This window comes from Blennius ocellaris, assembly GCF_963422515.1.
Source record: "Blennius ocellaris genome assembly, contig: SCAFFOLD_69, whole genome shotgun sequence".
Taxonomy (NCBI): domain Eukaryota; kingdom Metazoa; phylum Chordata; class Actinopteri; order Blenniiformes; family Blenniidae; genus Blennius; species Blennius ocellaris.
The window spans coordinates 173076-241958 of NW_027662084.1; the positions used below are offsets into that span (position 1 = coordinate 173076).

General features: G+C 51.0%; 6 protein-coding genes across 19 annotated transcripts in view; 4 read left to right on the top strand and 2 right to left on the bottom strand.

Moving 5' to 3' along the window:
* Nucleotides 1–9549: 9549 nt before the first annotated feature.
* LOC308148319 (protein FAM107B-like) lies at nucleotides 9550–19681 on the bottom strand (the record flags this gene model as incomplete). Its single annotated transcript, XM_080521775.1, is given in 5 exon segments — nucleotides 9550–9876; nucleotides 14215–14328; nucleotides 14331–14370; nucleotides 17483–17604; nucleotides 19589–19681. Coding segments are annotated over 5 exon segments (468 nt in total). The 3' UTR covers nucleotides 9550–9777.
* A 5536-nt stretch (nucleotides 19682–25217) lies between these two features.
* mkrn2 (makorin, ring finger protein, 2) lies at nucleotides 25218–35681 on the bottom strand. The gene is given in 12 exon segments (XM_080521776.1): nucleotides 25218–25510; nucleotides 26407–26531; nucleotides 26534–26556; nucleotides 27108–27288; nucleotides 27407–27420; nucleotides 30160–30308; nucleotides 30586–30651; nucleotides 32025–32197; nucleotides 32265–32393; nucleotides 33203–33351; nucleotides 33455–33583; nucleotides 35590–35681. Coding segments are annotated over 12 exon segments (1317 nt in total). The 5' UTR covers nucleotides 35616–35681; the 3' UTR covers nucleotides 25218–25357.
* A 3426-nt stretch (nucleotides 35682–39107) lies between these two features.
* LOC308148321 (MKRN2 opposite strand protein-like) lies at nucleotides 39108–42251 on the top strand (the record flags this gene model as incomplete). The annotated part of the gene is made up of 4 exons (XM_080521777.1): nucleotides 39108–39364; nucleotides 39539–39588; nucleotides 39703–39871; nucleotides 42038–42251. The coding sequence occupies 4 exons, from the start codon at nucleotides 39108–39110 to the stop codon at nucleotides 42249–42251; spliced, it is 690 nt and encodes a 229-aa protein (XP_080377903.1).
* A 2353-nt stretch (nucleotides 42252–44604) lies between these two features.
* tsen2 (TSEN2 tRNA splicing endonuclease subunit) lies at nucleotides 44605–50174 on the top strand. 8 transcript variants are annotated; one of them, XM_080521766.1, is made up of 11 exons: nucleotides 44605–44954; nucleotides 45026–45104; nucleotides 45167–45206; nucleotides 45880–46010; nucleotides 46214–46261; nucleotides 46640–46690; nucleotides 47319–47463; nucleotides 47584–47620; nucleotides 47719–47830; nucleotides 49578–49667; nucleotides 49994–50174. In XM_080521766.1, exons 1-11 carry the CDS (start codon nucleotides 44772–44774, stop codon nucleotides 50104–50106), a joined length of 1029 nt encoding a protein of 342 aa, XP_080377892.1. In that variant the 5' UTR covers nucleotides 44605–44771; the 3' UTR covers nucleotides 50107–50174. The 8 variants fall into 8 exon arrangements, with proteins under 8 accessions (XP_080377892.1, XP_080377896.1, XP_080377894.1 ...); XM_080521770.1 differs by having other exon boundaries at nucleotides 49609–49667; XM_080521768.1 differs by having other exon boundaries at nucleotides 45880–46006.
* Nucleotides 50175–50976: 802 nt separating this feature from the next.
* Nucleotides 50977–59546, top strand: LOC308148325 (RNA-binding protein 39-like). Of its 4 annotated transcripts, none has more exons than XM_080521784.1 (15): nucleotides 50977–51116; nucleotides 51399–51453; nucleotides 53283–53332; nucleotides 53548–53706; nucleotides 53786–53860; nucleotides 54541–54658; nucleotides 54737–54889; nucleotides 55024–55161; nucleotides 55274–55339; nucleotides 55486–55690; nucleotides 56721–56831; nucleotides 57388–57493; nucleotides 58717–58822; nucleotides 58920–58998; nucleotides 59238–59546. In XM_080521784.1, the coding sequence occupies exons 2-15, from the start codon at nucleotides 51403–51405 to the stop codon at nucleotides 59339–59341; spliced, it is 1521 nt and encodes a 506-aa protein (XP_080377910.1). In that variant the 5' UTR covers nucleotides 50977–51116; nucleotides 51399–51402; the 3' UTR covers nucleotides 59342–59546. The 4 variants fall into 4 exon arrangements, with proteins under 4 accessions (XP_080377910.1, XP_080377912.1, XP_080377911.1 ...); XM_080521786.1 differs by having other exon boundaries at nucleotides 56721–56807; XM_080521785.1 differs by having other exon boundaries at nucleotides 50983–51116; nucleotides 51402–51453.
* A 3723-nt stretch (nucleotides 59547–63269) lies between these two features.
* ddx27 (DEAD (Asp-Glu-Ala-Asp) box polypeptide 27) overlaps nucleotides 63270–68883 on the top strand; it is an 18572-nt gene continuing 12958 nt past the window's right edge. For 3 of the 4 annotated variants that reach the window (XM_080521783.1, XM_080521780.1, XM_080521782.1), the window contains exons 1-7: nucleotides 63270–63443; nucleotides 63626–63769; nucleotides 63874–63933; nucleotides 64337–64493; nucleotides 64558–64610; nucleotides 66775–66861; nucleotides 67322–67427. In XM_080521783.1, the coding sequence (XP_080377909.1) occupies nucleotides 63360–63443; nucleotides 63626–63769; nucleotides 63874–63933; nucleotides 64337–64493; nucleotides 64558–64610; nucleotides 66775–66861; nucleotides 67322–67427 (691 nt within the window). In that variant the 5' untranslated portion in view covers nucleotides 63270–63359. The remainder of the gene's footprint in view (nucleotides 63444–63625; nucleotides 63770–63873; nucleotides 63934–64336; nucleotides 64494–64557; nucleotides 64611–66774; nucleotides 66862–67321; nucleotides 67428–68883) is intronic. The other variant, XM_080521781.1, reaches the window with a different exon arrangement.

Here is a 68883-nt window from a genome sequence, read left to right on the forward strand (position 1 = left end):
ACCTCCTCAACCCCCTGGGTCTGCTGGACCTCCTGAACCCCCTGGATCGCCTGGACCTCCCTGGACCTCCTGGACCCCCTGGACGTCCTGGACCTCCTGGACCCCTTCCTCCTGAGGTTCCAACATGGCGTCTCCTCAGAGGAGTCGCTGCTGCGAGGAGAAACGACGATTCATGGAGCTGAAGATTAACTGAGGAGAGAGGAGAGGAGAGGAAGAGGAGGTGAAGAGGAGGTGAAGACTGGTGAAGAGGCGAGAAAGAGGAGGTGAAGAGGAGGTGAAGAGGAGGTGAATACTGGTGAAGAGGAGGTGAAGAGGAGGTGAAGAGGAGGGGGAGAGGAGGTGAAGAGGAGGGGAAGAGGAGGGGGAAGACGAGAGGAAGAAGAGCTGAAGAGGAGGTGAAGAGGAGGTGAAGAGGAGAGGAAGAGGAGGTGAAGAGGAGGTGAAGAGGAGAGGAAGAGGAGGTGAAGACTGTTGAAAAGGAGAGGAAGAGGAGGTGAAGAGGAGGTGAAAAGGAGGTGAAGAGGAGAGGAAGAGAGGTGAAGAGGAGGTGAAGAGGAGGTGAAGAGGAGAGGAAGAGGAGGTGAAGAGGAGAGGAAGAGGAGGTGAAGAGGAGGTGAAGAGGAGAGGAAGAGGAGAGGAAGAGGAGGTGTAATGCTGGACTAATGCTGGAGTAGCACTGGGGTAACGCTGGAGTAGCACTGGAGTAGCACTGGGGTAACGCTGGAGTAGCACTGGAGTAGCACTGGAGTAGCACTGGGGTAACGCTGGAGTAGCACTGGACTAACGCTGGAGTAGTGCTGGAGTAGCACTGGACTAACGCTGGAGGTGCACTGGGGTAACGCTGGAGTAGCACTGGACTAACGCTGGAGTAGCACTGGACTAACGCTGGAGTAGCACTGGACTAACGCTGGAGTAGCACTGGACTAACGCTGGAGTAGCACTGGGGTAACGCTGGAGTAGTGCTGGAGTAGCACTGGGGTAACACTGGAGGTGCACTGGGGTAACGCTGGAGTAGCACTGGGGTAACGCTGGAGTAGTGCTGGAGTAGCACTGGACTAACGCTGGAGTAGCACTGGGGTAACGCTGGAGTAGTGGTGGAGTAGCACTGGGGTAACGCTGGAGTAGCACTGGGGTAACGCTGGAGTAGCACTGGACTAATGCTGGAGTAGCACTGGGGTAACGCTGGAGTAGCACTGGACTAATGCTGGAGTAGCACTGGAGTAACGCTGGAGTAGTGCTGGAGTAGCACTGGAGTAACGCTGGAGTAGCACTGGACTAATGCTGGAGTAGCACTGGGGTAACGCTGGAGTAGCACTGGACTAATGCTGGAGTAGCACTGGGGTAACGCTGGAGTAGCACTGGACTAATGCTGGAGTAGCACTGGGGTAACGCTGGAGTAGTGCTGGAGTAGCACTGGAGGAACGCTGGAGTAGCACTGGAGTAACGCTGGAGTAGCGCTGGACTAATGCTGGAGTAGCACTGGAGTAACGCTGGAGTAGTGCTGGAGTAGCACTGGAGTAACGCTGGAGTAGCACTGGACTAATGCTGGAGTAGCACTGGGGTAACGCTGGAGTAGCACTGGACTAATGCTGGAGTAGCACTGGGGTAACGCTGGAGTAGCACTGGACTAATGCTGGAGTAGCACTGGGGTAACGCTGGAGTAGTGCTGGAGTAGCACTGGAGGAACGCTGGAGTAGCACTGGAGTAACGCTGGAGTAGCGCTGGGGTAACGCTGGAGTAGTGCTGGAGTAGCACTGGAGTAATGCTGGAGTAGCACTGGGGTAACGCTGGAGTAGTGCTGGAGTAGCACTGGAGTAACGCTGGAGTAGCACTGGAGTAACGCTGGAGTAGCGCTGGGGTAGCGCTGGAGTAGTGCTGGAGTAGCACTGGAGTAATGCTGGAGTAGCACTGGAGTAACGCTGGAGTAGCGCTGGGGTAACGCTGGAGTAGCACTGGTGTAACGCTGGAGTAGTGCTGGAGTAGCACTGGAGCAATGCTGGAGTAGCACTGGAGTAACGCTGGAGTAGCGCTGGGGTAACGCTGGAGTAGCACTGGAGTAATGCTGGAGTAGCACTGGAGTAACGCTGGAGTAGCGCTGGGGTAACGCTGGAGTAGCACTGGAGTAACGCTGGAGTAGCGCTGGGGTAACGCTGGAGTAGCGCTGGGGTAACGCTGGAGTAGCACTGGAGTAATGCTGGAGTAACACCGGAGTAATGCCGGAGTAATGCTGGAGTAACGCTCGAGTAGTACTTGAGTAACGCCAGAGTAGTGCTTGAGTAATGCTGGAGTACTGCTGGAGTAACGCCAGAGTAGTGCTGGAGCAACGCTAGAGTAATGCTGGAGTAACGCCGGAGTAGTGCTGGAGCAACGCTGGAGTAATGCTGGAGCAACGCTGGAGTAGCGCTGGAGTAGCACTGCCTACCCTGGTAGGCATCTAGGGTTATAAATCTATGGTGGGGAATGCCAGCTAGCCATCTAGGGTTATATATCTATGGTGGAGAATGCCAGCGAGCCATCTAGGGTTATATATCTATGGTGGGGAATGCCAGCGAGCCATCTAGGGTTATATATCTATGGTGGGGAATGCCAGCGAGCCATCTAGGGTTATATATCTATGGTGGGGAATGCCAGAGCCATCTAGGGTTATATATCTATGGTGGGGAATGCCAGCGAGCTATCTCGGGTTATAAATCTTTGGTGGGGAATGCCAGCTAGCCATCTAGGGTTATATATCTATGGTGGGGAATGCCAGAGCCATCTAGGGTTATATATCTATGGTGGAGAATGCCAGCGAGCCATCTAGGGTTATATATCTATGGTGGAGAATGCCAGCGAGCCATCTAGGGTTATATATCTATGGTGGGGAATGCCAGCGAGCCATCTAGGGTTATATATCTATGGTGGGGAATGCCAGAGCCATCTAGGGTTATATATCTATGGTGGGGAATGCCAGAGCCATCTAGGGTTATATATCTATGGTAGATAATGCCAGCGAGCCATCTAGGGTTATATATCTATGGTGGAGAATGCCAGCGAGCCATCTAGGGTTATATATCTATGGTGGGGAATGCCAGCGAGCCATCTAGGGTTATATATCTATGGTGGTGAATGCCAGCGAGCTATCTAGGGTTATATATCTATGGTGGGGAATGCCAGCGAGCCATCTAGGGTTATATATCTATGGTGGTGAATGCCAGCGAGCTATCTAGGGTTATATATCTATGGTGGGGAATGCCAGCGAGCTATCTAGGGTCATATATCTATGGTGGGGAATGCCAGAGCCATCTAGGGTTATATATCTATGGTGGGGAATGCCAGCTAGCCATCTAGGGTTATATATCTATGGTGTGGAATGCCAGCGAGCTATCTAGGGTCATATATCTATGGTGGGGAATGCCAGCGAGCCATGTAGGGTTATATATCTATGGTGGGGAATGCCAGCGAGCCATGTAGGGTTATATATCTATGGTGGGGAATGCCAGGAGCCATCTAGGGTTATATATCTATGGTGGGGAATGCCAGCGAGCTATCTAGGGTCATATATCTATGGTGGGGAATGCCAGCGAGCCATGTAGGGTTATATATCTATGGTGGGGAATGCCAGCGAGCTATCTAGGGTCATATATCTATGGTGGGGAATGCCAGGAGCCATCTAGGGTTATATATCTATGGTGGGGAATGCCAGCGAGCTATCTAGGGTCATATATCTATGGTGGGGAATGCCAGCGAGCTATCTAGGGTCATATATCTATGGTGGGGAATGCCAGCGAGCTATCTAGGGTCATATATCTATGGTGGGGAATGCCAGTGAGCTATCTAGGGTCATATATCTATGGTTGGAACCAAGCTGAAGGCCCTAAGATTGAAACATTAACAAAAGATTATTATATAACCTGCACCTGTGTCCACTGAGATTCTGATACGCAGGAAGCTCCTTTATTCACCAAAACAAAACAACTATTGGCAGGAACTGGAAGCAGTTGAAGCTCCATTATTTAGTAAAATAAAAGAACATCTAGTGGAGACACGAGTCACATCACTGAAGGAACCAGAGAGGAAGAAGAACTTCTTGGAACCGAATATTGACGTTATGGAACCTGGAGCTCTGCTGTGTGTGTGAATTAATACCGGTTGTTTTGTTCCTTTTTCAGAATAAAAGTTCAACCAATGAAAACGATGGAAGCAGCAGGTGCAGCAGAACCGTCCGAACCAGAACCCGGTGGTACCGGAATCCTTCAGACCAGATGTGCCGGTCCAGTTGTAGTTGTATCTGGCGGGTGGTCCCGCCAGATCCCGGTGCCAGGTCGGCGTCCGGCCCACTGCGGTCCCTCTTACCTGAGGGTCCGCCGGAAGCAGCGTCACGTGGCTCCGCTGGCAGCTCGGTCCGGTCCGGCACGGCTCGGCCCGGCTCGCTGGGCCCGCGGTGCAGTTCTCTGGACCGGGTCTGTAACGGGCTGCTCCGGTCTGCAGCGAGCTGCTCGGGTCAGCGTCTGCACATGCGCAGTCGGAGCTCCGTGGAAACATGCAGTACTTCCGCCAGGATTTTCAAAAGAAAAGCCATTTTCAAAAAAATTGTGAACCATGAGACTGATGAACTGGTGAACCTTGAGACTGATGAACTGGTGAACCATGAGACTGATTAACCATGAGACTGGTGAACTGGTGAACCTTGAGACTGATGAACTGGTGAACCTTGAGACTGATTAACCATGAGACTGGTGAACTGGTGAACCATGAGACTGATGAACTGATGAACCATGAGACTGGTGAACTGGTGAACCTTGAGACTGATTAACCATGAGACTGGTGAACTGGTGAACCATGAGACTGATGAACTGATGAACCATGAGACTGATTAACCATGAGACTGGTGAACTGATGAACCATGAGACTGATGAACTGATGAACCATGAGACTGATTAACCATGAGACTGGTGAACTGATGAACCATGAGACTGATTAACCATGAGACTGGTGAACTGGTGAACCATGAGACTGATGAACTGATGAACCATGAGACTGGTGAACTGGTGAACCATGAGACTGATTAACCATGAGACTGGTGAACTGGTGAACCATGAGACTGATGAACTGATGAACCATGAGACTGATTAACCATGAGACTGGTGAACTGGTGAACCATGAGACTGATGAACTGATGAACCATGAGACTGATTAACCATGAGACTGGTGAACTGGTGAACCATGAGACTGATTAACCATGAGACTGGTGAACCATGAGACTGATGAACTGATGAACCATGAGACTGGTGAACTGGTGAACCATGAGACTGATGAACTGATGAACCATGAGACTGGTGAACTGGTGAACCATGAGACTGGTGAACTGGTGAACCATGAGACTGATTAACCATGAGACTGATGAACTGATGAACCATGAGACTGATGAACTGGTGAACCATGAGACTGATTAACCATGAGACTGATGAACTGGTGAACCATGAGACTGATGAACTGATGAACCATGAGACTGATTAACCATGAGACTGGTGAACTGGTGAACCATGAGACTGATTAACCATGAGACTGGTGAACTGGTGAACCATGAGACTGATGAACTGATGAACCATGAGACTGATGAACTGGTGAACCATGAGACTGATTAACCATGAGACTGATGAACTGGTCAACCATGAGACTGATGAACTGGTGAACATGAGACTGATGAACTGGTGAACCATGAGACTGGTGAACTGGTGAACATGAGACTGATGAACTGATGAACTATGAGACTGATGAACTGGTGAACCATGACACTGGTGAACTGATGAACCATGAGACTGATGAACTGGTGAAACATGAGACTGGTGAACTGGTGAACCATGAGACTGGTGAACTGGTGAACTGGTGAACATGAGACTGATGAACTATGAGACTGATGAACTGGTGAACCATGACACTGGTGAACTGGTGAACCATGAGACTGATGAACTGATGAACCATGAGACTGATGAACTGGTGAACATGAGACTGATGAACTGATGAACTATGAGACTGATGAACTGGTGAACCATGACACTGGTGAACTGGTGAACCATGAGACCGGTGAACTGGTGAACATGAGAATGATGAACTGGTGAAACATGAGACTGATGAACTGGTGAACCATGAGACCGGTGAACTGGTGAACATGAGAATGATGAACTGGTGAAACATGAGACTGGTGAACTGGTGAACCATGAGACCGGTGAACTGGTGAACATGAGAATGATGAACTGGTGAAACATGAGACTGATGAACTGGTGAACCATGAGACCGGTGAACTGGTGAACATGAGAATGATGAACTGGTGAAACATGAGACTGATGAACATGAGCAAAGCTTTATGCAAAGTTCATGTCGATACCATGAAGATCTTAACCTGCAGAACTGAGACGATCTTCATCACTTTTATGTTCTTTATGACGAGGTTGGTCTCATCGCCCCCTGGAGGATGAGACGTCATGACAGTTTTTCCCCGTGTGGACGAGGTTGGTCTCATCGCCCCCTGGAGGATGAGACGTCATGACGGTTTTTCCCCGTGTGGACGAGGTTGGTCTCATCGCCCCCTGGAGGATGAGACGTTATGAAGACGCAGTAAAAACTGTCGAGATCTCAGATACACGATCAATAAAATACTTCCATCAGTCATTAGTTTGATGATTGTTTACAGTTTGCTTGATGTTTGTTGACATGACCGGGTATTGATCCACGGTATGGATCAATACCCTGCAGGCGATCAGTCATCGTCACAACATCAACTTCACGGTTTTCTTCCATTTCAACTTGAAACGTTTCTGTTGATCCAGAAGTTTTTTATTTAATTAAGTGATTATTGAAAAGGTAATGAATTAATCCTCAATTGTCAATTAGTAACAGTTATTAGTTATCAATCAATCATCAATCATTCAGTTAACAATCAATCAATTATTTCATTTGATTTATTTTGAACAAAGGAACTATTAAAATTGGATGAAATAATGGAAAGAAAAAAAATAAATAAAAAAGCCTAGGTCCCATTCTCCTCCATTGACAAATGAAAAATCCAATAAAAATAACTAAACAGACAATAAAAAAAACTGCAATTACTCCAATTGAGGTATTAGTGAAAACAGAATAAATCAAAAACACACAAAAAAGAACAAAATGACAAATGCCATTAAGATCAGCAAGATTTACATTCTTCTTCATTTCTACATTTTTCAAAGCTATATCTTTTGTACATTATTTAAAATTGCATTATATTCATAGTTTGTTTAATCTTGTCATGGAGAAGTTCCACTAAACCAGCCCACAAACTTAAATACATACTTTTTAAATTGGTCCAACAATAATTCTGTTTCAAGTTTAGTTTCCCTTTGAAGTTACAAGCCCCCACTTTGTGTTTGTATGTTTACAGGTAGTAGTTTATCAATCATCATCGTCAATCAATCAATCAATCATCATCAATTAATCATCATCATCAATCAATCATCAATAAATCATCATCATCAATCAATCATCATCAATCATCATCATCAATCAATCATCAATAAATCATCATCATCAATCAATTGTCATCAATTATCAATCAATCATCAATCATCATTATCATTAATCATCATCAATCATCAATCAATCATTATCAAGCAATCCTCATCAATCCTCAATCAATCATTATCAATCATCAAGCAATCCTCATCAATCAATCATCAAGCAATCCTCATCATCAATCCTCATTATCCTTATCAATCATCATCATCAATCAATCATCAATCCTCATCAATCATCAATCCTCAATCAATCAGTTAATCATCCATTAAACATTTGTTAGCGCTCGCTGCTTCTTTCATTTTAATTTAAATCACAACCTGCTGAGACATGGTGTCAATCCATAGTGTCTATAATGTCCATTGTCCATAGTGTCTATAATGTCCATTGTCCATACTGTCTACAGCGTCCATAGTGTCTATAATGTCCATTGTCCATAGTGTCTACAGCGTCCATAGTGTCTATAATGTCCATTGTCCATAGTGTCTATAATGTCCATTGTCCATACTGTCTACAGCGTCCATAGTGTCTATAATGTCCATTGTCCATACTGTCTACAGCGTCCATAGTGTCTATAATGTCCATTGTCCATACTGTCTACAGTGTCCATAGTGTCTATAATGTCCATTGTCCATACTGTCTACAGTGTCCATAGTGTCTATAATGTCCATTGTCCATAGTGTCTATAATGTCCATTGTCCATACTGTCTACAGCATCCATAGTGTCTATAATGTCCATTGTCCATACTGTCTACAGCGTCCATAGTGTCTATAATGTCCATTGTCCATAGTGTCTACAGTGTCCATAGTGTCTATAATGCCCATTGTCCATACTGTCTACAGTGTCCATAGTGTCTATAATGTCCATTGTCCATAGTGTCTATAATGTCCATTGTCCATACTGTCTACAGTGTCCATAGTGTCTATAATGTCCATTGTCCATAGTGTCTACAGTGTCCATAGTGTCTATAATGCCCATTGTCCATACTGTCTACAGTGTCCATAGTGTCTATAATGTCCATTGTCCATAGTGTCTATAATGTCCATTGTCCATACTGTCTACAGCGTCCATAATGTCTATAATGTCCATTGTCCATACTGTCTACAGTGTCCATAGTGTCTATAATGTCCATTGTCCATAGTGTGTACAGTGTCCATAGTGTCTATAATGCCCATTGTCCATACTGTCTACAGTGTCCATTGTGTCTATAATGTCCATTGTCCATAATGTCTATAATGTCCATTGTCCATACTGTCTACAGCGTCCATAGTGTCTATAATGTCCATTGTCCATAGTGTTTATAATGTCCATTGTCCATACTGTCTACAGCGTCCATAGTGTCTATAATGTCCATTGTCCATACTGTCTACAGTGTCCATAGTGTCTATAATGTCCATTGTCCATAGTGTCTACAGTGTCCATAGTGTGTATAATGTCCATTGTCCATACTGTGTACAGCGTCCATAGTGTCTATAATGTCCACTGTCCATAGTGTCTACAGTGTCCATAGTGTCTATAATGTCCATTGTCCATACTGTCTACAGTGTCCATTGTGTCTATAATGTCCATTGCCCATAGTGTCTACAGTGTCCATAGTGTTTATAATGTACATAGTGTCTATAATGTCCATTGTCCATAGTGTCTACAGTGTCCATAGTGTCTATAATGTCCATTGTCCATAGTGTCTACAGTGTCCATAGTGTCTATAATGTCCATTGTCCATACTGTCTACAGTCCATTGTGTCTATAATGTCCATTGTCCATACTGTCTACAGTGTCCATTGTGTCTACAATATCCATGCTGTCCCTGCCCACAGTGTCCATAGTGTCAATTGTCTCTAGAGTGTCCATAGTGTCCAGTGTATACAGTGGCTACAGTGTCTATAAGATCTTGTTCATAGTGTGTCCATAGTGTCCATAGTGTCCAGTGTATACAGTGCCTATAGGATCTTGTCCATAGTGTGTCCACAGTGTCCATAGTGTCCACAGTTTCCATAGCGTATCCACAGTGTCCATAGTTTCCAGTGTATACAATGTCTATAGTGTCCACAGTTCCATATTGTGTCCACAGTGTCCATATTGTCCACAGTGTCCACAGTTTACATACAGTGTCCACAGTGTGTCCACAGTGACCAGTGTCCACAGTTCCATAGTGTGTCCACAGTATGTCGCCAGTGCCCATAGTGCCCAATGTCCACAGTTTCCATAGTGTGTCCACAGTTTGTCCCCTGGAGGACGAGGAGTCTTCACAGCATCTCGTCTTTACAAGTGGACGTCCGCCGCAGGTTGTCCTTCACCTTGATGAACTCTGGAGCTCTGACGTCCTGCTGCTGCTGCTGCTCCAGCTGAGGACAGACACAGGGACACAGGGACAGAGACAGACACAGGGACCGGCACAGGGACAGACACAAAGACAGAGACAGACACACATACAGGGACAGGGACAGACACAGGGGCAGACACAAAGACAGAGACATACACACATACAGGGACAGGGACAGACACAGGGACATACACAAAGACAGAGATAGACACACATACAGGGACAGACACAGGGACAGACACAAAGACAGAGATAGACACACATACAGGGACAGGGACAGACACGGGGACAGACACAAAGACAGAGACAGACACACATACAGGGACAGACACAAAGACAGAGATAGACACACATACAGGGACAGGGACAGACACAGGGACACAGGAACAGAGACAAAGACAGAGACAGACACACATACAGGGACAGACACAAAGACAGAGATAGACACACATACAGGGACAGACACAGGGACACAGGAACAGAGACAAAGACAGAGACAGACACACATACAGGGACAGGCACAGGGACACATGGATGCAGAGACAGACACAGGGACATACAAAGGGACATAGAGACAGATAAACAGTCCATTAATAATTATTATCTAGTATAAGGGTATTTGTGTAGTTGCGTAGTAGTTGTTAAGTAGTCGTGTAGTAGTTGTGTGGTTCTGTAGTAGTTGTGTAGTAGTTGTGTGGTTCTGTAGTAGTTGTGTAGTAGTTGTGTGGTTGTGTAGTAGTTGTGTGGTTCTGTAGTAGTTGTGTAGTAGTTGTGTGGTTGTGTAGTAGTTGTGTGGTTCTGTAGTAGTTGTGTAGTAGTTGTGTGGTTCTGTAGTAGTTGTGTGGTTCTGTAGTAGTTGTGTAGTAGTTGTGTGGTCGTGTAGTAGTTGTGTAGTCGTTGTGTAATAGTGTAGTAGTTGTGTGGTCGTGTAGTAGTTGTGTAGTCGTTGTGTAATAGTGTAGTAGTTGTGTAGTAGTCGTGTAGGAGTTGTGTGGTTGTGTAGTAATTGTGTAGTCGTTGTGTAATAGTGTAGCAGTTGTGTAGTAGTCGTGTAGGAGTTGTGTGGTTGTGTAGTAGTTGTGTAGTTGTTGTGTAATAGTGTAGTAGTTGTGTAGTAGTCGTGTAGGAGTTGTGTGGTTGTGTAGTAATTGTGTAGTCGTTGTGTAATAGTGTAGTAGTTGTGTAGTAGTCGTGTAGGAGTTGTGTGGTCGTGTAGTAATTGTGTAGTTGTTGTGTAATAGTGTAGTAGTTGTGTAGTAGTCGTGTAGGAGTTGTGTGGTTGTGTAGCAGTTGTGTAGTCGTTGTGTAATAGTGTAGTAGTTGTGTAGTAGTCGTGTAGGAGCTGTGTGGTCGTGCAGCAGTTGTGTAGTCGTTGTGTAATAGTGTAGTAGTTGTGTAGTAGTCGTGTAGGAGTTGTGTGGTTGTGTAGTAATTGTGTAGTCGTTGTGTAATAGTGTAGTAGTTGTGTAGTAGTCGTGTAGGAGTTGTGTGGTCGTGTAGTAATTGTGTAGTTGTTGTGTAATAGTGTAGTAGTTGTGTAGTAGTCGTGTAGGAGTTGTGTGGTTGTGTAGTAGTTGTGTAGTTGTTGTGTAATAGTGTAGTAGTTGTGTAGTAGTCGTGTAGGAGTTGTGTGGTTGTGTAGTAGTTGTGTAGTTGTTGTGTAATAGTGTAGTAGTTGTGTAGTAGTCGTGTAGGAGTTGTGTGGTTGTGTAGCAGTTGTGTAGTCATTGTGTAATAGTGTAGTAGTTGTGTAGTAGTCGTGTAGGAGTTGTGTGGTTGTGTAGTAGTTGTGTAGTTGTTGTGTAATGGTGTAGTAGTTGTGTAGTAGTCGTGTAGGAGTTGTGTGGTTGTGTAGTAGTTGTGTAGTTGTTGTGTAATAGTGTAGTAGTTGTGTAGTAGTCGTGTAGGAGTTGTGTGGTTGTGTAGCAGTTGTGTAGTCATTGTGTAATAGTGTAGTAGTTGTGTAGTAGTCGTGTAGGAGTTGTGTGGTTGTGTAGTAGTTGTGTAGTTGTTGTGTAATAGTGTAGTAGTTGTGTAGTAGTCGTGTAGGAGTTGTGTGGTCGTGTAGCAGTTGTGTAGTCATTGTGTAATAGTGTAGTAGTTGTGTAGTAGTCGTGTAGGAGTTGTGTGGTCGTGCAGCAGTTGTGTAGTCGTTGTGTAATAGTGTAGTAGTTGTGTAGTAGTCGTGTAGGAGTTGTGTGGTTGTGTAGTAATTGTGTAGTCGTTGTGTAATAGTGTAGTAGTTGTGTAGTAGTCGTGTAGGAGTTGTGTGGTCGTGTAGTAATTGTGTAGTTGTTGTGTAATAGTGTAGTAGTTGTGTAGTAGTCGTGTAGGAGTTGTGTGGTTGTGTAGCAGTTGTGTAGTCGTTGTGTAATAGTGTAGTAGTTGTGTAGTAGTCGTGTGGTCGTGCAGCAGTTGTGTAGTCGTTGTGTAATAGTGTAGTAGTTGTGTAGTAGTCGTGTAGGAGTTGTGTGGTTGTGTAGTAATTGTGTAGTCGTTGTGTAATAGTGTAGTAGTTGTGTGGTCGTGTAGTAGTTGTGTAGTCGTTGTGTAATAGTGTAGTAGTTGTGTAGTAGTCGTGTAGGAGTTGTGTGGTTGTGTAGTAATTGTGTAGTCGTTGTGTAATAGTGTAGTAGTTGTGTAGTAGTCGTGTAGGAGTTGTGTGGTTGTGTAGTAATTGTGTAGTCATTGTGTAATAGTGTAGTAGTTGTGTAGTAGTCGTGTAGGAGTTGTGTGGTTGTGTAGTAGTTGTGTAGTCATTGTGTAATAGTGTAGTAGTTGTGTAGTAGTCGTGTAGGAGTTGTGTGGTTGTGTAGTAATTGTGTAGTCGTTGTGTAATAGTGTAGTAGTTGTGTGGTCGTGTAGTAATTGTGTAGTCGTTGTGTAATAGTGTAGTAGTTGTGTAGTAGTCGTGTAGGAGTTGTGTGGTCGTGTAGCAATTGTGTAGTTGTTGTGTAATAGTGTAGTAGTTGTGTAGTAGTCGTGTAGGAGTTGTGTGGTTGTGCAGCAGTTGTGTAGTCGTTGTGTAATAGTGTAGTAGTTGTGTAGTAGTCGTGTAGGAGTTGTGTGGTCGTGCAGCAGTTGTGTAGTCGCTGTGTAATAGTGTAGTAGTTGTGTAGTAGTCGTGTAGGAGTTGTGTGGTCGTGTAGTAGTTGTGTAGTCGCTGTGTAATAGTGTAGTAGTTGTGTAGTAGTCGTGTAGGAGTTGTGTGGTCGTGTAGTAGTTGTGTAGTCGTTGTGTAATAGTGTAGTAGTTGTGTAGTAGTCGTGTAGGAGTTGTGTGGTTGTGTAGTAATTGTGTAGTCGTTGTGTAATAGTGTAGTAGTTGTGTAGTAGTCGTGTAGGAGTTGTGTGGTTGTGTAGTAGTTGTGTAGTCGTTGTGTAATAGTGTAGTAGTTGTGTAGTAGTCGTGTAGGAGTTGTGTGGTTGTGTAGTAATTGTGTAGTCGTTGTGTAATAGTGTAGTAGTTGTGTAGTAGTCGTGTAGGAGTTGTGTGGTTGTGTAGTAGTTGTGTAGTTGTTGTGTAATAGTGTAGTAGTTGTGTAGTAGTCGTGTAGGAGTTGTGTGGTTGTGTAGCAGTTGTGTAGTCATTGTGTAATAGTGTAGTAGTTGTGTAGTAGTCCGTGTAGGAGTTGTGTGGTTGTGTAGTAGTTGTGTAGTTGTTGTGTAATAGTGTAGTAGTTGTGTAGTAGTCGTGTAGGAGTTGTGTGGTTGTGTAGTAGTTGTGTAGTTGTTGTGTAATAGTGTAGTAGTTGTGTAGTAGTCGTGTAGGAGTTGTGTGGTTGTGTAGCAGTTGTGTAGTCATTGTGTAATAGTGTAGTAGTTGTGTAGTAGTCGTGTAGGAGTTGTGTGGTTGTGTAGCAATTGTGTAGTCATTGTGTAATAGTGTAGTAGTTGTGTAGTAGTCGTGTAGGAGTTGTGTGGTTGTGTAGCAGTTGTGTAGTCATTGTGTAATAGTGTAGTAGTTGTGTAGTAGTCGTGTAGGAGTTGTGTGGTTGTGTAGTAGTTGTGTAGTTGTTGTGTAATAGTGTAGTAGTTGTGTAGTAGTCGTGTAGGAGTTGTGTGGTTGTGTAGTAGTTGTGTAGTTGTTGTGTAATAGTGTAGTAGTTGTGTAGTAGTCGTGTAGGAGTTGTGTGGTTGTGTAGCAGTTGTGTAGTCATTGTGTAATAGTGTAGTAGTTGTGTAGTAGTCGTGTAGGAGTTGTGTGGTTGTGTAGCAGTTGTGTTTAGTCATTGTGTAATAGTGTAGTAGTTGTGTAGTAGTCGTGTAGGAGTTGTGTGGTTGTGTAGCAGTTGTGTAGTCATTGTGTAATAGTGTAGTAGTTGTGTAGTTGTTGTGTAATAGTGTAGTAGTTGTGTTACCTCCTCCAGCTTATCATGTCTTTTCTGTAGCTCCGCCTCCAGAGGAGACAACTTCCTGTGGGCGGCGGCTTCCTGTTTTCTCTGACGAATCAGCTGCTCTCGTTTCCTCGACTTCTAAAACTCCTCTGGAGCTCCGGCTTCGTCTCCACACAGTCCCTACACACACACACACACACACACACACACACACACACACACACACACACACACACACACACACACACACACAACACACACACACACACACACACACACACACACACACAACACACACACACACACACACACAACACACACACACACACACACACACAACACACACAACACACACACACACACACACACACACACAACACACACACACACACACACACACACACACACACACACACACACAACACACACACACACACACACACACACACACACGCCATCTCCATTTAGATGAGGTTTGTTGACGTATGAGATGATTTATGAATTAATACATTTTAGTTAATAAACGCCTTTTAGCTGAATTGATGGATTCCTGGTAATTATTGTTTATTTATTGTTGACAGTTACTGGTTGTAACAGAATCTCACACCTTCTCTTTTATTGAAGATTGTTATATTTACACAGAAATATTAACTAACTTAAATAACCCTTTTTACAAATGACACTGATTTCTGGTATTAGGTTATTTCCAGTGTATCTGGTGGTGCCCCTTTTTATTATTTCATGAATAGCAATTGATTCAATTTAATTTTTCATTAATAAATTATTTTCGCTAATTTATTCATTATTATTAATGTATTCTTATTCTTATTATTAGTTTTTAAGTAATTAGTCAATGACTTTAGAAGTTGTTAAGGAGTAAATGACAGTTTACTTCCATCAATCATTTCAATTTTCCATAAATTACTTCCAAGGATTTATTACATTCAAAAATCTATTACTTCCAGTAACTTAACACTAATAACCAACCATAAATCCCAACAGTGTATAGTTGTAGTTGTGTAGTTTTAGTTGTGTTGTGTAGTTGTAGGTGTGTAGTTGTAATGGTGTAGTTGTGTAGTGTAGTTGTCATAGTGTTGTTGTGTTGTGTAGTTGTAGTTGTGTAGCGTAGCTGTAGGTGTGTAGTGTAGTTGTAGGCATGTAGTTGTGTAGTGTAGTTGGTTAGTTGTATTTGTCTAGTTGTAGTAGTGTAGTTGGTTAGTTGTATTTGTCTTGTTGTAGGCCTGTAGTGTAGTTGGTTAGTTGCATTTGTCTAGTTGTAGGCCTGTAGTGTGGTTGGTTAGTTGTATTTGTCTAGTTGTAGGCCTGTAGTGTAGTTGGTTAGTTGCATTTGTCTAGTTGTAGGCCTGTAGTGTAGTTGGTTAGTTGTATTTGTCTAGTTGTAGGCCTGTAGTGTAGTTGGTTAGTTGCTATTTGTCTAGTTGTAGGTCTGTAGTGTGGTTGGTTAGTTGTATTTGTCTAGTTGTAGGCCTGTAGTGTGGTTGGTTAGTTGCATTTGTCTAGTTGTAGGCCTGTAGTGTGGTTGGTTAGTTGTATTTGTCTAGTTGTAGGCCTGTAGTGTGGTTGGTTAGTTGCATTTGTCTAGTTGTAGGCCTGTAGTGTGGTTGGTTAGTTGCATTTGTCTAGTTGTAGGCCTGTAGTGTGGTTGGTTAGTTGTATTTGTCTAGTTGTAGGCCTGTAGTGTAGTTGGTTAGTTGCATTTGTCTAGTTGTAGGCCTGTAGTGTAGTTGGTTAGTTGTATTTGTCTAGTTGTAGGCCTGTAGTGTAGTTGGTTAGTTGTATTTGTCTAGTTGTAGGTCTGTAGTGTGGTTGGTTAGTTGTATTTGTCTAGTTGTAGGCCTGTAGTGTGGTTGGTTAGTTGCATTTGTCTAGTTGTAGGCCTGTAGTGTGGTTGGTTAGTTGTATTTGTCTAGTTGTAGGCCTGTAGTGTGGTTGGTTAGTTGCATTTGGTCTAGTTGTAGGCCTGTAGTGTAGTTGGTTAGTTGCATTTGTCTAGTTGTAGGCCTGTAGTGTGGTTGGTTAGTTGTATTTGTCTAGTTGTAGGCCTGTAGTGTAGTTGGTTAGTTGTATTTGTCTAGTTGTAGGCCTGTAGTGTAGTTGGTTAGTTTGTATTTGTCTAGTTGTAGGCCTGTAGTGTGGTTGGTTAGTTGTATTTGTCTAGTTGTAGGCCTGTAGTGTAGTTGGTTAGTTGTATTTGTCTAGTTGTAGGCCTGTAGTGTAGTTGGTTAGTTGTATTTGTCTAGTTGTAGGCCTGTAGTGTAGTTGGTTAGTTGTATTTGTCTAGTTGTAGGCTGTAGTGTAGTTATAAGTGTGCAGTTGAGTAGTTGCATAGTGAAGTTGCATGTAGTTGTATTTGTATAGTTTTAGGTGTATAGTTATAGGCCAGTAGTGTAGTTGTATATTGTAGTTGCATAGTGTAGTTGAGTTGTATAGTTGTAGGTGTGTAGTTGTATTGTGTAGTTGAAGGTGTGTAGTTGTGTTGTGTAGTTCTAGTTCTGTAGTTGTAGGTGTGTAGTGTAGTTGTATATTGTAGTTGCATAGTGTAGTTGTGTTGTGTAGTTGTAGGTGTGTGCTTGTGCAGTTGTAGGTGTGTAGTTGTAGGTTTGTTGTTGTTGCTGTGTCGTTGTTGGTGTGTAGTGTAGTTTTGTAGTGTAGTTGTAGGCGTGTAGTTGTATGTTGTAGTTATCTGTGTTTCAGTGTTAGATGTGTAATGTAGTGGTAGGTCTGTAGTTGTAGATGTGTAGTTGTAGGTTTGTAGTTGTTGCTGTGTCATTGTTGGTGTGTAGTGTAGTTTTGTAGTGTAGTTGTAAGTCTGTAGTTGTAGATGTGTAGTTGTGTCGTGCAGGTGTGTGGTTGTGTAATGTAGTGATAAGTGTGTACTTGTAGCTGTGTAGTTGTGTAGTGTAGTAATATAGATGTATAGTGGTAGGGTGTTACTGGCGGGAGTGTAGATGTATAGAGGACGGAGCCTAGCCGGCGGTTCTATAGTGTAGGAGTGTAGATGTATAGTGTTTAGTAATATAGATGTATAGCGGTAGGGTGTTACTGGCGGTTCGGGAGTGTAGATGTATAGAGGTAGGAGCCTATCCGGCGGTTCTATAGTGTAGGAGTGTAGATGTATAGTGTGTATTAATATAGATGTATAGCGGTAGGGTGTTACCGTCGGTTCGGGAGTGTAGATGTATAGAGGTAGGATCGTTTCCGGCGGTTCTATGGTGTAGGAGTGTAGATGTATAGTGTGTATTAATATAGATGTATAGCGGTAGGAACGTACCGGCGGGTCAGCAGCTCGCGGTGCAGCTCCTGGTGGCTCCGGGATGACGTCACTGGGTTCACCAACTTCCGGGGTTTGATGAGGTCCCCCTCTTCTGATTGGTTGTCGGGTGAAGGGCGGAGCTACAGGCAGTGTGGGGGCGGAGCTTCTGGACGTCTGCTGGACACACAGAGGACAGACGGAGGTCTAGAAGTAGAACCAGAACTAGAACTAGAACCAGAACAACAATTAGAACCAGACCAGAACCAAAACTCAGATACTAGAACCAGAACGAGAACCAGACCAGAACCAGACAAGACCAGAACCAGACCAGGTACCAGGAGGAAACCTTCAGTCAGGTAAAAATTGGGGGAGGAGCCACGAGCTCACCTGCTCCTCCTGTAGGAGTCACACTGGAGGTCCAGGAGGAGGAGCTGCTCCTCTTCCAATCCATCTCTCTGCTCCTCTTAGCTGCTCCTCCTCTCTGCTCCTCTCAGCTCCTCTCTGCTCCTTTCTGCTCCTCCTCTCTGCTCCTCCTCTCTGCTCCTCTCAGCTCCTCTCTGCTCCTCTCAGCTCCTCTCTGCTCCTTTCTGCTCCTCCTCTCTGCTCCTCTTAGCTGCTCCTCCTCTCTGCTCCTTTCTGCTCCTCCTCTCTGCTCCTCCTCTCTGCTCCTCTCAGCTCCTCTCTGCTCCTCCTCTCTGCTCCTCCTCTCTGCTCCTCTCAGCTCCTCTCTGCTCCTTTCTGCTCCTCCTCTCTGCTCCTCCTCTCTGCTCCTCTCTGCTCCTCTCAGCTCCTCTCTGCTCCTTTCTGCTCCTCCTCTCTGCTCCTCTCAGCTCCTCTCTGCTCCTTTCTGCTCCTCCTCTCTGCTCCTCTTAGCTGCTCCTCCTCTCTGCTCCTCTCAGCTCCTCTCTGCTCCTTTCTGCTCCTCCTCTCTGCTCCTCTTAGCTGCTCCTCCTCTCTGCTCCTCTCAGCTCCTCTCTGCTCCTCTCAGCTCCTCTCTGCTCCTTTCTGCTCCTCCTCTCTGCTCCTCTTAGCTGCTCCTCCTCTCTGCTCCTCTCAGCTCCTCTCTGCTCCTTTCTGCTCCTCCTCTCTGCTCCTCTTAGCTGCTCCTCCTCTCTGCTCCTCTCAGCTCCTCTCTGCTCCTCTTAGCTGCTCCTCCTCTCTGCTCCTCTCAGCTCCTCTCTGCTCCTCTCAGCTCCTCTCTGCTCCTCTTAGCTGCTCCTCCTCTCTGCTCCTCTCAGCTCCTCTCTGCTCCTCCTCTCTGCTCCTCTTAGCTGCTCCTCCTCTCTGCTCCTCCTCTCTGCTCCTCCTCTCTGCTCCTCTCTGCTCCTCCTCTCAGCACCTCTCTGCTCTTCTCAGCTCCTCCTCTCTGCTCCTCTCTGCTCCTCCTCTCTGCTCCTCTTAGCTGCGCCTCCTCTCTGCTCCTGCTCTCTCCTCCTCTCAGCTTAGTATAGAACAACAAGCTCCGCCCCTCCTTTCTGGGTTTCCTGAACATTCAACTCTTTTAGAGGTTTAAACTTGTTTACCTCATTATGTCTTCATTCTGTCCCCATGTCTTCACTTTGTCCTCAGTATGTCTTCACTTTGTCCTCATGTCTTCACTTTGTCCTCAGTATGTCTTCACTTTGTCCTCAGTATGTCTTCACTTTGTCCTCGTGTCTTCACTTTGTCCTCAGTATGTCTTCAATTTGTCCTCATGTCTTCACTTTGTCCTCAGTATGTCTTCACTTTGTCCCCATGTCTTCACTTTGTCCTCAGTATGTCTTAACTTTGTCCTAATGTCTTCACTTTGTCCTCATGTCTTCATTCTGTCCTCAGTATGTCTTCATTCTGTCCTCATGTCTCCAATTTGTCCTCAGTATGTCTTCATTCTGTCCTCATGTCTCCAATTTGTCCTCAGTATGTCTTCATTCTGTCCTCATGTCTTCACTCTGTCCTCAGTATGTCTTCACTCTGTCCTCATGTCCTCAGTATGTTTTCACTCTGTTCTCATTATGTCTCAAACTGTCACACACACACACACACACACACACATACACACACACACACACACACACACACACACACTCACACACACATACACACACACACACACACACACACACACACACTCACACACACACTCACCTCTGATGTCTGGCTGTTACCAGTTTTCACCCTCGGCTGCTTCTGAGGCTCCTGGTCGACGCTGTAGGACCTCTGGAAGACACCGCGAGTCATCAACGACTGTCAACGACTGTCAACGACTGTAAACTACAATGCCTGTCAACGACAACGACTGTCAACGACTGTCAACGACTGTCAACGACTGTAAACTACAATGACTGTCAACAGCAACGACTGTCAATGACTGTGAACTACTGTCAACGACTGTCAACTACTGTCAACAACTGTAAACTACGACTGTCAACTACAATGACTGTCAACTAAAACGACTGTCAATGACTGTGAACTACTGTCAACGACTGTCAACAACTGTAAACTACGACTGTCAACTACAACGACTGTCAATGACTGTGAACTACTGTCAACGACTGTCAACTACTGTCAACAACTGTAAACTACGACTGTCAACTACAACAACTGTCAACCTCAACTACAATTGTCATTGACTGTCAAATACGAGTGTAGACGACTACTGTCTGACTCATGGGCAGTCAGTTAGTACTACTGGTAACTACTGTACTGTCATTAACTACCAACCACTATCAACTACACACACACACAGACACACACAGACACACACACACACTCACAGACACAGACACAGACACACTCACAGACACAGACACAGACACACTCACAGACACAGACACTCACACTCACACACACACACACACACACACACACACACACACACACACACACACACACACACACACACACACTTGAGATTCAGATCACATTTGAGTCCAGGGCAAGAAGAAAAGGAGCTTGTAAACACTATTGATATGAGTTGTGTGTGTATGTGTGAGTGTGTGAGTGTGTGTGTGTGTGTGTGTGTGTGTGTGTGTGTGTGTGTGTGTGTGTGTGTGTGTGTGTGTGTGTGTGTGAGGGGGTAGACAGTGAGGCCTTGTCACCATCCTGCAGCCTGAAGAAGGAGCTCCTAGCAACCAACACAAAGTCTATTCAGAAATAAGAGGAGAAGGAGCTGGAAGAGAGGGGAGCAGGAGGAGAAGGAGCAGGAGGAGGAGAAGGAGCTGGAAGAGAGGGAGCAGGAGGAGAAGGAGCAGGAGAGGAGAAGGAGGTGGAAGAGGGGAGCAGGAGGAGAAGAAGTAGGCAGAAGAGGGGAGCAGGAGGAGAAGAAGTTGGCAGAAGAGGGGGAGCAGGAGGAGAAGGAGGTGGAAGAGGGGGGGCAGGAGGAGGAGAGGAGGTGGAAGAGGGGGAGCAGGAGGAGAAGGAGCAGGAGGAGGAGAAGGAGGTAGAAGAGGAGGAGCAGGAGGAGGAGAAGGAGGTGGAAGAGGGGGAGCAGGAGGAGAAGGAGGTGGAAGAGGGGGAGCAGGAGGAGAAGAAGGAGGCAGAAGAGGGGGAGCAGGAGGAGAAGAAGTAGCAGGAAGAGGAGAGGAGGCAGAAGAGGGGGAGCAGGAGGAGAAGGAGCAGGAGGAGGAGAAGGAGGTAAAAGAGGGGGAGCAGAGGAGAGAAGGAGCAGAAGGAGGAGAAGGAGCAGAGAGGAGAAGGAGGAGAAGAAGGAGGTGGAAGAGGGGGGCAGGAGGAGAAGAAGTAGGCAGAAGAGGGGGAGCAGGAGGAGAAGAAGTAGACAGAAGAGGGGAGCAGGAGGAGGAGAAGTAGGCAGAAGAGGAGGAGAAGGAGGAGAAGAAGGAGGTGGAAGAGGGGGGCAGGAGGAGAAGAAGTAGGTGGAAGAGGGGGAGTAGGAGGAGGAGAAGTAGGTGGAAGAGGGGGAGCAGGAGGAGGAGAAGTAGGCAGAAGAGGGGGAGCAGGAGGAGGAGAAGGAGGTGGAAGAGGGGGCAGGAGGAGGAGAAGGAGGTGGAAGAGGGGGAGCAGGAGGAGAAGAAGTAGGCAGAAGAGGGGAGCAGAAGGAGAAGAAGTAGGCAGAAGAGGGGGAGCAGGAGGAGAAGAAGGAGGTGGAAGAGGGGGAGCAGGAGGAGAAGGAGCAGGAGGAGGAGCAGGAGGAGGAGAAGGAGGTGGAAGAGGGGGGCAGGAGGAGAAGAATTAGGCAGAAGAGGGGGAGCAGGAGGAGAAGAAGTAGGTGGAAGAGGGGAGCAGGAGGAGAAGAAGTAGGTGGAAGAGGGGGAGCAGGAGGAGGAGAAGTAGGCAGAAGAGGGGGAGCAGGAGAAGGAGAAGGAGGTGGAAGAGGGGGCAGGAGGAGGAGAAGGAGGTGGAAGAGGGGGAGCAGGAGGAGAAGAAGTAGGCAGAAGAGGGGGAGCCGGAGGAGAAGAAGTTGCAGAAGAGGGGAGCAGGAGGAGAAGGAGGTGGAAGAGGGGGGCAGGAGGAGGAGAAGGAGGTGGAAGAGGGGGAGCAGGAGGAGAAGGAGCAGGAGGAGGAGAAGGAGGTAGAAGAGGAGGAGCAGGAGGAGGAGAAGGAGGTGGAAGAGGGGAGCAGGAGGAGAAGGAGGTGGAAGAGGGGAGCAGGAGGAGAAGAAGGAGGCAGAAGAGGGGGAGCAGGAGGAGAAGAAGTAGCAGGAAGAGGAGAAGGAGGCAGAAGAGGGGGAGCAGGAGGAGAAGGAGCAGGAGAGGAGAAGGAGGTAAAAGAGGGGGAGCAGGAGGAGAAGAAGGAGCAGAAGGAGGAGAAGAAGGAGGTGGAAGAGGGGGGCAGGAGGAGAAGAAGGAGGTGGAAGAGGGGGAGCAGGAGGAGGAGAAGGAGGTGGAAGAGGGGGGCAGGAGGAGGAGAAGGAGGTGGAAGAGGGGGAGCAGGAGGAGAAGGAGGAGCAGAAGGAGGAGAAGGAGCAGGAGGAGGAGAAGGAGGAGAAGAAGGAGGTGGAAGAGGGGGCAGGAGGAGAAGAAGTAGGCAGAAGAGGGGGAGCAGGAGGAGAAGAAGTAGACAGAAGCGGGGGAGCAGGAGGAGGAGAAGTAGGCAGAAGAGGAGGAGAAGGAGGAGGAGAAGAAGGAGGTGGAAGAGGGGGGCAGGAGGAGAAGAAGTAGACAGAAGAGGGGGAGCAGGAGGAGGAGAAGTAGGCAGAAGAGGAGGAGAAGGAGGAGAAGAAGGAGGTGGAAGAGGGGGGCAGGAGGAGAAGAAGTAGGTGGAAGAGGGGGAGTAGGAGGAGGAGAAGTAGGCAGAAGAGGGGGAGCAGGAGGAGGAGAAGGAGGTGGAAGAGGGGGCAGGAGGAGGAGAAGGAGGTGGAAGAGGGGAGCAGGAGGAGAAGAAGTAGGCAGAAGAGGGGGAGCAGAAGGAGAAGAAGGAGGTGGAAGAGGGGAGCAGGAGGAGGAGAAGGAGGTGGAAGAGGGGGCAGGAGGAGGAGAAGGAGGTGGAAGAGGGGGAGCAGAGGAGAGGTAGTAGGCGGAACAGGGGGAGCAGGAGGAGAAGAAGTAGGTGGAAGAGGGGGAGCAGGAGGAGAAGAAGTAGGTGGAAGAGGGGGAGCAGGAGGAGGAGAAGTAGGCAGAAGAGGGGAGCAGGAGGAGGAGAAAGGAGGTGGAAGAGGGGGGCAGGAGGAGGAGAAGGAGGTGGAAGAGGGGGAGCAGGAGGAGAGGTAGTAGGCGGAACAGGGGGAGCAGGAGGAGAAGAAGGAGGTGGAAGAGGGGGAGCAGGAGGAGAAGAAGTAGGTGGAAGAGGGGAGCAGGAGGAGAAGAAGGAGGTGGAAGAGGGGGAGCAGGAGGAGAAGAAGTAGGCAGAAGAGGGGGAGCAGGAGGAGGAGAAGGAGGTGGAAGAGGGGGAGCAGGAGGAGGAGAAGGAGCAGGAGGAGGAGAAGGAGCAGGAGGATGATAAACACATCACTACATTCCATCATGACATATATTGTAACCAACAACTAGAATTGTTCTCCTCCAGTCTGGTTCTGCAGGTTCCTCCTCTTCTGTTTCTGCAGGTTCCTCCTCCTCCAGTCTGGTTCTGCAGGTTCCTCCTCTTCTGTTTCTGCAGGTTCCTCCTCCTCCTGACTGGTTCTGCAGGTTCCTCCTCCTCCAGTATGGTTCTGCAGTTCCTCCTCCTCCTCCTCTTTCGTTTTTGCAGGTTCCTCCTCCTCCTCCAGTCTGGTTCTGCAGGTTCCTCCTCCTCCAGTATGGTTCTGCAGGTTCCTCCTCCTCAGTGTGTTTCTGCAGGTTCCTCCTCTCCAGTCTGTTTCTGCAGGTTCCTCCTCCTCTTCTGGTTCTGCAGGTTCCTCCTCCTCTTCTGTTTCTGCAGTTCCTCCTCCTCCAGTCTGTTTCTGCAGGTTCCTCCTCCTCTTCTGGTTCTGCAGGTTCCTCCTCCTCTTCTGTTTCTGCAGGTTCCTCCTCCTCCAGTCTGTTTCTGCAGGTTCCTCCTCCTCTTCTGTTTCTGCAGGTTCCTCCTCCTCTTCTGGTTCTGCAGGTTCCTCCTCCTCCAGTCTGTTTCTGCAGGTTCCTCCTCCTCCACTTCTGGTTCTGCAGGTTCCTCCTCCTCCTGACTGGTTCTGCAGGTTCCTCCTCCTCCTTCTCTTCTGTTTCTGCATGTTCCTCCTCCTCCTCCAGTCTGTTTCTGCAGGTTCCTCCTTCTCTTCTGTTTCTGCAGGTTCCTCCTCCTGGGAGTCTGGTTCTGCAGGTTCCTCCTCTGGGTCTGATACTGCAGGTTTCTCCTCTCTGGGCCTGGTTCTCCTCCTCTGGGCCTGGTTCTCCAGGTTTACTCGATAAGGTGTCTGGAGGTGACTGAGTGTATTTGATGGTTGTTTAAATAAAGTTGAATTGAAAGTGGAAAAGATGAGAAACTCACCTTTTTCCCATAAGAAGCTCCATAGTGCTCCTCCTCCTCCTCCTGCTCTTTTCTCCTCCTCCTCCTTCTCCTGCTCTTTCTCCTCCTGCCCCTCCTCCTACTCTTTCTCCTCTTCCTCCTCCTCCTGCTCCCCCTCCTGCTCTTTTCTCCTCCTCTTCCTGCTCCTTTCTCCTTCCCAACAGTCTGTTTCTAACGTTCTTCTCTTGCTTTCAAGCAGATGGACTGAATTCACAGGTCAGTTCACCTGAGCCGGATTAACCAGAGGAGGAGGAGCAGGAGGAGGAAGAGCAGGAGCAGGAGGGGGAGGAACAGCAGGAGGAGGAGGAGGAGGAGTAGGGGAGGAACAGCAGTAGGAGGAGGAGGAGGAGCAGGAGGAGGAGGGGGAGGGGAGGAACAGCAGTAGGAGGGGGAGGAACAGCAGGAGGAGGAGGAGGAGGAGCAGGAGGAAGAGGAGGAGACCTGTCCATGACTTTCTGCTCTCAGCTGTTAGGATTTAGGAGCTCTGATGGGATTAAAGCCACACACACACACACACACACACACACACACACACACACACACACACACACACACACACACACACACACACACACACACACACACACACACACACACACACACACACACACACACACACACACACACACACACACACACACACAGAAATGAACACAAGTCCTCTTCCCTAGTAACCAGACCTAACAATCAGTCCTGTTCCCTAGCAACCACACCTAATGACCAGTCTTGTTCCCTAGTAACCAGTCTTGCTCTCTAGCAACCAGTCTTGCTCTCTAGCAACCAGTCTTGCTCTCTAGCAACCAGTCCTGTTCCTAGTAACCAGTCCTGCTCCCTAGCAACATGACGACTCATCACAGGAAGTTTTCTTGGATTGTTTATTGAACTGTTTTGTTGTGAAAAACTCTGAGCTGATTGGTGGAAACAAACGCTGCGGATGATGTCACTATGTTTATTTACCAATAAATAAATAAAAACTCTTCCACGTCTCGTTTCCGTGACATTTCAAAGTGCTAATTGACGTGGTGCAGGTTGCCATGGTGACTACTGGTCGTCAGTGGGCGGAGTCTCCTCCTGACTCGGTCCTGACATCTGCATAAACACCTCCCTCAGCTCAGTGATGTCATCATGGAGAGGCGGGGCCGAGCGCTGCTCGCGCTCCTCGATGAAGTCCCACAGTCGCACGTTGTTCATGAACTACAACGTAAGACAGACAACGTTAGCATGGTGACACTGCAGTGAAGCACTACAGTACCACACTACAATAACACACTACAGTGAAGCACTACAGTGAAGCACTACAGTACCACAGTACAATAACACACTACAGTGAAGCACTACAGTGAAACACTACAGTACCACAGTACAATAACACACTACAGTGAAGCACTACAGTACCACAGTACAATAACACACTACAGTGAAGCACTACAGTGAAACACTACAGTACCACAGTACAATAACACACTACAGTGAAGCACTACAGTACCACAGTACAATAACACACTACAGTGAAGCACTACAGTGAAACACGACAGTAACACACTACAGTGAAGCACTACAGTACCACACTACAGTAACACACTACAGTGAAGCACTACAGTGAAACACTACAGTAACACACTACAGTGAAGCACTACAGTGAAGCACTACAGTAACACACTACAATAACACACTACAGTGAAGCACTACAGTACCACACTACAGTAACACACTACAGTGAAGCACTACAGTGAAGCACTACAGTACCACACTACAGTGAAGCACTACAGTACCACACTACAGTAACACACTACAGTGAAGCACTACAGTGAAACACTACAGTGAAGCACTACAGTGAAGCACTACAGTACCACACTACAGTAACACACTACAGTGAAGCACTACAGTGAAGCACTACAGTACCACACTACAGTGAAGCACTACAGTGAAGCACTACAGTAACACACTACAGTAACACACTACAGTGAAGCATTACAGTACCACACTACAGTAACACACTACAGTGAAGCACTACAGTGAAGCACTACAGTAACACACTACAATAACACACCACAGTGAAGCACTACCAAGATGGCGGCGGTGGCACTGACCCGGACCCCCCCTGCTGAGCTGAGCTGCTTGCGGGTCCGGACCGGTTCTGGTTCTGCTCGCCGTCCATCAGGAAAAGCATGAAGGTACAGACAGTGTCCTCCGAAGGGACATGAACCTCGTCCCTGTCGAAGTACTTACAGGACTTCTTACTGGACCGGAACCAGGACCGGGGGACAAAGAGAGACCAGGACACCGTGAGACCAGGAGGATGATGGATCAGGGGACAGACCGGAGGTACAGGGATCAGGGGGGACAGGATCGGGGGGGACAGACTGGAGGTACAGGGATCAGGGGGGACAGGGATCATGGCGGACAGATTGGAGGTACAGGTATCAGGGGGGGCAGGGGGATCGGGGGGGACAGACTGGAGGTACAGGGATCAGGGGGGACAGACTGGAGGTACAGGGATCAGGGGGGGCAGGGATCGGGGGGGACAGACTGGAGGTACAGGGATCGGGGGGGACAGACTGGAGGTACAGGATCAGGGGGACAGGGATCGGGGGGGACAGGGGGGCAGCATCAGGGGGGACAGACTGGAGGTACAGGGATCAGGGGGACAGGGATCGGGGGGGACAGGGGGGCAGGCATCAGGGGGACAGACTGGAGGTACAGGGATCAGGGGGGACAGGGATCGGGGGGGACAGGGGGGCAGGCATCAGGGGGGACAGGGATCAGGGGGACAGACAGGGGGGACACTCACCTGACCCCGGACTTGAAGAGGTCTATGAGGTGGTCCTTCTCGTCCTGGTCTTCCACCCAGTGGACAGACGGGATGACGAACTCAGAGACGACGCGGCATTCTGGGACAAGACCCTGCAGGACAAGGACCTGGATCACCTGTCTGTCCCCCTGAACCGGTCCTGCACTGGGGAGGGGGGGTCCTGCAGGGGGGGGGGTGGGGGGGGGGGGGTCTTGCACTGGGGGGTCCAGCTTCAGCAGGAGCAGCGTCCAGGTTCTTCACTGGACGTCTCTGAGTCTCTAACCTCCCCTCTGCCTTACCGTAACCTCCCCCTCTGCCTTACCGTAACCTCCCCTCTGCCTTACCGTATCCTCCCCCTCTGCCTTACCGTAACCTCCCCCTCTGCCTTACCGTAACCTCCCCTCTGCCTTACCGTAATCCTCCCCCTCTGCCTTACCGTAACCTCCCCTCTGCCGTACCGTAACCTCCCCTCTGCCGTACCGTAACCTCCCCTCTGCCTTACTGTAACCTCCCCCTCTGCCTTACCGTATCCTCCCCTCTGCCTTACCGTAACCTCCCCTCTGCCTTACCGTATCCTCCCCCCTCTGCCGTACCGTAACTCCCCCTCTGCCGTACCGTAACCTCCCCTCTGCCGTACCGCAACCTCCCCTCTGCCTTACTGTAACCTCCCCCTCTGCCTTACTGTAACCTCCCCCTCTGCCTTACCGCATCCTCCCCTCTGCCTTACCGTAACCTCCCCTCTGCCTTACCGTAACCTCCCCCACTGCCTTACCGTATCCTCCCCCTCTGCCGTACCGTAACCTCCCCCTCTGCCGTACCGTAACCTCCCCTCTGCCTTACTGTAACCTCCCCTCTGCCTTACCGTATCCTCCCCTCTGCCTTACCGTAACCTCCCCTCTGCCTTACCGTATCCTCCCCCTCTGCCGTACCGTAACCTCCCCCTCTGCCGTACCGTAACCTCCCCTCTGCCGTACCGCAACCTCCCCTCTGCCTTACTGTAACCTCCCCCTCTGCCTTACTGTAACCTCCCCCTCTGCCTTACCGCATCCTCCCCTCTGCCTTACCGTAACCTCCCCTCTGCCTTACCGTATTCTCCCCCTCTGCCTTACCGTATCCTCCCCCTCTGCCTTACCGTAACCTCCCCCTCTGCCTTACCGTAACCTCCCCTCTGCCTTACCGTAACCTCCCCCTCTGCCTTACCGTAACCTCCCCCTCTGCCTTACTGAAACCTAACCCCCTACCACTGTGTACTACCACTGTGCACTACCACTAGGTACTTCCACTAGGTACTACCACTGTGTACTACCACTGTGTACTACCACTAGGTACTACCACTAGGTACTTCCACTAGGTACTACCACTGTGTACTACCACTAGGTACCACCACTAGGTACTACCACTAGGTACTACCACTGTGTACTACCACTGTGCAGTACCACTGTGTACTACCACCAGGTACTACCACTAGGTACTACCACTGTGCACTACCACTGTGTACTACTCACTAGGTACTACCACTAGGTACAACCACTGTGTACTACCACTGTGTACTACCACAGTGTACTACCACTGTGTACTACCACTAGGTACTACCACTGTGTACTACCACTGTGTACTACCACTGGGTACTACCACTGTGTACTACCACTAGGCACTACCACTAGGTACAACCACTGTGTACTACCACTGGGTACTACCACTGGGTACTACCACTAGGTACTACCACTGTGTACTACCACTGTGCACTACCACTAGGTTACTACCACTAGGTACTACCACTGGGTACTACCACTAGGTAACTACCACTGTGTACTACCACTCTGTACTACCACTAGGTACTACCACTAGGTACTACCACTAGGTACTGCCACTGTGTACTACCACTGTGTACTACCACTAGGTACTACCACCAGGTACTACCACTGTGTACTACCACTGTGTACTACCACAGTGTACTACCACAGTGTACTACCACTGTGCACTACCACTAGGTACTACCACTAGGTACTACCACTGTGTACTATCACTGTGTACTACCACTAGGTGCTACCACTGTGTACTACCACTGTGTACTACCACTGTGTACTACCACTAGGTACTACCACTGTGTACTACCACTAGGTACTACCACTGTGTACTACCACTAGGTACTACCACTGTGTACTACCACTGTGTACTACCACTGTGTACTACCACTAGGTACTACCACTGTTGTGTACTACCACTGTGAACTACAACTGTGCACTACCACTGTGTACTACCACTAGGTACTACCATTAGGTACTACCACTGTGTACTACCACTAGGTACTACCACTGTGTACTACCACTGTGTAACTACCACCGTGTACTACCACCGTGTACTACCACCGTGTACTACCACAGTGTACTACCACTGTGCACTACCACTGTGTACTACCACAGTGTACTACCACTGTGTACTACCACTGTGTACTACCACTAGGTACTACCACAGTGTACTACCACTGTGTACTACCACTAGGTACTACCACTGTGTACTACCACTGTGTACTACCACTGTGCACTACCACTAGGTACTACCACTAGGTACTACCACTAGGTACTACCACTGTGTACTACCACTGTGTACTACCACTGTGTACTACCACTAGGTACTACCACTGTGTACTACCACTGTGTACTACCACAGTGTACTACCACAACAATGAAAGCCCTCCAGGAGCTTTGAAGATTACTACATCAATATGTTATTGGTCCACATGAATATGCTCCTGAAGATACATTTTATTCAGTATTTATTTTGGATACATTATATAATGTGCATATATAATGTATACATCTTTATATTGGTTTAGTTATGTGATTTTAAATAAGTATCTTTATTCCATAACATGTTTGGTTCATTCAACATCAACTGGTCCCACAATTCATTGCAGTATTTAGTAGTTTTCCTTTCGTAAAAAGGAAACACGAGTCCAACTGTCTGTTTGAATTGTTTCAATTGTGTGTGTGTGTGTGTGTGTGTGTGTGTGTGTGTGTGTGTGTGTGTGTGTGTGTGTGTGTCATCTCACTTGATGATCTTGTTGCAGAAGTTGCGAGTACAACGCCACTGCTTGATGCAGGACAGGCAGAAAGTGTGACAGCAGGACGACAGGATGCCGAAGCGGCGCTCAGACGGGTTGAGCTTCTGCACCACCACCTCCATACAGATGGAGCACACCTGAAACCGTCACCATGGTAACAGCAGGTATCAACACAGTATCACCGAGGTAACAACAGGTATCAACACAGTATCACCGTGGTAACGACAGGTATCAACACAGTATCACCGTGGTAACGACAGGTATCAACACAGTATCACCGTGGTAACGACAGGTATCAACACAGTATCACCGTGGTAACGACAGGTATCAACACAGTATCACCGTGGTAACGACAGGTATCAACACAGTATCACCGTGGTAACAACAGTCTGTCAGCGTGTGTGAATGAATCACCTTGTCCTGACTGAGCTGAGCTGCAAACGCTTTCTCCATGTCCGCTTCAAAGGCCGCCAGACACACCTGTGGGGACACAGGTGTGAGGGGGGGTCTGGGGGGTTCTGGGGGGGAGGAGGTGTGAGGGGGGGTCTGGGGGGGTGGTGTGAGGGGGGTTCTGGGGGGACACAGGTGTGAGGGGGGTTCTGGGGGGGCGGTGTGAGGGAGGTTGAGGGGGGACACAGGTGTGAGGGGGGTCACAGGTGTGAGGGGGGGTTCTGGTGGGGAGATTAGGTGTGGGGGGGGGGTCTGGGGGGACACAGGTGTGAGGGGGGGTTCTGGTGGGGAGATTAGGTGTGAGGGGGGGTCTGGGGGGAGGTGGTGTGAGGGGGGATCTGGGGGGACACAGGTGTGAGGGGGGTCTGGGGGGGAGGTGGTGTGAGGGGGGATCTGGGGGGACACAGGTGTGAGGGGGGTCTGGGGGGGAGGTGGTGTGAGGGGGTTCTGGGGGGATACAGGTGTGAGGGGCATTCTGGTGGGGAGATTAGGTGTGGGGGGGGGGTCTGGGGGGACACAGGTGTGAGGGGGGGTTCTGGTGGGGAGATTAGGTGTGAGGGGGGGTCTGGGGGGACACAGGTGTGAGGGGGGTTCTGGGGGGGTGGTGGTGTGGGGGGGGTCTGGGGGGACACAGGTGTGAGGGGGGGTCTGGGGGGAGGTGGTGTGAGGGGGGATCTGGGGGGGACACAGGTGTGAGGAGCGTTCTGGGGGGGAGAGAGGTGTGAGGGGGGGTCTGGGGGGACACAGGTGTGAGGGGGGTTCTGGGGGGGAGTGAGGTGTGAGGGGGGGTCTGGGGGGACACAGGTGTGAGGGGGGTTCTGGGGGGGAGGTGGTGTGAGGGGGGATCTGGGGGGGACACAGGTGTGAGGGGGGTCTGGGGGGGAGGTGGTGTGAGGGGGTTCTGGGGGGATACAGGTGTGAGGGGGGTTCTGGGGGGGTGGTGGTGTGGGGGGGGTCTGGGGGGACACAGGTGTGAGGGGGGGTCTGGGGGGAGGTGGTGTGAGGGGGGATCTGGGGGGGACACAGGTGTGAGGAGCGTTCTGGGGGGGGAGAGAGGTGTGAGGGGGGGTCTGGGGGGACACAGGTGTGAGGGGGGTTCTGGGGGGGAGTGAGGTGTGAGGGGGGGTCTGGGGGGACACAGGTGTGAGGGGGGTTCTGGGGGGGAGGTGGTGTGAGGGGGGATCTGGGGGGGACACAGGTGTGAGGGGGTCTGGGGGGGAGGTGGTGTGAGGGGGTTCTGGGGGGATACAGGTGTGAGAGGCGCTCTGGGGGGGAGTGGGTGTGAGGGGGGGGTCTGGGGGAACACAGGTATGAGGGGGGTTCTGGGGGGGAGGGAGGTGTGAGGGGGGGTTCTAGGGGGACTGAGCCATGGGGAGCCCTCGGGGGGGGGGGGGGGGTCAAACCTTCTCGTGTGCTCTCCGCTGCTCGGGGTCATGAGGGTGGAGCACCTGCAGCCTGCACACCTCACACAGGTCGCCATGGAGATAGGGACAGGCGTCCTCATAGTAACAACGTCCGGCAGCAGCATAGGGACACAGCAGGGCCGGTCGGTAGGCTCCGCCCCCCAGGTGCAGCTCTGCAGGAGGACAGTGGTGTTCAGCCAGCCTCCAGCCAATCAGAGAGCAGCACTGTGGAAACCACACCTCCTTCTGGCGCCTCCAGGCCGGTCCTGATGGCGTCGACGTACGACTGAGGAGACGACCCCGCCCCCGCCCCCGCCTCCACCACCGGCCGGTCTGCTCCACCCACACACACTCCGTCTGCTCCACCTGCTGAAACACACACACCGTCTGCTACACCTACTGAAACACACACTCCGTCTGCTCCACCTGCTGAAACACACACACCGTCTGCTACACCTACTGAAACACACACACCATCTGCTCCACCTGCTGAAACACACACACACACACACACACACACACACACACACACACACACACACTGTCTGCTCCACCTGCTGAAACACACACTGTCTGCTCCACCCACACACACACTCCGTCTGCTCCACCTGCTGACACACACACACACACACACACACACACCGTCTGCTCCACCTGCTGAAACACACACACACACACACACCGTCTGCTCCACCTATTGAAACACACACTGTCTGCTCCACCCACACACACACCGTCTGCTCCACCTATTGAAACACACACACTGTCTGCTCCACCCACACACACTCCGTCTGCTCCACCTGCTGAAACACACACACACACACACACCGTCTGCTCCACCTATTGAAACACACACACTGTCTGCTCCACCCACACACTCCGTCTGCTCCACCTGCTGAAACACACACCGTCTGCTCCACCTGCTGAAACACACACACCGTCTGCTCCACCTGCTGAAACACACACTCCGTCTGCTCCACCTATTGAAACACACACTCCGTCTGCTCCACCTATTGAAACACACACTCCGTCTGCTCCACCTGCTGAAACACACACTCCGTCTGCTCCGCCTATTGAAACACACACACCGTCTGCTCCACCTGCTGAAACACACACTCCGTCTGCTCCACCTATTGAAACACACACTCCGTCTGCTCCACCTATTGAAACACACACACCTCTGTCTCTCAGAACCAGACTCCTCTTGGACCCGCCCCTTCCACGGCCTCCAGCTCCACCTCCTTCTACTGGGTCCTCTAAAGCTCCACCCCCGCCTCCACCCCCGCCTCCACCTCCACCTCGGACTGATGGTTTGACGTGGTCATATCTGGAAACACACACGCACACACACAGTTAGGTATGATAGGACATCAGCAGGACGGAGGGGTGGAGTTAGCTGAGGGGTGGAGTTAGCTGAGGGGTGGAGTTACCTGCAGCGTTCTCCGTAGGCGCAGGCCCCCCGCTGGTAGAACTTGCAGATGGTGGAGGGTTTGCTGGTACTTGGGTCGTGAGAGAACAGGCAGCGGCTTCCCTCTCTGCACACCCCGTGAAGGAAGTACCTGCAGTACAACACCTGCTGCTCATCACCGTGGCAACCATTCACACAGCAGCTCCTCTGATCTGTCACGGTGTGCAGCATGACGTTGTGCAGCGTGACGTTGTGTAGTGCGGCCTTGTGCAGCGTGGCGTTGTGCAGCGGGACGTTGTGCAGCGTGACGTTGTGTAGTGCGGCGTTGTGCAGCGTGGCGTTGTGCAGCGGGACGTTGTGCAGCATGACGTTGTGCAGTGCGACGTTGTGCAGCGGGACGTTGTGCAGCATGACGTTGTACAGTGCGACGTTGTGCAGCGTGGCGTTGTGTAGCGTGGCATTGTGTAGCGTGGCGTTGTGCAGCGTGGCGTTGTGCAGCGTAACGTGACGTTGTGCAGCGCAACGTTGTGCAGCGTGATGTGACGTGTGCAGCATGATGTTGTGTAGCGTGGCGTTGTGTAGCGTGGCGTTGTGAAGCGTGGCGTTGTGTAGTGTGGCGTTGTGTAGCGTGGCGTTGTGTAGTGCGGCGTTGTGAAGCGTGGCGTTGTGCAGCGTGACGTTGTGTAGTGTGGCGTTGTGCAGCGTGATGTGACGTGTGCAGCGCGACGTTGTGCAGCGCAACGTTGTGTAGCGTGATGTTGTGCAGTGTGGCGTTGTGCAGCGTGACGTGCAGCGTGGCGTTATGAAGCGTGGCATTGTGTAGCGTGGCGTTGTGCAGCGCGACGTTGTGTAGCATGACGTTGTGTAGCGTGACATTGTGTAGCATGCCGTTGTGCAGCGTGATGTGACGGTGTGCAGCGTTATGGTGTGCAGGGAGGCGTTGTGCAGCGTGACGTTGTGTAGCGCGGCGTTGTGAAGCGTGACGTTGTGCAACGTGACGTTGTGCAGCGTGACGTTGTGCAGCGCGACGTTGTGCAGCATGATGTGACGGTGTGCAGCGCGACGTTGTGCAGGGAGGCGTTGTGCAGTGTGACGTTGTGCAGCGTGACGTTGTGCAGTGTGACGTTGTGCAGCGTGACGTTGTGCAGTGTGACGTTGTGCAGCGTGACGTTGTGCAGCGCGACGTGACGTTGTGCAGCGCGACATTGTGTAGCGTGACGTGCAGCGTGACGTAGTGAAACGTGGCGTTGTGAAGCGTGACGTTGTGCAGCATGACGTTGTGTAGCGTGGCGTTGTGCAGCGCGACGTTGTGCAGCGCAACGTGCAGGGAGGCGTTGTGCAGCCTGACATTGTGCAGCCTGGCGTTGTGCAGCGTGACGTTGTGCAGCCTGGCGTTGTGCAGCCTGGCGTTGTGCAGCGCGACGTGCAGCGTGACGTTGTGCAGGGAGGCGTTGTGCAGGGAGGCATTGTGCAGCGCGGCGTTGTGCAGTGCGGCGTTGTGCAGCGCGACGTTGTGCAGCCTGGCGTTGTGCAGCCTGGCGTTGTGTAGCGCGACGTTCTGTAGCGCGACGTTGTGCAGCGCGACGTGCAGCGTGACGTTGTGCAGGGAGACGTTGTGCAGGGAGGCGTTGTGCAGCGCGGCGTTGTGCAGCGTTCTGAGTAAAATGTGTTGACATGTTAGCACAGTGTCTTTTCAGTCATAAGGAATAACAATAATAATGACGGATAGATTCTATTGGACGCTTCTCACCGACACTGAACTCCAACATAGCCAGTCTGTTGCCATGGTAACAAGGTGACTTGATTACGTTTCATGTGCTTTCCATCGTTGGTCACATTCACGCGTTCACACACCAGGGGGCGGAGCCACGGAGCAATTTTGCTCAAGGACACGGAAGACCCCGGAGAATCGAACCTGCAACCCTCCTATAGGGAGGCGACGGCGCTACCAACCTCAGTGCTCTCGTGTCGGGACGAAGTGACGCAGCTCCATGAAGAACTCAGGTAAACGAAGAAGCGTGACGTCACGCGGCGCTAACCGCTAAAGGCTAAAAACATGAGCACCGGACGGAACCAAGCGGAACCCGGCGGAACCGGACCGACCCCCGGAGACCCCCGCGGCTCCCGGACAGGTGAGGCGGACTCCCGCGGACTCACCTGCACGTCACGTGTTTGGTGCTCATCGTCCTCGCGGAGCTTCTGACACAAACAGCCCAGCTTCACTCCGCGGTGTCCCGCCTCAGTGTTCCGACCGGAAACTGCGACCAACACAAAGATTCCGACCCCGAAACTCCCGCCAAACACAATAAATCAATCAATCCTGATCAATACAAATTCCAATAAATCAATTTGATTAGAACTATACAGCATCTTATTTAAGAAAATCAACTGATTTCACGTTGAACAACGAAGCTATAACAACTTCCAGCAGAACAACAAATCGGCTAAATTCTTAGCAAACTAACTTGTGCGGAATAATGAGAAATCTCTCATAACAGCAGTTGAAGACCAGTCAGGTAAATAAATACACACAATCACCTCAAGAAAGAAACCAGGTGTTCTGTATGGACGAGCCATTTTATGTTTCCTATAGGTCTATTGTTTATTTCACTTTGTGTGTGCCCTCCTGTGTCATTTGTGTTCTAACCCCCACAAGCAAAATCACAACAACAGCACTGTACAAGATAATTGTAACAAGAATTCTGTGGAAATTAGATTGTTTTCAGAAAACAAAGATTCTTGTTCAACAGGCTCCCAGGTACCTCTGTGCCAATTTTCAACTGGATTCACTGTAGTATTTTCTCATAATTGTACAATGAATTCATAACAATGTACATTACTGTACATCCATAAATCCAGAGAAAATCAAATTGTTTTCAGAAGACTCCCTAACCTAACCTAACCTAACCAGATTCTTGTTTTCGAGGGGTTTTCGAGGGCTCCAGGTCCATCTGTACCCAGAGGAAAGGGTTAGGGTTAGGGTAACCAGACTAGTTACCTGTCCTCACCAGAGCGACACCTTCAATACGTTAAGGTGCCGTTACACTACATCCTCTGCAATCATCTGGACTCAGCAACCGGAAACCCAGAAAAGGAAGATATTCTGACCTTCCACAATAAGGTAACGGTCCAAGCGCTATGACAACAAGCTAGCGTTACGTCACCGGACGCACAAAAAGCCATTTATAAAGTTAATCCGTCCTTTCTTTTTGCTGTACCTGATAAACTTGGTTTTGGAGAATCACTGATCAGTGGATTTCAGTCCTGTATGACTCCTCTAACCCTCTAATCCTAACTCTAACCCTAACCCTAACTCTAACCCTAACCTGTATGACTCCTCTAACCCTCTAATCCTAACTCTAACCCTAACCCTAACTCTAACCCTAACCTGTATGACTCCTCTAACCCTCTAATCCTAACTCTAACCCTAACCCTAACTCTAACCCTAACCTGTGTGACTCCTCTAACCCTCTAATCCTAACTCTAACCCTAACTCTAACCCTAACTCTAACCCTAACCTGTATGACTCCTCTAACCCTCTAATCCTAACTCTAACCCTAACCCTAACTCTAACCCTAACCTGTATGACTCCTCTAACCCTCTAATCCTAACTCTAACCCTAACCCTAACTCTAACCCTAACCTGTATGACTCCTCTAACCCTCTAATCCTAACTCTAACCCTAACCCTAACTCTAACCCTAACCTGTGTGACTCCTCTAACCCTCTAATCCTAACTCTAACCCTAACTCTAACCCTAACTCTAACCCTAACCTGTATGACTCCTCTAACCCTCTAATCCTAACTCTAACCCTAACCCTAACTCTAACCCTAACCTGTATGACTCCTCTAACCCTCTAATCCTAACTCTAACCCTAACCCTAACTCTAACCCTAACCTGTATGACTCCTCTAACCCTCTAATCCTAACTCTAACCCTAACTCTAACCCTAACCTGTATGACTCCTCTAACCCTCTAATCCTAACTCTAACCCTAACCCTAACCCTAACCCTAACTCTAACTCTAACCCTAACCTGTATGACTCCTCTAACCCTCTAATCCTAACTCTAACCCAAACTCTAACTCTAACCCTAACCTGTATGACTCCTCTAACCCTCTAATCCCAACTCTAACCCGAACTCTAACCCTAACCTGTATGACTCCTCTAACCCTCTAATCCCAACTCTAACCCTAACCTGTATGACTCCTCTAACCCTCTAATCCTAACCCTAACCCTAACTCAAACCCAAACCTGTATGACTCCTCTAACCCTCTAATCCTAACCCTAACCCTAACTCAAACCCTAACATGTATGACTCCTCTAACCCCCCTAACCCTAACTCTAACCCTAACCCTAACCCTAACCTGTATGACTCCTCTAACCCTCTTCTCCTAACTCTAACCGTAACTCTAACCCTAACCTAACTCCTCTAACCCCCCTAACCCTAACCCTAACCCTGACTCTAACCCTGAGTCCTCTAGCCCTAACCTGTATGACTCCTCTAACCCCCCTAACCCTAACCTGTATGACTCCTCTAACCCCCTAACCCTAACCCTAACCTGTATATCTCCTCTAACCCCATAACCCTAACCTGTACTCCTCTCACCTCTACCTGTATAACTCTCTAGAGCTGCAGTCAACTCTACCTGTGTTTCCTGTTTCCTGTTTTCTGTTTCCTGTGTGTGTTTCCTGTTTCCTGTTTCCTGTGTGTGCTTCCTATTTCCTGTTTCCTATGTGTGTTTCCTGGTTCCTGTGTGTGTTTCCTGTTTCCTGTGTGTGTTTCCTGTTTCCTGTTTCCTGTGTGTGTTTCCTGTTTCCTGTTTCCTGTGTGTGTTTCCTGTGTTTCCTGTTTCCTGTGTGTGTTTCCTGTTTCCTGTGTCTGTTTCCTGTGTGTGTTTCCTGTTTCCTGTTTCCTGTGTGTGTTTCCTGTTTCCTGTGTGTGTTTCCTGTTTCCTGTGTGTGTTTCCTGTGTGTGTTTCCTGTTTCCTGTTTCCTGTGTGTGTTTCCTGTGTGTGTTTCCTGTTTCCTGTTTCCTGTGTGTGTTTCCTGTTTCCTGTGTGTGTTTCCTGTTTCCTGTGTCTGTTTCCTGTGTGTGTTTCCTGTGTTTCCTGTTTCCTGTCTGTGTTTCCTGTGTGTGTTTCCTGTTTCCTGTTTCCTGTGTGTGTTTCCTGTTTCCTGTGTGTGTTTCCTGTTTCCTGTGTGTGTTTCCTGTGTGTGTTTGCTGTGTGTTTCCTGTGTGTGTTTCCTGTTTCCTGTGTGTGTTTGCTGTGTGTTTCCTGTGTGTGTTTGCTGTGTGTTTCCTGTGTGTGTTTCCTGTGTGTCCTCATGCAGACACAGTAGAAGTATATTTCTAGTAGAGTTTCTCTCACTAAGCCTCCAGTCCTTTGTCTTTTCTTGTATTTACGTCTTCTTTGTATGTTTATTGTTCAAGAAATAGTTCAAGTCCCAGAATGCATTGCAGCGTCAGAGCGACAGCTCACCTGTATCCATGACGACAGTCCAAAGGTCACCTGCAAAAGGTGAGGCAGGTCACATGACCGTCTGCCAGACAGAACCAGCAACCTGATAGGCTGTCGCCAGGCAACCGTGGGGTGGAGGGGGGAGGGGCATCGAACAACAGAAGAGCCACTGAAGCAATGGAGGAGTGACAGGCTGACGGAGGCTGACGGAGGAGGGATGATCAGGGTGACGGAGGCTGACGGAGGGGGGATGATCAGGGTGACGGAGGCTGACGGAGGAGGGATGATCAGGGTGAGCCACTGCCAGCAGCACATCTTCTGCCTCTCCCTCCCCGACCAGTGTCCGAGCTGCGGGGAGCCGCTGAGGGGGGGCCGGCTGCTCCAGGCCCCCATCAGCCTGCCCCCCCCCTTTAGCAATGCTCACAACTCCCCCTGCTGTCTGCTGGTGGCTCCTGCAGCGGGCAGCCTCACCAGGTACACTCACACACACACACACACACACACACACACACTGTGAAACACACAAGTTCAGCATGTTGACTTAGTGAGACCAAACCAGGTGAGACCAGACCAGGTGAGACCAGGTGAGACCAGACCAGGTGAGACCAGGTGAGACTAGACTAAATTAATCTTTCTCTTGCTTTTCAGCGACTTTGATGGAGAATCAGATCTTCATACTGGAATCTCCAGTACCAAAGGTAGTGTGTGTGTGTGTGTGTGTGTGTGTGTGTGTGTGTGTGTGTGTGTGTGTGTGTGTGTGTGTGTGTGTGCTCCAACCGTGTGTGTGTGTGTGTGTGTGTGTGTGTGTGCAGGTGTTGTGTATAACTACACCAGTTCTGGGGTACGGAGGGACCTGATTGGCTGGGAGCGTTGTGTGTGTGTCCCTCTGGTTGGACCCGACATGTTCCACCTGCTGGACCAGTGGGACCAGTACCTGGACCACTTCTCTCAAGGACCCAGATGGGACCCGGCCTGGCACAGGTGAGCTGGTTCACACCTGGACACACCTGTTCACACCTGGACACACCTGTTCACCCCTGTTCACACCTGTCCACACCTGTTCACCCCTGTTCACACCTGTCCACACCTGTTCACACCTGGAAAAACCTGTTCACCCCTGTTCACCCCTGTTCACACCTGTCCACACCTGTTCACACCTGTTCACCCCTGTTCACACCTGTCCAGACCTGTTCACACCTGGACACACCTGTTCACACCTGTTCACCCCTGTTCACACCTGTCCACACCTGTTCACACCTGTTCACACCTGGACACACCTATTCACACCTGTTCACACCTGGACACGCCTGTTCACACCTGTTCACCCCTGTTCACACCTGGACACACCTGTTCACCCCTGGACACACCTGTTCACCTCTGTTCACACCTGGACACACCTGTTCACCCCTGTTCACACCTGGACACACCTGTTCACCCCTGTTCACACCTGGACACACCTGTCCACACCTGTTCACCCCTGTTCACACCTGTCCACACCTGTTCACACCTGGAAAAACCTGTTCACCCCTGTTCACCCCTGTTCACACCTGTCCACACCTGTTCACACCTGTTCACCCCTGTTCACCCCTGTTCACACCTGGACACACCTATTCACCGCTGTTCACCCCTGTTCACACCTGTCCAGACCTGTTCACACCTGGACACACCTGTTCACACCTGTTCACACCTGTCCACACCTGTTCACACCTGTTCACACCTGGACACACCTATTCACACCTATTCACACCTGTTCACACCTGGACACGCCTGTTCACACCTGTTCACCCCTGTTCACACCTGGACACACCTGTTCACCCCTGGACACACCTGTTCACCCCTGTTCACACCTGGACACACCTGTTCACCCCTGTTCACACCTGGACACACCTGTTCACCCCTGTTCACACCTGGACACACCTGTTCACACCTGTTCACCCCTGTTCACACCTGGACACACCTGTTCACACCTGTTCACCCCTGTTCACACCTGGACACACCTGTTCACACCTGTTCACACCTGTTCACCCCTGTTCACACCTGGACACACCTGTTCACACCTGTTCACCCCTGTTCACACCTGGACACACCTGTTCACACCTGGACACACCTGTTCACACCTGTTCACCCCTGTTCACCCCTGTTCACACCTGGACACACCTGTTCACACCTGGACACACCTGTTCACCCCTGTTCACACCTGGACACACCTGTTCACCCCTGTTCACACCTGGACACACCTGTTCACACCTGGACACACCTGTTCACACCTGGACACACCTGTTCACACCTGGACACACCTGTTCATCCTGGACACACCTGTTCACACCTGTTCACACCTGGACATGCCTGTTCACACCTGTTCACACCTGGACACCCCTGGACACACCTGTTCACACCTGTTCACGCCTGTTCACACCTGGACTTGCCTGTTCACCCCTGTTCACCCCTGTTCACACCTGTTCACGCCTGGACACGCCTGATCACACCTGTTCACACCTGGACACGCCTGTTCACACCTGTTCATGCCTGGACACGCCTGGACATGCCTGTTCACACCTGGACACGCCTTATCACACCTGTTCACACCTGTTCATGCCTGGACACGCCTGTTCACACCTGTTCACACCTGGACACGCCTGTTCACACCTGTTCGTCCTGGACACGCCTGTTCACACCTGTTCACACCTGTTCACACCTGTTCACACCTGGACACACCTGTTCACACCTGGACACCCCTGGACACACCTGCTCACACCTGGACACGCCTGTTCACACCTGTTCATGCCTGGACACGCCTGGACATGCCTGTTCACACCTGGACACGCCTTATCACACCTGTTCACACCTGTTCATGCCTGGACACGCCTGTTCACACCTGTTCACACCTGGACACGCCTGTTCACACCTGTTCATCCTGGACACGCCTGTTCACACCTGTTCACACCTGTTCACACCTGTTCACACCTGGACATGCCTGTTCACACCTGTTCACACCTGTTCACACCTGGACACCCCTGGACACACCTGCTCACACCTGGACACGCCTGTTCACACCTGTTCACACCTGGACACGCCTGGACACGCCTGTTCACACCTGTTCACACCTGTTCACACCTGGACACACCTGTGTGTGTTTTTGCGTCTCAGGTTCGACGAGGTTGACCATAACTGCTTCAGTTTCTGTCTCCACTTCCTGAACGGCGTTCTGGCGGCGGAGCGGCGCGGCGCCATGAGCAGAGACGACTTCACTCGTACCTTCATCCTGCCGAGGATGAGGAGGGTCTCCAAGTACACGTCCCTGTACCGCCACCTCCAGAAGCACCACTTCCTCCTGGTGGACCAACACCAGTCCCCCGGCTGACCCCTGACCTCCCAGTCTAGACCCCTGAATGACACCTGAGTGATTCGTCTGAATGAGTCCTCTGAACGACTCCTCTGAACGACTCCTCTGAGCGACTCCTCTGAAGAACTCCTCTGAGCAACTCCTCTGAGTGATTCGTCTGAACAAGTCCTCTGAACGACTCCTCTGAACGATTCCTCTGAACGATTCCTCTGAACAACTCCTCTGAACAACTCCTCTGAGCGACTCCTCTGAGTGATTAGTCTGAACGAGCCCTCTGAATGACTCCTCTGATCGACTCCTCTGAGTGACTCCTCTGAACAACTCCTCTGAGCAACTCCTCTGAACGACTCCTCTGAACGAGTCCTCTGAGCGACTCCTCTGAACGACTCCTCTGAACAACTCCTCTGAACGACTCCTCTGAGTGATTCGTCTGAACGAGTCCTCTGAACGACTCCTCTGAGTGACTCCTCTGAGCGACTCCTCTGAACGACTCCTCTGAACAACTCCTCTGAGTGATTCGTCTGAACAACTCCTCTGAGTGATTCGTCTGAATGACTCCTCTGAACGACTCCTCTGAGCGACTCCTCTGAACGAGTCCTCTGAGTGATTCGTCTGAACGAGTCTTCTGAACGACTCCTCTGAATGACTCCTCTTAACAACTCCTCTGAGCGACTCCTCTGAACGACTCCTCTGACCGACTACTCTAAACGAGTCCTCTGAGCGACTCCTCTGAGTGATCCTTCTGAACAAGTCCTCTGAACAACTCTCTGAGTGATTCGTCTGAACGAGTCTTCTGAACGACTCCTCTGAATGACTCCTCTTAACAACTCCTCTGAGCGACTCCTCTGAACGACTCCTCTGACCGACTACTCTAAACGAGTCCTCTGAGCGACTCCTCTGAGTGATCCTTCTGAACAAGTCCTCTGAACAACTCTCTGAGTGATTCGTCTGAACGACTCTTCTGAATGACTCCTCTGAACAACTCCTCTGAGCGACTCCTCTGAACGACTCCTCTGAACGACTCCTCTGAACGACTCCTCTGAACGACTCCTCTGAACAACAATTCCTCTCACTTTGTTTCTTGGAAGCAGAAAGTTTCGTCTCTGATTTGTTTTTTGTTTTTTTAAGAATTAAACTGATTGACGTTCAAGAGTTTCACTTTGTAGATTTATGGGACTGAAGTTCCTCCTTTAGTGGAGCAGCAGAAGGTGGAGCAACAGTAGGTGGAGCAACAGAAGGTGGAGCAGCAGAAGGTGGTTCAGCAGAAGGTGGAGCAGCAGAAGGTGGAGCAACAGTAGGTGGAGCAACAGAAGGTGGAGCAGCAGAAGGTGGTTCAGCAGAAGGTGGAGCAGCAGAAGGTGGAGCAACAGTAGGTGGAGCAACAGAAGGTGGAGCAGCAGAAGGTGGAGCAGCAGAAGGTGGAGCAGCAGAAGATAGATAATTACATCAGAGATGCACTGCACAACGAAATTTCAATTACGTAATGAGACCTGACGTAGTGAGACAGGACCTGACGTAGTGAGACAAGACCTGACGTAGTGAGACAGAACCTGACGTAGTGAGACAAGACCTGACGTAGTGAAACAGGACCTGACGTAGTGAGACAAGACCTGACATAGTGAGACAGGACCTGATGTAGTGAGACAGGACCTGACGTAGTGAGACAAGACCTGACGTAGTGAGACAGAACCTGACGTAGTGAGACAAGACCTGACGTAGTGAGACAGGACCTGACGTAGTGAGACAAGGCCTGACGTAGTGAGACAGGACCTGACGTAGTGAGACAAGACCTGACGTAGTGAGACAGGACCTGACGTAGTGAGACAAAACCTGACGTAGTGAGACAGGACCTGATGTAGTGAGACAGAACCTGACGTAGTGAGACAAGACCTGACGTAGTGACTAACCCTAGCCTCCTTTTGTCTACTAACTCCTTTCCTTTACTCCTTTAGGAAGCCTCCTAACACCTTTCCTTGACTCCTTTAGCAAGCCTCCTAACAACTTCCTTAACTCCTTTAGGAAGCCTCCTAACACCTTTCCTTCACTCATTTAAGAAGCCTCCTAACACCTTTCCTTAACTCCTTTAGGAAGCTTCCTAACACCTTTCCTTGACTCCTTTAGCAAGCCTCCTAACAACTTCCTTAACTCCTTTAGGAAGCCTCCTAACACCTTTCCTTGACTCCTTTAAGAAGCCCCCTAACACCCTTTCTTTACCCCATGACGTCATCCACAGGGTTAAGGTAAAGTCCACAGATAAGGAGATAGGAGGGACAATTCGGACGTGCCCCGCAGTGACGCGACGGGACCCGGATGTGACGATGTAGCGTAGTTGAGCGCGCGCAGCTGCAGCAGATCGTCACGCCGGACAGACTCACTGAAGGGACGGACGTTAACCTTCATCAGACACGTGATCTGAATCAAACACGTGACCCTCAGCAGCTCCGGTGTGTTTCGCTCTGAAGCAGCAGCCGGAAGTCACCAGGTAACACGGAAGCCACTCAGTCCCAAACACCGAGACACCGGGACCCCCCCAGTACCATGCAGGCCGAGTTCCGGGCCCCCAGGCGGAGGACCCGGATCCAGGAAGACTACCAGGGTCCTCTACCAGGTCTCCGCTCCACCAGGGAGCAGGACCAGAACCAGGACCAGTTCAGGGCGGATCTGATCAACCAACACGTGCTGGTCTGGGACCCAGACCACATCCAGCAGGTCTACAAACAGGTCGGGACCAGTCCGCCTCAGACCAGGTCCCAGGGAATCCACATGAGCCTGAGGTTCTGGTCTTGTTTCAGGGTTACTTTGGTAAAGGGATCTTGTCCAGATCCAGACCAGGTCCAAGCCTGGACCAATGGGGGGACAGATCCAGACCAGGTGAGTCTCTGTCTCCTCCAATCAGAAGCTTTGCTGCTGTCAGCTGACCTGATCTGTTCCAGACCCCCAGGACCTGGTTCTACCTGAGACCCCTCAGACCAGGTGAGTCCACATCCACCTTAACAGAACCAGTCCACCTACCAGAACCAGAACCAGTCCACCTACCAGGTACTATGGTATGGGGGCGTTGTGGTACGGGAGATACGGTATGGGGGCGTTGTGGTACGGGAGATACGGTATGGGGGCGTTGTGGTACGGGAGATACGGTATGGGGGCGTTGTGGTACGGGAGATACGGTATGGGGGCGTTGTGGTACGGGAGATACGGTATGGGGGCGTTGTGGTACGGGAGATACGGTATGGGGGCGTTGTGGTACGGGAGATACGGTATGGGGGCGTTGTGGTACGGGAGATACGGTATGGGGGCGTTGTGGTACGGGAGATACGGTATGGGGGCGTTGTGGTACGGGAGATACGGTATGGGGGCGTTGTGGTACGGGAGATACGGTATGGGGGCGTTGTGGTACGGGAGATACGGTATGGGGGCGTTGTGGTACGGGAGATACGGTATGGGGGCGTTGTGGTACGGGAGATACGGTATGGGGGCGTTGTGGTACGGGAGATACGGTATGGGGGCGTTGTGGTACGGGAGATACGGTATGGGGGCGTTGTGGTACGGGAGATACGGTATGGGGGCGTTGTGGTACGGAGCCGTACGGTATGGGGGTGTTGTGGTTCTGGTTCTGGTTCACCTTGACACACCTTCACCCCCACAGGCCCGACCTGCCACACCTGAACCAGGACCCTGGACCCAGTCCAGACCAGGGCCCCCCTCAGTCCAACATCCATCCTGGTCCTGATCCTGGTCCTGGTCCTGGTCCTGGTCCTGGTCTGGACATTGAAGTAGGTGTGTGTGTGTGTGTGTGTGTGTGTGTGTGTGTGTGTGTGTGTGTGTGTGTGTGTGTGTGTGTGTGTGTGTGTGTGTGTGTGTGTTTATTGTGTGTGTGTGTGTGGGTGTGTGTTTATTGTGTGTGTGTGTTTACTGTGTGTGTGTGTGTGTGTGTGTGTGTGTGTGTGTGTGTCTCACATACTGTGAGTGTGTGTGTGCAGGTGGGGCAGCAGAGTGTGTCAGAGTTCCTTCTTCTCACCCTGGAGGAGGTTAGTAACTCATTACTTTACCTGAGGGTCCAACCAGGTCCTGGAGCCGCTCCAGGTTTTACTCTCTCCCTGCTTCAACACACCTGGATCTATTGATGATGTCATCACCCTGCTTCAACACACCTGGATCTATTGATGATGTCATCTCCCTGCTTCAACACACCTGGATCTATTGATGATGTCATCACCAAGGTTGTGAATAAAGCCCAATAACAGCCCTTCATTGCAATCAGGTGTGCTGAAACTGGGAGGAGCTAAACCTGCAGGGGTCCTCAAGGACTGAGGCTGGAGAACCCTGCTTTAACATTACTAGAACACTACATTACCCATAATCCTTTTCTTCATAACTCCTTTAAAACTTTACTCTGTTTTTAACAGACCTTTTTCCTGGTTTATGGTCTGGGCTGCCTGTCTGTCTACCTGCACCAGGTAACTCTCTCTCTCTCTCTCTCTCTCTCTCTCTCTCTCTCTCTCTCTCTCTCTCTCTCTCTCTCTCTCCCCCCCTCCCCCTCTCTGTCTCTCTCTGTCTCTCTCTCTCTCTCTCTCTGTCTCTCTCTCTGTCTCCCCCTCTCTCTCTCTCTCTGTCTCTCTCTCTATCTGTCTCTCTCTGTCTCTGTCTCTCTCTGTCTCTCGCTCTCTCTGATTGGCCAGGAGGCCCGTCTCTCTCTCTCTCTCTCTCTCTCTCTCTCTCTGATTGGCCAGGAGGCCCGTTCTCTCTCTCTCTCTCTCTCTCTCTCTCTCTCTCTCTCTCTCTCTCTCTCTCTCTCTCTGATTGGCCAGGAGGCCCGTCTCTGTCTCTGTCTCTCTCTCTCTCTCTCTCTCTCTCTCTCTCTGATTGGCCAGCAGGGCCGTCTCTCTCTCTGATTGGCCAGCAGGGCCGTCTCTGTCTCTGATTGGCCAGCAGGGCCGTCTCTGTCTCTGATTGGCCAGGAGGCCCGTCTCTGTCTCTCTCTCTCTCTCTCTCTCTCTCTCTCTCTCTCTCTCTGATTGGCCAGCAGGGCCGTGTCTCTGTCTCTGATTGGCCAGGAGGGCCGTGTCTCTGTCTCTGATTGGCCAGGAGCCCCTGTCGGTGGTGGACCTGTGGAGAAGGTTCCGGTCTCTGCGTCCAGACTTTGTCAGTTCCTATGCAGCCTATCACCACTGTCGCAGCAGGGGGTGGGTCCCCAAAGGAGGGGGCGGGGCCAAGTATGGCGTCGACTTTAGTAAGACTCAAGCACATGTGGGCGTGGCCTGCGAAGTGGGGAAGGGGCTAAAGTCACAACTGTTCATGTCAACTTTCATCTGATTTGTCTTCATGTTTTCATTTCACCGTCGGTTTCTAGTGTTGTACAGGAAAGGACCTCCGTTCTACCACGCCAGGTAACACACACACACACACACACTGTGTCAGAGTTGAAGTGTTTTCTCCCTGACGCTGGAATCTCCTGCGTGTCCCTGAACGCATCACGGTGGCTCAGCTACTCCGTGGTCGTCCAGCGAGCCGATGGCGCCTTCAGGGGTTTGGCGTTGCGCCCATTTTCCTGGCGGTCCCTGGCAGCTCTCAGCAGGATCACGGCGAACGTCTCCAAGGTAACGGGTCGGCCCGCCAGGTTGTTGTCATCTGGCTGGATCCCTGCTGTGACCTTTGACCTGTGTGACCTATAACAAACTGACCTATGATCTGTGACCTATAACACTGAACTCCGACCTGTGTGACCCATAACACACTGTGACCTAACCTAACCCTAACCTACCCTAACCCTATAACACATAACACACTGACCTAACCTAACCTAACCTACCCTAACCCTATAACACACTGTGATCTAACCTACCCTAACCCTATAACACACTGTGATCTAACCTACCCTAACCCTATAACACACTGTGATCTAACCTACCCTAACCCTATAACACACTGTGATCTAACCTACCCTAACCCTATAACACACTGTGACCTAACCTAACCCTAACCTACCCTAACCCTATAACACACTGTGACCTAACCTAACCCTAAACTAACCCTAGCCTACCCTAACCCTATAACACATAACACACTGACCTAACCTAACCTAACCTACCCTAACCCTATAACACACTGTGACCTAACCCTAAGCTAACCCTAACCTAAAGTAACCCTAACCTACCCTAACCCTATAACACACTGTGACCTAACCTAACCCTAACCCTATAACACTGTGACCTAACCCTAAACTAACCTAACCTAACCCTAACCCTATAACACACTGTGACCTAACCCTAAACCATCCTAACCCTAACCCTATAACACACTGTGATCTAACCTAACCCTAAACTAACCTAACCCTAACCCTATAACACACTGTGACCTAACCCTAACCCTATAACACTGACCTAACCCTAAACTAGCCTAACCTAACCCTAACCCTATAACACACTGTGACCTAACCCTAAACTAACCTAACCCTAACCCTATAACACACTGTGATCTAACCTAACCCTAAACTAACCTAACCCTAACCCTATAACACACTGTGACCTAACCTAACCCTAACCCTATAACACTGTGACCTAACCCTAAACTAACCTAACCTAACCCTAACCCTATAACACACTGTGACCTAACCCTAACCTAACCCTAACCCTATAACACACTGTGATCTAACCTAACCCTAAACTAACCTAACCCTAACCCTATAACACACTGTGACCTAACCCTAACCCTATAACACACTGTGACCTAACCCTAAACTAACCTACCCTAACCCTATAACACACTGTGATCTAACCTAACCCTAAACTAACCCTAACCTACTCTAACCCTATAACACACTGTGACCTAACCTAACCCTAAACTAACCCTAACCTACCCTAACCCTATAACACACTGTGACCTAACCTAACCCTAGCCTACCCTAACCCTATAACACATAACACACTGTGACCTAACCTAACCTACCCTAACCCTATAACACACTGTGACCTAACCTAACCCTAACCCTATAACACTGTGACCTAACCCTAAACTAACCTAACCTAACCCTAACCCTATAACACAGTGTGACCTAACCTAAACTAACCTAACCCTAAACTAACCTAACCCTAACCCTATAACACACTGTGACCTAACCCTAACCTAAACTAACCTAGCCCTAACCCTATAACACACTGTGACCTAACCCTAAACTAACCTAACCCTAAACTAACCTAACCCTAACCCTATAACACACTGTGACCTAACCCTAACCTAAACTAACCTAGCCCTAACCCTATAACACACTGTGACCTAACCTATCCTAACCTAACCCTAACCCTATAACACACTGTGACCTAACCTAACCTGTGCCTTGCTTTCCAGGAACTCATGCTGTGTTATGTGGTTTACCCAGCCGACCTATCAGAGGCCGAGCTGGACTCCCCGCAGTGTCTGAGACGACTGGAGGTTCAGGTGAGTCTGCAGCACCGGAGGGTTTGTGCTGCCCAACACGACATGGGTTAACATGTACTGGTTCAAGTCTTAATGCCTCCAGAGGACCGCGTGTGTTTCCATGATCCAGGAGCCAGGTAGAACCAGGTAGATGCAGGTAGAACCAGGTAGATGCAGGTAGAACCAGGTAGATGCAGGGTCTGAAGGGAAGGAGTTAAAAGGTTAAACCTGAACAGCTTCGCCAGCAGACCTGCATGACTCCTCCCACCCAGTCACTGCTGACTCCTCCCACCCAGTCACTGCTGACTCCTCCCACCCACTCACTGCTGACCTGTTTCTTCCTGCAGGAGGTCCTGGTCAGCCGGTGGGTCTCTTCTCGGGAGCGGGTGGAGCAGGACGACATCTGATTGGCCGAACAGCAAATCACCTGATCAACTTCTTAATCTGCCGAGTCACCTGATCAACATCTCAATCTGCTGAGTCACCTGATCATCAAAGTATTATTGACACATTTCCAGCTGAACATGAACAGACTGTTTGAATAAAGTTTTCAGAAATCAACATCAAACTGTCTGGTGTTGTTTGAATTCCTCAAAGTGGTGAATGAACTCTAACTCTCCACTTCCTCCTGACTGAACGAGTTCTAACTCCACTTTGTCCTGACTGAACGAGCTCTAACTCCACTTTGTCCTGACTGAACGAGTTCTAACTCCACTTTGTCCTGACTGAACGAGCTCTAACTCCACTTTGTCCTGACTGAACGAGCTCTAACTCCACTTCGTCCTGACTGAACGAGTTCTAACTTCACTTCGTCCTGACTGAACGAGTTCTAACTCCACTTCGTCCTGACTGAACGAGTTCTAACTTCACTTCGTCCTGACTGAACGAGTTCTAACTCCACTTCGTCCTGACTGAACGAGCTCTAACTCCACTTCGTCCTGACTGAACGAGCTCTAACTCCACTTCGTCCTGACTGAACGAGTTCTAACTTCACTTCGTCCTGACTGAACGAGTTCTAACTCCACTTCGTCCTGACTGAACGAGCTCTAACTCCACTTCGTCCTGACTGAACGAGTTCTAACTTCACTTCGTCCTGACTGAACGAGTTCTAACTCCACTTCGTCCTGACTGAACGAGCTCTAACTCCACTTTGTCCCGATTTGAATTGAATTGCAGACTTAAAACTTTATGTTCAATAATTATCCACTAAATATTCATATTATTGTTTTTTTTTGTTCAGGAGATTTTTGAATAAAGTTTTATTCAATAAAAATGTTTTGATCTCGCGGTGGAAAGATCTCGCGATACTTCAGTGGCTCCTTCCGTTCGTCATTCAGCGCTCTGAGCGCAGCGCGTCGGTCCGTACCGAGACCCGAGTCCTGAGTCCCGGAGGGAACCAGAGAGCCCGCCTTGGCCGCACTGAACCACCGCTTCAAGGTCCTGACTAACCGAGCCTCTGATCGGCAGGAGGTAGGCCTCCGTCGGTCTTTACTCCCAGTGCCGGCGGGAGAGAGGGTCGCGTGGAGCGGGAGAGAGCGCGGGAGGCCCGCTAGCTGCTGTTAGCTATCGATGTTAGCATCCTCTTAGCCATTATATTCCACCTTATTACAAAAGCATTAGGATCTCGAAAATATTCCACAGGGGGGCGCCATCTAACTGTCGTGTGTTTGTGTGTGTGTGTGTGTGTGTGTGTGTGTGTGTGTGTGTGTTTGTGTGTGTGTGTGTGTGTGTGTGTGTGGGGTTGGGGGGTAGCAGCATGGCGGACGACCTGGACATCGAGGCGATGCTGGAGGCTCCATACAAGAAGGTGAGTCTGTGGGACAGGATCAAATCCTGTCTGAATGTTTGTGCCATAGTATCACTTCTTTTTCGACTGTAGCTGTTGGACTGTAGCTGCTGGACTGTAGGTGTCAGGCTGTAGTTGTCGGACTGTAGTGTCAGGCTGTAGCTGTCGGACTGTAGTGTCAGGCTGTAGCTGTCAGGCTGTAGCTGCTGGACTGTAGTGTCAGGCTGTAGCTGTTTGACTGTAGCTGTCGGACTGTAGTGTCAGGCTGTAGCTGTCGGACTGTAGTGTCAGGCTGTAGCTGTTTGACTGTAGCTGTCGGACTGTAGTGTCAGGCTGTAGCTGTCGGACTGTAGTGTCAGGCTGTAGCTGTTTGACTGTAGCTGCTGGACTGTAGTGTCAGGCTGTAGCTGTCGGACTGTAGTGTCAGGCTGTAGCTGTTTGACTGTAGCTGTCAGGCTGTAGCTGCTGGACTGTAGCTGTTGGACTGTAGGTGTCGGGCTGTAGTGTCAGTCTGTAGCTGTTTGACTGTAGGTGTCAGGCTGTGGCTGCTGGACTGTAGGTGTCAGGCTGTAGCTGTCGGACTGTAGTGTCAGGCTGTAGCTGTCGGACTGTAGTGTCAGGCTGTAGCTGTCGGACTGTAGTGTCAGGCTGTAGCTGCTGGACTGTAGTGTCAGGCTGTAGCTGCTGGACTGTAGCTGTTGGACTGTAGTGTCAGGCTGTAGCTGTTGGACTGTAGATGTCGGGCTGTAGCTGTTGGACTGTAGATGTCCTGACTGATGTCAGGCTGTAGCTGCTTGACTGTAGGTGTCAGGCTGTAGCTGTTGGTCTGTAGTGTCAGGCTGTAGCTGTTGGTCTGTAGTGTCAGGCTGTAGCTGCTGGACTGTAGTGTCAGGCTGTAGCTGCTGGACTGTAGGTGTCAGGCTCTAGCTGTTTTACTGTAGTGTCAGGCTCTAGCTGCTGGACTGTAGGTGTCAGGCTGTAGCTGCTGGACTGTAGTGTCAGGCTGTAGCTGCTGGACTGTAGGTGTCAGGCTGTGGCTGCTGGACTGTAGGTGTCAGGCTGTAGCTGCTGGACTGTAGTGTCAGGCTGTAGCTGCTGGACTGTAGGTGTCAGGATGTAGCTGCTGGACTGTACTGTGGATGCCAGACTGTACCTATTTGACTCTGGGTGTCGGGCTGTAACTGTTGGACTGTGGCCGGGGGGCTATAACTATTGGAATCTTGGCGTCAGGCTGTAGCTGTCAGACTGTAGTTGTTGGGCTGAAGGCATTGGACTGTAGCTGTTGAACTGTAGGTGTCAGAGCTCCACCAACATTGACATTGTGTCCGTACATGTTGACGAGCTGTGTCTCGGTGTACCAACAGTCAGAAAACCAACACAAAGTGAAGTTTATTTAATGTAGGACCTTTAAACTATGTTTCCATTTCCTCCTACTGCTCCTCCTCCCCCTGCTGATCTTCCTCCTACTGCTCCCTCTCCTACTGCTCCTCCTCCCCCTGCTGCTCTTCCTCCTACTGCTCCTTCTCCTTCTGCTCCTTCTCCTACTGCTCCTCCTCCCACTGCTCCTCCTCCCACTGCTGCTCTTCCTCTTACCGCTCCCTCTCCTACTGCTCCTTCTCCTACTGCTCCTTCTCCTACTGCTCCTCCTCCCACTGCTCCTCCTCCCCCTGCTGCTCCTCCTCCTCCTACTGCTCCACCTCCTCCCCCTGCTGCTCCTCCTACTGCTCCACCTCCTCCCCGTTCTGATCCTCCTACTGCTCCACCTCCTCCCCCTGCTGCTCCTCCTACTGCTCCTCCTCCTCCCCCTGCTGCTCCTCCTGCTCCTCCTCTTCTCTGTCAATCCTTCCCAGGAGGACACCAAGGCCATGAGTCCTAACGGGGAGGAGGAGCGCTCCAAGAGGTCAGTCTGTCACAGATTCATTTCCTCAAGAAGGATCGATGCAACGTCAACCAACCATCTGCCTGTCAGGCCGGTCTCTGATTGGCTGCTCTCTCAGGCCGGTCTCTGATTGGCTGCTGTCTCAGGCCGGTCTCTGATTGGCTGCTGTCTCAGACCGGTCTCTGATTGGCTGCTGTCTCAGACCGGTCTCTGATTGGCTGCTGTGTATTTGACAGGAAAAAACGCAGCCGTGAACGTAAAAAGAGTCGCAGCCGGGAGCGGAAAAGGAGCCGCAGCCGGGAGCGGAAACGCAGCCGGGAGCGGCGCCACAGCCGCAGCCGGGAGCGGCGCCGCAGCCGGGAGCGAGGAGGACGATACAGAGACCACCACAAGCAGTGAGTCCCCCTTTGGCCGGATCCGGGCCTGGCTGCCCCCCCTGCTGTCCCCCACCACTGAAACTACCTGTGTTTGCAGCCGCGGGCGCTCCCGGAGCAAGAGTCCGGTCCGGAAGGAGAAGAGTCCGGTCCGGAAGGAGAAGAGTCCGATCCGGTGAGAGCAGCGCCGTCTTCTGTCAGGACGCCACTTGTTGTGGCTGACGGTTGCTGTTGTTGTGGCTGACGGTTGCTGCTGTTGTGGTGGCGGTTGCTGCTGCTGTTGTTGTGGTGGCGGTTGCTGCTGTTGTTGTGGTGGCGGTTGCTGCTGTTGTTGTGGTGGCGGTTGCTGCTGTTGTGGTGGTGACGGCTGTTGTTGTTGTGGTGACGGCTGTTGTTGTGGTGGTGACGGTTGCTGTTGTTGTGGTGGTGACGGTTGCTGCTGCTGTTGTGGTGGTGACGGCTGTTGTTGTGGTGGTGATGGTTGCTGCTGTTGTTGTGGTGGTGACGGTTGCTGCTGTTGTTGTGGTGGCGGGTGCTATTGTTGTGGTGACGGTTGCTGTTGTGGTGGTGGTGACGGTTTCTGTTGTTGTGGTGGTGACGGCTGTTGTTGTTGCGGTGACGGTTGCTGTTGTTGTTGCGGTGACGGTTGCTGTTGTTGTGGTGGTGACGGTTGCTGCTGTTGTGGTGGTGACGGTTGCTGTTGTTGTTGTGGTGACGGTTGCTGTTGTTGTTGTGGTGACGGTTGCTGTTGTTGTTGCGGTGACGGTTGTTTCTGTTATTGTGGTGACGGTTGCTGTTGTTGTGGTGACGGTTGTTTCTGTTGTTGTGGTGACGGTTGCTGTTGTTGTGTGGCAGACAGCCGATAGACAACCTGACTCCAGAGGAGCGAGACGCCCGGACCGTCTTCTGCATGCAGCTCGCCGCCAGGATCCGTCCCCGGGACCTGGAGGACTTCTTCTCCGCGGTGGGACAGGTACGAGTGCCGTGGCGGGGCGGGGCTTCCGATCCACTGCCGGTTGCTGTGGTAACGGCTGCGGCCTTCCCTCCGCAGGTTCGAGACGTGAGGATGATCTCGGACAGGAATTCCCGCAGGTCAAAGGGCATCGCCTACATCGAGTTTGTGGACACCGGCTCCGTTCCTCTGGCCATCGGGCTGACGGGGCAGAGGCTGCTGGGAGTCCCCATCATTGTACAGGCCTCACAGGTATTATAGTCTCTGCTGGAGGACACGCTACCTGTACACTGTAAAGTACTGTGCCTCTGACTCTGACTCTGTCTCTGTCTCTGTCTCTGTCTCTGTCTCTGTCTCTGTCTCTGTCTCTGTCTCCGTCTCCGCAGGCAGAGAAGAACCGAGCAGCAGCTGCCGCCAGCGTCCTGCAGAAAGGAGCTTGTGGGCCAATGAGGCTGTATGTAGGATCACTGCACTTCAACATCACAGAGGAGATGCTGAGGGGGATCTTTGAACCCTTTGGACGGGTAACACACACACACACACACACACACACACACACACACACACACACACACACACACACACACACACACACACGTATGTGTAAAGTGGTGTTAACACGTCTGTGTTCCTCAGATTGAGAGCATCCAGCTGATGATGGACAGTGAGACGGGACGCTCCAAAGGCTACGGCTTCATCACTGTGAGTCCTTTACCTTGATGGGTGTGGCCACCGCTTGGTGTCCTGGTGTCCTCATGTCCTGGTGTCCTGGTCTCCTGGTGTCCCAGTCTCCTGGTGTCCTCCATGTGAACCCTGTCCTCAGTTGTCAGATGTCCTGGTGTCCTCAGTTCTCAGATGCAGAATGTGCCAAGAAAGCTCTGGAGCAGCTGAACGGGTTTGAGCTGGCCGGCCGTCCCATGAAGGTTGGTCATGTGACTGAGCGTGGCGACGGCGCCGCCGCCTCCTCCTTCCTGGACAACGACGAGCTGGAGCGCTCCGGCATCGACCTGGGGACCACGGGGAGGCTGCAGCTGATGGCCCGGCTGGCTGAAGGTCAGAGCTCCTCCTGCTGCTCCACCTAGCTCTACCATGCTCCACCTAGCTCCTCCTAGCTCCACCTAGCTCCACCTAGCTCCTCCTAGCTCTACCATGCTCCACCTAGCTCCTCCTAGCTCCACCTAGCTCCACCTAGCTCCTCCTAGCTCCTCCTAGCTCTACCATGCTCCACCTAGCTCCTCCTAGCTCCACCTAGCTCCACCTAGCTCCACCTAGCTCTACCATGCTCCACCTAGCTCTACCATGCTCCACCTAGCTCCTCCTAGCTCCACCTAGCTCCACCTAGCTCCTCCTAGCTCTACCATGCTCCACCTAGCTCCACCATGCTCCACCTAGCTCCTCCTAGCTCCACCTATTTCCTCCTAGCTCCACCTAGCTCCAGCTCCACCTAGCTCCACCTAGCTCCACCATGCTCCACCAAGCTCCTCCTAGCTCCACCTAGCTCCTCCTAGCTCTACCATGCTCCACCTAGCTCTACCATGCTCCTCCTAGCTCCTCCTAGCTCCTCCTAGCTCCACCTAGCTCCACCTAGCTCCTCCTAGCTCCACCTAGTTCCTCCTAGCTCCACCTAGCTCCAGCTCCACCATGCTCCACCTCGCACCACCTAGCTCCACCTAGCTCCTCCTAGCTCCACCATGCTCCTCCTAGCTCCACCATGCTCCACCATGCTCCTCCTAGCTCCACCTAGCTCCACCTAGCTCCTCCTAGCTCTACCATGCTCCACCTAGCTCTACCATGCTCCACCTAGCTCTACCATGCTCCACCTAGCTCCTCCTAGCTCCACCTAGCTCCAGCTCCACCATGGTCCACCTAGCTCCACCATGCTCCACCTCGCACCACCTAGCTCCACGTAGCTCCTCCTAGCTCCACCATGCTCCACCATGCTCCTCCTAGCTTCACCTAGCTTCACCTAGCTCCACCTAGCTCCTCCTAGCTCCACCTAGCTCCACCTCCACCACGCTCCACCCACCTCCACCCGTCTGCCTGTGCAGCCCTCCCACAGTGTGTGTGTGTGTGTGTGTTGCAGGTACGGGTCTGCAGATCCCCCCAGCAGCCCAGCAGGCCCTCCACATGAGTGGAGCCATCGCCATCGGAGCCATGGCTGCTGTCTCTGGTACCGTCTCTGGTACCGTCTCTGGTACCGTCCTCCCTCAGGGAGAACCAGGTTCTGCTTCTGGTTCTGGGCCGCTTCTTAATCAGCAGCTCCAAACAACTGCTTGTGTTTCCATAGTCCTGGAGCCACATCCTGTCACTGGTTCTCCCATTGTAGAACCAGGAACCAGGAGACCCACTGTAGCCAGTCTGGTCCAGGAACCAGGAGACTGTAGCCAGTCTGGTCCAGGAACCAGGAGACTGTAACCAGTCTGGTCCAGGAACCAGGAGACCCACTGTAGCCAGTCTGGTCCAGGAACCAGGAGACTGTAACAGTGGTTAGGATTAGGGTTGGTTGGGGTTGGTTAGGGTTAGGTTCCTCATGGTAGGGAGTGGTAGGGTGGTAAGGAGTGGTAGCTCCGCCCCCAGTGTGTCAGACCCCTGATAGGCCGGGGCTTTGGTGGAGGAAAGACCAAGACCTGGTCCTCAGCCGGGCCCTGGACCACAACTAGAACCTGGTAGTTTCTGCTGGAACCGCCCCCGGAGTGCCGGGGGCCCCTGGGGTCTGGGTCACTGCAGTAACGGAGTGTCTTGTGTTGCAGCGGCCATGAACCCGACCATGAACATGACCTCTGCTCCTCTCGGCCTGCCGGCACAGCCTCTGGCCACACACTGCTTCCAGCTGGCCAACATGTTCGTCCCCCACAGGTGCTTCACTTCCTGTTTCCTGTTTCCTGTTTACTCAGGTTCTCATTTGGTCACACATCCTGCATGAACATACAAACATTGAGGGCAGACATGTTTACAGTTCTAAAGAAACCCTGAGACGGGGTCCTGGTGTAACCAGCTTGCACCAGGTGAAACACTCCAGGGAGCACAGCTTGCACCAGGTGAAACACTCCAGGGAGCACAGCTTGCACCAGGTGAAACACTCCAGGGAGCACAGCTTGCACCAGGTGAAACACTCCAGGGAGCACAGCTTGCACCAGGTGAAACACTCCAGGGAGCACAGCTTGCACCAGGTGAAACACTCCAGGGAGCACAGCTTGCACCAGGTGAAACACTCCAGGGAGCACAGCTTGCACCAGGTGAAACACTCCAGGGAGCACAGCTTGCACCAGGTGAAACACTCAAGGGAGCACAGCTTGCACCAGGTGAAACACTCAAGGGAGCACAGCTTGCACCAGGTGAAACACTCCAGGGAGCACAGCTTGCACCAGGTGAAACACTCCAGGGAGCACAGCTTGTACCAGGTGAAACACTCCAGGGAGCACAGCTTGCACCAGGTGAAACACTCCAGGGAGCACAGCTTGCACCAGGTGAAACACTCCAGGGAGCACAGCTTGCACCAGGTGAAACACTCCAGGGAGCACAGCTTGCACCAGGTGAAACACTCCAGGGAGCACAGCTTGCACCAGGTGAAACACTCCAGGGAGCACAGCTTGCACCAGGTGAAACACTCCAGGGAGCACAGCTTACACCAGGTGAAACACTCACACAGAGAGGGTTAGGTTTAGGGTTAGGGTATTATCCATCAGGCAGGCATGGCAGACCCCCCCCCCCCCCCACACACACACACACACACACTGTTAACTTGAACCAGGTGTTCCTGGGTTAACTCTACCGGCTCTACTAGTCCTGAGGAGCTTCATTAACCAGAAGCTTCACAGGAGAGACTCAGTTGAACCTGCAGCTGCTCCCTCGTGGGAGGAGCCTGAGAGCTCCAAGCTCCGCCTCCATTCTACTGGGAGAACTCCTAGCAGCCTCCATGGGGCAGCACTGAGCACTAATGTGTGTGTGTGTGTGTGTGTGTGTGTGTGTGTGTGTGTGTGTGTGTGTGTGTGTGTGTGTGTGTGTGTGTGTGTGTGTGTGTGTGTGTGTGTGTGTGTGTGTGTGTGTGTGTGTGTGTGTGTGTGTGTGTGTGTGTGTAGTGAGGAGCCTCCTGGATGGGAGTTTGATATTCAACATGATGTGATTGAAGAGTGTAACAAACATGGAGGAGTCGTTCACATCTACGTCGACAAAAACTCAGCTGAGGTAAAGACTCACCCTGACCTCTGACCCCTCTCACCCTGACCCCTGACCTCTTTCACCCTGACCTCTGACCCCTCTCACCCTGACCTTTGACCTCCAGGGAAACGTCTATGTGAAGTGTCCGTCCATCCCGGCTGCTATGGCTGCTGTCAACGCTCTCCACGGCCGATACTTCGCAGGTCAGATCCCCCACTGTGTACTACTGCCCACCTGTGTGTACTACTGCCCACCTGTGTGTACTACTGCCTACCTCTCTGTACTACTGCCTACCTCTCTGTGCTACTGCCTTCCTGTGTGTACTACATCATACCCATGTGTGTTTCACTCCACAAACACACACATTCTTGCATCTCAGTGTGATCAGTGATTGATCACAGTGATTGATTGATCAGTGATTGATGGGTGTCCTGTGTTCCAGGTAAGATGATCACAGCAGCCTACGTTCCCTTGCCGACGTATCACAACCTCTTCCCGGAGTCTGTCACTGCCACCCAGCTGCTGGCCCCGCCCCCACGCCGGTGACGTGTCCTGCTCTCTGATTGGCCCGGCTGCGACACACTGGTGGATCTGGAAAAAAACATGTTAGCCCCGCCCCCCCTGAATACTGTCCAATGATTGAGCTCCGTGAGCTGCAGGGGCGGAGCCAGGCCATTGGTCCTTTCTATGGAAACTTTTTCTAAACGAGGTTTGATTTTGTAAAAATAAATAAAATTTTATTTTCAAGTCACTTGGAACAGCATCAGGATTGGCTGAGTCTCACACACACACACACACCCTTTATTGTGACAAATCAATTCATGTGTGTACCAGGTGTGTGTTTACGAGGTATGTGTGTACCAGGTGTGTGTTTACGAGGTATGTGTGTACCAGGTGTGTGTGTTTACGAGGTATGTGTGTACCAGGTGTGTGTGTACCAGGTGTGTGGTATTCCAGAAAGCAGGTTGTAGTAAATGTCCTCACAGGACTGGTAACCCCTGGTGATTGATGAATCCCTTGATGACATCACCACCCTGGTATGGAGTCACATCACAACATCTGCTGTCGTCAAGCGGGTTAGTTGTCGTCATGGTGACCAGAGCTGCAAGGTAAGCTGAGAGCGTCGTCGTCATGGTGACCAGAGCTGCAAGGTAAGCGGAGAGCGGCGCTGTGGTCATACTGGGTCAGAGTTTCCTGGACCGGAGCCGGGACCAAAGAACTGGACCAGGCTGGCTGCAACGCCATTGGTCGGTTCTGTCATCGGCCCACTTAGACCACGTCCTCGTGTGTGTGAGAGAGAGAGAGAGTGTGTGTGAGAGAGAGAGTGTGTGTGTGAGAGAGGGAGTGTGTGTGAGACTTTTCACTTTTGGTTTGGTTTTAATTTTTAATAAAAGAATTATGGTTTTGGAAAGTCTTGACTCGGCACCTCGTTGTTTTGAGCAGGAAGAGTTCACGAGGGTTAGGGTTCTCTGTGGTTTGTAGGGTTAGGGTTCTCTGTGGTTTGTAGGCAACAATTAAATAGAATGAGTTGGTCCTCCAGGGCAGGTGAAATACTTTTCTCTATATACTGTACGTGTCTGTGTATAAATATTATTATTATCACTGCTGTCAAAAATAACGTTCATTGATTTGAAACTTTACCTCATTAAAATCATTTAGCGTAGTTTTACTTTGAAACTTTACCTCATTAAAATCATTTAGCGTAGTTTTACTTTGAAACTTTACCTCATTAAAATCATTTAGCGTAGTTTTACTTTGAAACTTTACCTCATTAAAATCATTTAGCGTAGTTTTACTTTGAAACTTTACCTCATTAAAATCATTTAGCGTAGTTTTACTTTGAAACTTTACCTCATTAAAATCATTTAGCGTAGTTTTACTTTGAAACTTTACCTCATTAAAATCATTTAGCGTAGTTTTACTTCGAAACTTTACCTCATTAAAATCATTTAGCGTAGTTTTACTTTGAAACTTTACCTCATTAAAATCATTTAGCGTAGTTTTACTTTGAAACTTTACCTCATTAAAATCATTTAGCGTAGTTTTACTCCTATCGGAGCAGCAGCAGTACTTGTTACAACGTGTCCTTTAACTCCTTCAATCTGCTTCGTACCGCTTTAGAACCATGAACCACAACGTTCTATTGTCGTTTATTCTAATATGAGCTTTAGAACCACGAACCACAACGTTCTATTGTTGTTTATTCTAATATGAGCTTTAGAACCACGAACCACAACGTTCTATTGTCGTTTATTCTAATATGAGCTTTAGAACCACGAACCAGAGTCCGGGACCAGGGGCCTCATTTATAAACGTTGCGTACGCACAAAAGAATGCGTACGCCACTCTCTACGCAAACCGTGGGATTTATAAAAAGAGAACTTGACGGGAAAATGTGTGGTCCACCACGCCAACTCTGACCCTGGGTCACCCTAACCCTAACCCTAACCCTAACCCTAACCCAACTCTGACCCTGGGTCACCCTAACCCTAACCCAACTCTGACCCTGGGTCACCCTAACCCTAACCCAACTCTGACCCTGGGTCACCCTAACCCTAACCCAACTCTGACCCTGGGTCACCCTAACCCTAACCCAACTCAGACCCTGGCGTACGCACAGAACTGGGGGAAGGAGAAACTGCGCCACTGATGGCAGAAGAAAGAAACGGGAGAAACTGTGAAACCGATGGTGTAAAATAAATAGTTATATGACCTCATATATGGACAGTTTATTTGCAAGAAGTGGATAGTAAAAAATAAAATTTCTACAATGAATAAACAAACATACTCCCTGGAGTGCACACGGGAAACATATGATTAAGACAATAGTAAGACAACAGTATGATGTTTACACTGATATGAATGCAGTGTAACATCCTATATCATAGAGCCCATATAGCAGTGTTGGGCGCAGACTGGAGGCTGTACGTGATGGGTGGCTTCTAGGTACGGAGAATTACTGTGGAAATCCTGAGACTTGCACTTTTGTAGGAGTGTTTAACCCGTTCAGCGACCTTGCAGGTGACAGTGGAGAACCCCTCAAGCGGTGGCTGCTCACCCCTTTTCCTCACCCACAAGGCGCAGAGGAGTTCCTCAGGAGGAGGAGCTAGGACCTAGAATCTGCGCCACAGCCAGGCGCGCAGTATTGTGGAGTGCGCCATCGGGCTCCTGAAGGGCAGGTGGCGGTGTCCCCCTCCACCTCCGTCACCACTCCACTCAGGAGGGATTCCCCGATGATCCCCGCCAGTTTGTCCTCCAGCGGGGTGAGCTCCGGAGGGCCCGTTCCCCCGCCCGGGGCACAGACGCTCTGCCTGTGTGACGCCAGACGCTTTTTTGCGTCTACTTTGATGTCTGACCACTTTTGTTCCCCTCAGCCACACTCCGACCTTCTGAGGCCACAGCATTGACGCCATCCGCCACATGCTGCCACTCTAGAGCCTTTTTGGTGTTGGTGACCCCAACACTGACCCTAACCCAACACTGACCCTAACCCAACACTGACCCTAACCCTAACCCAACACTGACCCTAACCCTAACCCAACACTGATCCTAACCCTAACCCAACACTGACCCTAACCCTAACCCAACACTGATCCTAACCCTAACCCAACACTGACCCTAACCCTAACCCAACACTGATCCTAACCCTAACCCAACACTGATCCTAACCCTAACCCTAACCCTAACCCTAACCCTAACCCAACACTGACCCTAACCCTAACCCAACACTGATCCTAACCCTAACCCAACACTGACCCTAACCCTAACCCTAACCCTAACCCTAACCCAACACTGACCCTAACCCTAACCCAACACTGATCCTAACCCTAACCCAACACTGATCCTAACCCTAACCCAACACTGACCCTAACCCTAACCCAACACTGACCCTAACCCTAACCCAACACTGACCCTAACCCAACACTGATCCTAACCCTAACCCAACACTGACCCTAACCCAACACTGACCCTAACCCTAACCCAACACTGTGTCCACCAAATAATATCGCCTTCCTCTTCTCCACCTCCCCGACCAGAACTTCCACCTCACACTGGGTCAAATTGCGTTTCTTGGCTTTTCTTTCTGCTTTCGGCATGCTGTCAGTCATGAATCAATATTCATGAGAGGCGTTTCTCTGAATATTTATAGGCCAATATGGGCGTGGTCTGACCCGCACAGGTGCGCCACATTTAGAGTGGATTGTGATTTATAAAGGGAAATCGGCTTGGACGTGCGTGCGCACTGTTTTATAAATCAGGATATTTTTGTGCGTAAGCACTTTCTGTGTTTCGTGCGTACGCCAATTTTGACGTCAATCCTACGCACAGTTTTATAAATGAGGCCCCAGAACTGAAGTCTGAAGTTCTCAGGAGGATCAAGTCTCTTCTTCGCTCGGCCGGGAGGACCGGGACACTTCCGGTCTGCCGGAAGTAAGCGAAGAAGAAGAAGAAGCACACGTGACCCGGAAGCAAACTGTTGTTGTCGCACGTGCAGGACAAACAAACTACGTGAGCCTCGAAGAGGTCCAGACCTGATCCAGACCCGATCCAGACCCGATCCATCATGCTGGAGCAACTGGACCTGATTGGGACCCTCCCGGACGACTACCAGAGTCCAGAGGAACCGGACAGCGAGTCCGAGCAAGAGGTGAGTCTGTCTGCCCCCCCCAACCCCCCGGGCCCCCCGGCCGACCCCCCCCCCAACTTTAAAACTTAAACTAAAGCTGCACATACTATTAGGACCACTTTCACTGAGGTAGGTGTGTGTGTGTGTGTGTGTGTGTGTGTGTGTGTGTGTGTGTGTGTGTGTGTGTGTGCGTGTGTGTGCAGGAGCAGCAGGTGGTCCTCCACAGGAACCGGAAGTCCGGCTCTCGCAGGTCCCAGGATTTTAACGTCGGTTTTGATTTTGTGGATCAAGACGAAGTGAAACGAGACGAGACCATGAGAGACTTGATGGACCAGATCCAGAACCAGGTAGGACCGGCAGAGACAGACCTAGTCTCCCTGGTCTAGCTTGGCCCTGGTCTAGCTGGTCCTGGTCTAGCTGGTCCCGGTCTAGCTGGTCTTTTGTGTTTCAGAGACCTGCGACGAGTCTGGACCAGAAAATAGAAACGATCAGGAAGAAGAGGAGGACTGAGGTGAGTCCTTCTCTCGTTCTCTGGTTCTGTGGTTCTCTCTCGTTCTGTGGTTCTCTCTGGTTCTCTGTGATTTTCTGGTTCTCTGTGGTTCTCTCCTAGTCTTTGTCCCTCCTAGTCTTTGTCCCTCCTAGTCTTTGTGTCTCCTAGTCTTTGTCTCTCCTAGTCTTTGTCTCTCCTAGTCTTTGTGTCTCAGAGTCATTGTCCCTCCTAGTCTTTGTCCCTCCTAGTCTTTGTGTCTCCTAGTCTTTGTGTCTCCTAGTCTTTGTGTCTCAGAGTCATTGTCCCTCCTAGTCTTTGTCCCTCCTAGTCTTTGTCTCTCCTAGTCTTTGTCTCTCCTAGTCTTTGTCTCTCCTAGTCTTTGTCTCAGAGTCTTTGCAGCCTCTCAGGACTCGTTTGCTTTCAGGAGAAAGTTTCTCAGAACGACGTTCCATCAGAGAAGGAGGATGAAGGTTCTGACCAGGATGTGAAACCTGCTGATGAGGAGGATGATGAGGAGGATGATGAGGATGATGAGGAGGCGGAGTTTGGCTCCAGTGATGAAGAAATTCTGACCAAATCAGGTGAGTCAAGTTTTTCTTCACGACTTTGATCCAGACGGAGCTGATGGAGGTTTTTGTTTTCTAGATACTCTGAGAGACAAACGACGGAGGGGGAGGAAGAGGAGGGACGAAGAGGAGGTGAGGATGGGGGGGGGGGGGGCGAAGAGGAGGTGAGGATGGGGGGGGGGGACGAAGAGGAGGTGAGGAGGGACGAAGAGGAGGTGAGGATGGGGGGGGGGGGCGAAGAGGAGGTGAGGATGGGGGGGGGGGGGGGGGGGACGAAGAGGAGGTGAGGAGGGACGAAGAGGAGGTGAGATGGGGGGGGGGGTGAGGAGGGGGGGGACGAAGAGGAGGTGAGGAGGGACGAAGAGGAGGTGAGATGGGGGGGGGGGTGAGGAGGGGGGGGACGGAGAGGAGGTGAGGGGGGGTGAGGAGGGACGAAGAGGAGGGGGGGGGCACGAAGAGGAGGTGAGGGGGGGGACGGAGAGGAGGTGAGGGGGGGTGAGGAGGGACGAAGAGGAGGGGGGGGGCACGAAGAGGAGGTGAGGAGGGACGAAGAGGAGGTGAGGGGGGGTGAGGAGGGACGAAGAGGAGGGGGGGGCACGAAGAGGAGGTGAGGAGGGACGAAGAGGAGGTGGGGGGGGCACAAAGAGGAGGTGAGGAGGGGGGGTGAGGAGGGGGGGAGGAGGAGGAGGGACGAAGAGGAGGTTAGGGGGGGAGGAGCTGAGGAGGCGGGGGGACGAAGAGGAGGTGAGGGGGGGGGCACAAAGAGGAGGTGAGGGGGGGGGGGTGAGGAGGGACGAAGAGGAGGGGGGACGGAGGGACGAAGAGGAGGGGGGGAGGAAGAGGAGGGACGAAGAGGAGGTGAGGAGGGGGGTGGAGGAGGGAGGAAGAGGAGGGGGAGAGGAGGGACGAAGAGGAGGTGAGGGGGGTGGAGGAGGGGGGGAGGAAGAGGAGGGGGAGAGGAGGGACGAAAAGGAGGTGAGGAGGGGGGGGAGGAAGAGGAGGGGGAGAGGAGGGACGGAGAGGAGGGACAAAGAGGAGGTGGGGAGGGGGGTGGAGGAGGGACGAAGAGGAGGGGGGGAGGAAGAGGAGGGGGAGAGGAGGGACGAAGAGGAGGTGGGGGGGAAGAGGAGGGGGAGAGGAGGGACGAAGAGGAGGGGGAGAGGAGGGACAAAGAGGAGGTGGGGAGGGGGGTGGAGGAGGGACGAAGAGGAGGGGGGGAGGGACGAAGAGGAGGTGAGGAGGGGGTGGAGGAGGGACGAAGAGGTGAGGAGGAAGAGGGACGAAGAGGAGGTGAGGAGGGGGGGGAGGAAGAGGAGGAGGTGAGGAGGGACGAAGAGTAGGTGAGGGGGGGTGGAGGAGGGACGAAGAGGAGGGGGAGAGGAGGGACGAAGAGGAGGTGAAGAGGGGGGTGGAGGAGGGGGGGAGGAAGAGGAGGGGGAGAGGAGGGACGAAGAGGAGGGGGAGAGGAGGGACAAAGAGGAGGTGAGGAGGGACGAAGAGGAGGTGAAGAGGGGGGTGGAGGAGGGGGGGAGGAAGAGGAGGGGGAGAGGAGGGACGAAGAGGAGGGACAAAGAGGAGGTGGGGAGGGGTGTGGAGGAGGGACGAAGGACGAAGAGGAGAGGAGGTGAGGAGGGGGGTGGAGGAGGGACGAAGAGGAGGGGGGAGGAGGGACGAAGAGGAGGTGAGGAGGGACGAAGAGGAGGTGAAGAGGGGGGTGGAGGAGGGGGGGAGGAAGAGGAGGGGGAGAGGAGGGACGAAGAGGAGGGGGAGAGGAGGGACAAAGAGGAGGTGGGGAGGGGTGTGGAGGAGGGACGAAGGACGAAGAGGAGGTGAGGAGAGGAGGTGAGGAGGGGGGTGGAGGAGGGACGAAGAGGAGGGGGGGAGGAGGGACGAAGAGGGGGGGTGAGGAGGGACGAAGAGGAGGGGGGGAGGAGGGACGAAGAGGAGGTGAGGAGGGGGGTGGAGGAGGGACGAAGAGGAGGGGGGGAGGAGGGACGAAGAGGGGGGGTGAGGAGGGACGAAGAGGAGGGGGGGAGGAGGAGGAGGTGAGGAGGGGGGGTTGAGGAGGGACGAAGAGGAGGTGAGGGGGGGTGGAGGAGGGACGGGTGGGAGGAAGAGGAGGAGGAGGAGGAGGAGGAGGTGAGGGTGAGGAGGGATGAAGAGGAGGGGGGGAGGAAGGGGTGAGGTGGTGAGGAGGAGGGATGAGGAGAACCTGCAGGTGGCAGTTGGACAGCCTCACCCTCTCACCCTCTCCACCCTCTCAGCCGTTGCCGTGGTAACAAGTGATGTTTTTCAGGCTCCAGAAGTTTTTTCTGAAGACGCGTCTCAATACGACGACCAGCTGAGCTTCGATGACATGAACCTGTCCAGACCCATCCTCAAGGTGAGTCCTGTCCTCATGACCTGTCCAGACCCATCCTCAAGGTGAGTCCTGTCCTCATGACCTGTCCAGACCCATCCTCAAGGTGAGTCCTGTCCTCAAGGTGAGTCCTGTCCTCATGACCTGTCCAGACCCATCCTCAAGGGGAGTCCTGTCCTCAAGGTGAGTCCTGTCCTCATGACCTGTCCAGACCCATCCTCAAGGTGAGTCCTGTCCTCAAGGTGAGTCCTGTCCTCATGACCTGTCCAGACCAATCATTGCCAAGAAGTTGCAGTCACCACTCTAACCTCTACCCCCCCCACCCCCCCCCCCCCCCCCCCCAAGGCCGTCACCACTCTAACCTCTACCCCCCCCCCCCCCCCAGGCCGTCACCACTCTAACCTCTACCCCCCCCAGGCCGTCACCACTCTAACCTCTACCCCCCCCCCAGGCCGTCACCACTCTAACCTCTACCCCCCCCCAGGCCGTCACTGCCCTGGGGTTCCAGCAGCCCACTCCAATCCAGAAGGCCTGTGTTCCTGTTGGTCTGTTGGGTCGTGACCTTTGTGCCTGTGCTGCTACTGGAACAGGTACGACACTAGGTTCCTGTGAGGACACGGAAGTATGGCGTCATGTTGGTGCCACAAACTGTGGTTAAAATGGCACCATACATTAGTATGCACTTGGGTTTTGGCACCAACATGACACCATACTATAGTATGCACTTGGGTTTTGGCACCAACGTGACATCATACTGAGTATGCACTTGGGTTTTGGCACTAACGTGACATCATACTGAGTATGCACTTGGGTTTTGGCACTAACGTGACATCATACTGAGTATGCACTTGGGTTTTGGCACTAACGTGACACCATACTCTAGTATGCACTTGGGTTTTGGCACCAACGTGACACCATACTCTAGTATGCACTTGGGTTTTGGCACTAACGTGACACCATACCATAGTATGCACTTGGGTTTTGGCACTAACATGACACCATACTATAGTACGCACTTGGGTTTTGGCACTAACATGACACCATACTGAGTATGCACTTGGGTTTTGGCACCAACATGACACCATACTGAGTATGCACTTGGGTTTTGGCACTAACGTGACACCATACTGAGTATGCACTTGGGTTTTGGCAGTAACGTGACACCATACTGTAGTATGCACTTGGGTTTTGGCAGTAACGTGACACCATACAGTAGTATGCACTTGGGTTTTGGCACTAATGTGACACCATACAGTAGTATGCACTTGGGTTTTGGCGATAACGTGACATCATACATTGGTATGCACTTGGGTTTTGGCACTAACGTGACACCATACTGTAGTATGCACTTGGGTTTTGGCACCAACGTGATATCATACATTAGTATGCACTTGGGTTTTGGCACTAACGTGACATCATACATTAGTATGCACTTGGGTTTTGGCACTAACGTGACACCATACTCTAGTATGCACTTGGGTTTTGGCACTAACATGACACCATACCATAGTATGCACTTGGGTTTTGGCACTAACGTGACACCATACCATAGTATGCGCTTGGGTTTTGGCACCAACGTGACACCATACTCTAGTATGCACTTGGGTTTTGGCACCAACGTGACACCATACTCTAGTATGCACTTGGGTTTTGGCACTAACATGACACCATACTATAGTACTCACTTGGGTTTTGGCACTAACATGACACCATACTGAGTATGCACTTGGGTTTTGGCACCAACATGACACCATACTGAGTATACACTTGGGTTTTGGCACTAACGTGACACCATACTGTAGTATGCACTTGGGTTTTGGCAGTAACGTGACACCATACAGTAGTATGCACTTGGGTTTTGGCACTAATGTGACACCATACAGTAGTATGCACTTGGGTTTTGGCGATAACGTGACATCATACGTTGGTATGCACTTGGGTTTTGGCACTAACGTGACACCATACCATAGTATGCACTTGGGTTTTGGCACTAACATGACACCATACTATAGTACGCACTTGGGTTTTGGCACTAACATGACACCA

What these genes read in the sequence shown, in the direction of transcription:
- LOC308148325 (XM_080521784.1), top strand. Translation starts at nt 51,403, where the DNA reads ATGGCGGACGACCTGGACATCGAGGCGATGCTGGAGGCTCCATACAAG. An exon ending in GAGGAGGAGCGCTCCAAGAG is followed by an intron (nt 53,333 to 53,547) that starts GTCAGTCTGTCA and finishes TGTATTTGACAG; the next exon opens with GAAAAAACGCAGCCGTGAAC. An exon ending in TCTTTGAACCCTTTGGACGG is followed by an intron (nt 55,162 to 55,273) that starts GTAACACACACA and finishes TGTGTTCCTCAG; the next exon opens with ATTGAGAGCATCCAGCTGAT.
- tsen2 (XM_080521765.1), top strand. Translation starts at nt 44,772, where the DNA reads ATGCAGGCCGAGTTCCGGGCCCCCAGGCGGAGGACCCGGATCCAGGAA. An exon ending in CCTGAGACCCCTCAGACCAG is followed by an intron (nt 45,207 to 45,879) that starts GTGAGTCCACAT and finishes TCACCCCCACAG; the next exon opens with GCCCGACCTGCCACACCTGA. An exon ending in TCACGGCGAACGTCTCCAAG is followed by an intron (nt 47,831 to 49,577) that starts GTAACGGGTCGG and finishes CTTGCTTTCCAG; the next exon opens with GAACTCATGCTGTGTTATGT.